Source organism: Poromitra crassiceps, assembly GCF_964638095.1.
Source record: "Poromitra crassiceps genome assembly, chromosome: 20".
Taxonomy (NCBI): Eukaryota; Metazoa; Chordata; class Actinopteri; order Beryciformes; family Melamphaidae; genus Poromitra; species Poromitra crassiceps.
In genome coordinates this window covers 19,240,079-19,312,167 of record NC_139637.1, presented here as the reverse complement: position 1 = coordinate 19,312,167, position 72,089 = coordinate 19,240,079, and the positions used below count along the sequence as shown (strand labels likewise).

Genomic DNA, 72,089 nt, shown 5'->3' with positions numbered 1-72,089 from the left:
TATGGCACTTAATAGCTGAGGGCAGCATCAGGGACAGGAAATGTGCTTCTATATGACTAGGCTACCAAGATGTCTGCCAAGAAAAAAACCACTTAACTGAATGAGCCGAGAGAACGGAAAGATCGATGTTTGTGTGTTTGACGCCGATCGTTTTGTCTTTGAATGCAGGGAGATTGGTGGGTTTACTCATGTTGGTCTACCAACCAGGCTGGTTCAATTTTACTTTGTGTTGATATGTTGGGTGTGTAGGCTACATGAAATGTGTGTATATGCATATTAAGAGTGCAGAGAATAGCCTACGTGTCTAGCCAAACGGCTTGGATGTCTGGAGGCAGGTATGTCTATATTTGTGCAGTAGATTGACTGTGAGGGAAAATCCACCCTAAACCAGAATTCACATGCATGTTTCCTATGATTGTTGGACAGTTCAGTCTTGAGCATGCAGGCTGGTGCGCCAAGACACCGATCTAGATCTATGATGTCATAAAGACACCGATCTAGATCTATGATGTCATCAAGACACAATAGTCACGGAGATGATCCGCTGGCATTTAACAGGAGACTGACAGTGTGGAACTCAGGGTGACTCTAAGTGGACACGTTCACATTTTGGTGGTTCATTCCTGTCAGCTCGGCAATGGACGTCGGTCTCCAATTCATTATCTATAGAGAGGCAAAGTGACCGCCTACTTCCTGCTTCAGCACTGTACCAGAGATTTTCATCCGCCATTTATTTTCCCGTAGACATTTCGTAAAATGCTTATAAAATAGTTTTACTTCGTCAAGCCAAACGGTTCAGCTATATTTAGAATCAGGAGAGACCATAGAACATTTCACTCGGACCAAAACTTAAAAAAACTACATCGAAAGAATATGTTCTTTAAATCCGCAATTCTTTTACGTTTTGGTCCGACTGAAATGTTATGTGGTCTCTCCTGTTTCTAAATATAGCTGAACCGTTTGGTTTGAACAAGTAAAACAATTTTTCTAAGCATTTTACGAAGTGTGTATGGGAAAATAAATGGCGGATGGAAATCCCTGGTACAGTGCTGAAGCAGGAAGTAGGCGGTCACTTTGCCTCTCTATAGCTGTAGATTGTTTTAATGTTGATTACGGTACATCACAGCCTTTGTGCTCTGGCTTCAGGCTTTGAGTTATTTATGTTCGCAAACATCTATTCAACTGTCTAATCTTTTAAGAAACACATGGACAATTGTCTTTTAGGGTGGAATTTTGCCTGAACTCGGCCATATGGTTGTTCCTTGTACCCTGATGCTAGCAGGTCAGGCAAGCTGCTCTCTGTTACTGACACTGACTGACCTCAGCTGGGGTCGTTTCATAAACACAGCGTGCGATGAAATCGTTCAATGACAGTTCATCGAATGTAGCGGGGAAGAAGTCATTTTACGAGCATGACGCTTGTTGGCAGTTATTCACTGGCTCAGTTTTGACATTTTGATGTCGATCTTGAATGAATGAATGAATTGAGATGTGCTATTTGTACCCCACCTGTGTCTGTGCTGTATATTCCTGCTAACTTTACTGCTGTCCTAGTGTAGTCTAACTGTCACGATCTGGTCGCGTGTATATTAAGTCCACTGTACAAGAGTTAAGTCACTCACAAATGACATACATTCTGCAAAGCATTTCCAGACATGGATTACTATGTTTATTTCACACTCAATGTTAATCAATAAGGGATCTTTGACAGACTGTGTATGGGAGTTGTGGTGTGGGGCTATTGCAATTATGATCAGGGTGTTTTTTTCTTAATTATGTTTGTTGATCTCGCACAGATGCTTCACTACTGATTATGTGTACTAAGGGCAATTAAGCAGCCTGCAACTGTAAAGATAATTAATCTTACTGTCAGAGATTCACGGACTGAGGAACACCCCGATGCAACCAGCAGGAAAAAGTCTGACACCAATTTAATGTTTAGTTCTTCAGAGAAGAAAATAAGCAAAGAAAGAATCTTAATTTTTTTGAAGATTCCGTTGACATATTTTTGCACTATTGTTCACTTTATGAATTTTAAGCAATTACTTGAAAGTTGAGATTGTATGTGTATTCCAAAGTGTTGTACGTCCACTTAAGTTCTAACGGTTCTGTTTGTCTGCAACGTCATTTCAATTTGATATATTACTGTATTACAGAGGCTGTTTTCAAGCAAAAGTGACGCAGGTGAAATTGTAGTTCCTAGGGGATATTAAGTTAAGCTGTAACTAACTGTATTTGGACTCACAATTCAGATAAAATATTGTAGACATTTCAGGTAAATCCTAAAAAATACAACAAAAGTACATGCAATTATTTATCTTTGAACACTGTAAAACAGCTGCCTTTCATTCATTAGCTTATAGCTAATCAGCCGTTTTGACCATTCTACCACAATACTACCGGCTATGCTACAAACTATACTAAATACAGTAATGGATTCCTATGGTATCTATTCATTGAAAAAACACTAGAACATGGGTTTTCAAAGTCTGAGACTGTGGGCCTCCCCTCAGACAAATCTTGGAAAAATGCCCTTCTGACTCTGGGAAAGTGGGGAAAACAGTAAAATTCCCCCAAATCTCTGAACTATCTCTTTAACTAAATGACACATTTTTTGACTATTCTCTTTTCCTTTTGATCACTAATGTCATATTTTTTTCACTTCCATTCACTGAGCCTCCCCTGAAACTGTTTGGAGCACAGGGAGGTCCGCCTCCCACTTTGAAAACCTCTGCACTAGAACAAGGACTAAAGTCTAAAAACGATGTGTTTTAGCCAACATTTTTCAAAATACCGGAATAGTTATTTTTTTTAGGGTGCATTATGTGATTATCATTGCCTAGAAGTCAGCGACAATCATGACAATCCCTCTTATTTTTGACTTTGTTGAACTCCTGTGACCTCATCCTGACACTAACGGCCAATCGGAGGGAGCTGCACAAGCAGCATTCATAAAAAATGCATAAAGATCCATAAAAAGATTGAATGAATGCTTAAAGGACTGACACACACACACACACACACACACACACACACACACACACACACACACGACTGTCGCCGTCGCCATCTGCTTTACTTAACGCTTTACCACATTCACTCATCCTTTACTCAACATCACCCAGTGTGTTTCTTAAGGCCATGTTCACACTAGGAGGCCAAATCTGATTTGTGAACTTTAATGACCTATTAATGACTCTATCCAGATTGGTTTTATGAGTCTGGACCTATGGTCTCTGGATGCTCCAAGTCTGATTTGTGTCACTTGTCCCAAACCACATATGGAGGTCTGGACACACAGATCCGACTTGAACACTTGCCCAAATCAGATTTGTGGCAGTGCGGACACACTCCCAAATCAGATTTGGGAAACCAATCAAGATAATGATGATGAATGACTTTAGCAGCAAATCGGATTTGCCTGTAATGTGAACATGGCCTAACAGTTAGTCAGTTGTTCTCCACTCACTCCAGCAGTGAATTACCCCTCAGCTGATCATGTGAACAGAAAGTGATTCAGGAGGCAGCAAACAGTTCTACAAAAAAAGCCATAATATTCCTGTGAGGGAAACACAGATAGTAAATACAAATGTATCTAGAAAATCTAGAAGGATGAAAGTCGTGTGAATGATAATCATGTCAGCGGTGATGTGCTTTGATTTGAGGCAGTTGAACTCTCCCCCTGTCAGTTCAACCTGCTCCGCGATTCGGCGTCAGACAGGGTGATGGAGGAGAGGGGAAGGGAAACTGACCAGTCAGTGTAAAGCTGATCCAAACCGAGTGTCTGCACGCAGCACTTAACTATATGTAGTTGTGTTTCCATTACCCTCAGAAATGCGCAAAATCTAAATATCGCAATAGAAATTGGGTAATGGAAACACGTGAATTTCGAAAAACCTCCCAAATATCGCAAAAAGTTTTTTCGCTCTCATGAGGTGGTTTTTCAGACGTGTCGATATAGAAGTTTATCGCAAAAGTGTAATGGAAACACATTTTTCGCATTTGCATGTCATGTGACCCATCTTCTCCTTTGGAAAAGGAGCGGAAAATAAGTTTGGTAAGTAAGGTTCGATAGCCGTGTCAAAACCTCCGCAGCAAGTGGAAAACTTTGAAGCAACGCTACCTAGCAGAAAGACGAGTGTTATGCAAAAGCGTAGCCGGGCAAATTAGATAATGTTTAATGGCAGAAATCGGTCCATGGTGACAGCAGGCTGCCTGTGTGCGCGCATTTGGCACAGCGGCGAGATGAGAGGATGAAAAGCACACACTGGTGCGGTGGTGCTGTCTGAAGTGAATACAGTGACTGTGAGTAGGCTAATACATTGCACACGTTTCAGGTGCAATTATAGAACCAAATCAGCCTTTTCCCCCCTCCATCTCTAAATCGGACCAGTTGTAGGCTATTAGGCTACCTTTTTTCCTCTGCCTGTCGCGCTGACTGCATTCACGCAGCCAGCAACATTTTGCGACTCATTTTCTTTTGAATTGATAATCAGGCTCGTTTATATGCATTGTAACTTCATGTTGGGATTTGCATTGACCATTGGTTGGATTTGAGCATGCAGGGGACGGGATATGGGGCAGATCCCCGTGCGTAATCACTGTGGCAGCTGCTGCAACGGGGAATCACTCAAACGCAACTTCAATGGAAACGCCTACAAGTCGCAATTGTACATTGTCGAAGTTGTAGAAATATCGCAATTCTTTTGCGAAAAACTGTAATGGAAACACAGCTAGTGATGCTGTCTCATTATAGACTCTTCACTTCCTGTAAGGTAGACCGTTCAGGCTTGTTGTTGTGGGCAGCAGCAATCATCTCAACCCTACTCTCTACGCACATCAGACTACACACGTTAGCTGCATTGTGTAGCCATGTGTGCGTGTGGTGTATCTGCTGTTATCTTGATTACAATAAGGCTTAGGAGTAAAGTGCACTGATTTACTGAACCCTAACGGCTCGTTTCAAACGCTTTTCATCCTGTTTTCATATCTTGGATGTAGTGTGTGCTGGTGTTGCTAACATGAGGTTTTGACAGGGTTTTATGTCTTTATTGACCTAATAGGACTTTGTGTGTTAGTGGAGCTCTGCATTATTAGGAAGCATTAAAACAGGCAAAATGTAAACATGTTGTCCCCCACCAGTGTAGATCCACCTTTGGGTCAGTCCCATGCATCGTCAATGCCACCCCCTAGTGGCACAAAGTCAACATTACAGGGTGACTAATAAACTAATGAAGGGACGGAGCTCAATCCATAATACCCTTTGGTGGGGAACATGGAGTGTCCTCATTTTGGATGCCGACAATCCACTCTGTCCCTTTGCTATTCACCTTATGTAGCCCCGCCCACTTGACCCAGTTGTGTTATGACTTCCTGTTCAAAACACCATCTGTTGTTGTAGCTGGTCACTAGTACTATCAGCGTTGCCAGACGTACGATAATTATCGTATTTGTACGATAATTTCGACCTCTGTACGATGTACGATCAATAATCCCAAAATCCCCCAAATGTACGATAATTTCATCATTTTGTGACACTTAGACGAATCCTACGTCTATCACTCTATCTGTTTATACAATCATCTCTTCAAACAACATATTTGCAGCCAATACGTGCAGGGTGTTTTGTTGTTGTTGCAACGCAGGCTGAGATCACAGTGTTGAAAGATCATGCCAAGTCCAAAAAGTAGCCTGTGATTAGCCGCAGTCCCCGACTTTGGCGCCCCGAAGGCGCGCCGCGCTGGGGAGGGGGCGTACGATAATTTCACTCCAAAAACGATAATTTTGACCCTCTGGTACGATAATTCAACATTTGCCATCTGGCAACACTGAGTACTATACTGTCACAGGAAGTGTCAACACAATAGGAAGTAACTGGCTGACCCCTGTGTTGGAACATAAGGTGAATAATGCATCAGGATTCTCTCCAATCAGGCCCTGGATCATGAGCGTTACAACACAGCACTTTATCAAAATGCTTCCCAAAATGACAGCAAGGTGGCGCTGGCCAGCTAACACTATACTGACAACATCCTACACACTCCTATTCCTTTCTGACAGGATGTGATTGCATTATTTGACCTCACGGCGGCGGTGCGCGTTCTATTTTTATCCTCCGACACAATTTAATTTCCTGCTGTACTAGTGACATATATAGAGATGTCCGTGTGCTGAAGGGGAATGAGTGAGTGACACAGTACGATGCCTGTGCTTGAGATTATATACTGCGTATATCCTTAGACATAAACACACACGATGCTGAATATCCGTGGGGGGAGGGCGGGCGGGGGGGTTGAACGACGACTTGAAGTCCTCTTGTGAATCTTTGAATGTGTATCGTCATTTTATGCTTTATTCTTCCTCGTCTGACTGTCTGATTATGTGTTCGATAGCCTGTGTAGTGGTTATACTTTAGACATCCTAACATTGAGGACGTTCTTAAATGCCTTGTATAGGAGTTCAGCAGACATATTATTCATATCTATGGATAAATCTATTAACTTATTGTAAATGAACTATTTTAATGGCAATAGTAATGTGTACAGTAACAGACGTCACTATTCATCGGTACTCCACTGTATAAAGAAAAATCAAAAGGTCCCCTATATTAAAAGAGCATGGAGGAAAATGTGGTTTTCATTTGAGTGTTCGTCTGAATCTTTCTATTCGCACTTTCCCTTGCTTGATATTGTGTCTGTTGTTTCTCATCTGTTAACTGTTCAATGGTTCAGGTCAGTGACCGTTGTCCCCGCCCACACTACACCACTCGGCTGTCATGGTAACCCGTTGCAGCACCCACATGGAGGTTTGTAAGGTTATGGCCCATTTTTTAAGAGGAAAATTATGATGGAAAAAAATATATATAGATAATTCAGTCACTGAGACAAAATAACACAAATTTTCAGAGTTGGATAAAATAATGACCATAAAAGGTAGTGGAACTATTAACTCAAGCCTCTTATAGAATCAAGTGCAGACTCTCCTAGCTTCTCTCCAAGTCACCCAGGTAGGAAGTCACCTGCAAAGACACAATGAAAGATGTAGAGTTAGTCACAAATTACAGGGTGTCATGTTGGACCGAAGTTAAGGCTGAGCGATAATGATTAATTATCGTATAATAATGATGAATTATTGTTGATAATCTTTCAGTGGAATCATATCGTGTTGATATGATGATGGCGAATTTGACTTAAAAACCCTGGAAAAATAATAATACTATATTATTTGAATATTTCCGTTTTGTTTCGTTTGACGTCACATCTAACATTACCCTTTGGTTCAATGAGAGGAACATTACTTTGATTATTTAACTTGATTTTGCCTACATATGAACCATATCGTGATATACATTGGTAGCGAGAAAAATCATTATGATTATCGTGATAATGATTTAAACAATATCGTTCAGCCCGAACCGAAGTGCTTTGTTACCGACTTGGGAGTTCGCCCAATACAGTATGAGATGATAGGATTGGCACCAAATCATGGAGGGGTGGGAAGGGAGGGGGGTTACATGCAGTAACTCTGTTACTGCATGTTTTATACAAACTTGTACATTATTTTTTGTATATCCACGTATACACTGTTCTGTCTACTTATAATTCTTGTGAATAGAAATAGTTAAAAAATAAAAATACATTAATGAATGATTTGATAATCAGAATTAAAAGGTAAAATATAGGCTACTGTTGTAAATGGGTTAGCAGGATAATTGGACAGGTCAATGTTCCCAGGGTTCCATGTTCCCAGTGTTTATATAGCAGATATGGGAACATGACAAAGGGTTCAATTTTCCCAGGGTCCAATGTTCCCCAGGCCTAAATGTGCTGTCCCAGGGTCCAATGTTCCCATGGCTCAATGTTCCCAGGGTTCAATATTGATCTCTGGGAACATTGAACCCATGGGAACATTGCTATACACTCTTTCAGCTCATCCCTCCAGGCTTCTGTCACACAGAGATAATGGCTGAAGGAGAGGAACCAGCATTGCTTCCTCAGCTTGTTCCTCCTGTAACCACTGTCTCAACTGTCACAACTATTTTTGATATTTCCCAATAATCATTTTGGGATTAAAATGATTTTGCTTTGAGGACTGCAAAAAAGGCAGCTATTAAAGAACCGTTGTTGTTGTTGTTGTTGATGTTGTTGTTTGTCAAATACATTAGATTTGAGCCGTGCTGTAAAGATGTGTCATCCTGTGCATCTCTGACAAACTTTGACTGGATTTACACAACACATGTCCAAAATACAATAAATGTCATAGCAAGCCTAAATATTTGTGGATTATAAACCTTTTATGGGTTTTTCATACTGTAACATAGCTTTTTCATGCATCACTAGTAATAAGTAGCTTGCCAAAGAAATCCAAAATGTTATGTTATGCATAAACTAAATCCCACTCATGTAGCTAACTCAGAGTAGACTATACAGTAGGCTACTATTTAACATTATAACATGATTAGATCATGTTAAATAATAATATAATACTGGTCAAACGTGCTAGACTAGTATATCCTACTCTGACGAGGGGAAAATAACTCCAAATCATCATAGTCATTAGCTACAAAGCTACAGGCTATAGATTGGAACAGGCTGCTTGGTCACAGCAATGCATTGCAGTAAGTAAAGGACAATTAGCATCACAAAGTCCATCTGTGCTACAATGGGCGGGGCGTCGGTGAGTTCAAAGGTGTGACGTCAGCTGCGCTATATAAACAGCTGTTTACAGTGTCTGACTGCCTCTTTAGACCTGGCGGCCCAGCTTGATCACTAAAGAGATGGACATTCTGCAGAAACCCCAGGACAATAGACCAGGAGGACTAGGCCTCTGATCAACGTTTCTTTGTGCTCCGATCCAGTCTACAACTACTGCGCACACAAGCAAGGACGACTTTGGAAACGCAAAGACTCCAAGTAAGGCTGAGATATAGTGCATAAGCCCGCCGCCTACCGATCATATGGAATTATCTTCTAGAATCATTGGGGACGATATGGTTTCCTTTGTTTATTGAATAGCCTAGTGATGAATACGAGTTGATAAGGCAATAGATGAATCTGGTAACGCACAACCTCTCTCTCTCTCTCTCTCTCGCTCTCTCTCTCTCTCCCACTCTGCCTCTCTCTCCCGCTATTTTCCTCTCGCGCGCCATGGGGGGATTTTATCATAGCAGAGATGTGCGGGTTGTCTTTGTTCTCTGCTGTTGGACTTTTGTTGCTGCTGTGGTTTCCTGTGGGGTGTGTGTGTGAGGCGGGTGGGGGCGTTGTGCTTGTGTGGGCCGGTCAGTCATTGCAGCCACGTGTGAGTTTTAACTTTGTATTTTAAGTAATGGTGATGCTTTATTAAAGGAACATCAAAGGTCTCTCTCGCGCATGCGCTCACTCTTGACCTCCGTCATTCCATAAGATACCAAATTCTCTCTATTTGATGTGCGCATGTCCAACTAATTCAAGAAAACACGGCCGTTGGAGCCTTGGTTTATGACCCTTTGTGTTCTCTTTCTCTCTCTCTCTCATTTGTATACCTTCAAACCTATGATGATTATCTCAATACATTTTAAGCAACATACCAGAGTTTGAGACTCCAATTTGTAATTCAATTGTATATGACTGATATAATTTAACCCCTGCTGTATCTACAGAGCTGCTTGGTGGGAGGACAGACATCTGGCGTAGGAGGGGAGGAGCATTGTCCAAATGAATTCTTCAGAAGAGGTGAGAAAAATATCACTGATGTTGCAACACACACACACACACACACACACACACACACACACACAGACACACACACACACACGGTGCCCCTGCCCTAATTCTTTCTTTGTGTCTTTATAGAAACAGAGAGACACCAACAAGAGACCCAAACACATTCACACTGGAGATAAGCCCTACCACTGTGACCAATGTGGAAGCCGTTTCAGTGTGTTAGGTAGCCTAAAAAGACACAAACGCATTCACACTGGAGATAAGCCCTACCACTGTGACCAATGTGGAAGCAGGTTCAGTGAGTTAGGTAACCTAAAAACACACAAACGCATTCACACTGGAGATAAGCCCTACCACTGTGACCAATGTGGGAGCAATTTCAGTCAGTCAAGTGCCCTAACAACACACAAACGCATTCACACTGGAGATAAGCCCTACCACTGTGACCAATGTGGGAGCAGTTTCAGACACTCAAGTGCCTTAACAACACACAAACGCATTCACACTGGAGATAAGCCCTACCACTGTGACCAATGTGGAAGCAGGTTCAGTGAGTTAGGTAAGCTAAAAACACACAAACGCATTCACACCGGAGATAAGCCCTACCACTGTGACCAATGTGGAAGCAGGTTCAGTGAGTTAGGTAACCTAAAAACACACAAACGCATTCACACTGGAGATAAGCCCTACCACTGTGACCAATGTGGAAGCAGTTTCAGTGTGTTAGGTAACCTAGAAACACACAAACGCATTCACACTGGAGATAAGCCCTACCCCTGTGACCAATGTGGAAGCAGTTTCAGTCAGTTAGGTAGCCTAAAAGCACACAAACGCATTCACACTGGAGATAAGCCCTACCACTGTGACCAATGTGGAAGCAGGTTCAGTGAGTTAGGTAGCCTAAAAAAACACAAACGCATTCACACTGGAGATAAGCCCTACAAATGTGACCAATGTGGAAGCAGTTTCAGTCTGTTAGCTAGCCTAAAAACACACAAACACATTCACACTGGAGATAAGCCCTACCACTGTGACCAATGTGGAAGCAGTTTCAGTCTGTTAGGTAACCTAAAAACACACAAACGCATTCACACTGGAGATAAGCCCTACCACTGTGACCAATGTGGGAGCAGTTTCAGTCAGTTAGGTAGCCTAAAAACACACAAACGCATTCACACTGGAGATAAGCCCTACCACTGTGACCAATGTGGGAGCAGTTTCAGTCAGTTAGGTAGCCTAAAAAAACACAAACGCATTCACACTGGAGATAAGCCCTACCACTGTGACCAATGTGGAAGCAGGTTCAGTGAGTTAGGTAGCCTAAAAAAACACAAACGCATTCACACAGGACAGAAGCCCTACCACTGTGACCAATGTGGGAGCAGTTTCAGACACTCAGGTAGCCTAACAACACACAAACGCATTCACACTGGAACGGGCTACTGGTGTGACTGCTGTAAGAAAATGTTCACTCGGTCATCGAGTCTGAAGAAACACCGCTGCATCTAACCTGAAGAGCGCCCTCCACTGTCTGCAGGCGGAACAAACTTCTCTCTGTCCAACCACACATGTAATCAATTAAATTAAAGTTCAGTGACAGTCTGATTATGCATAATTATGTTTGTTTCTGACATTGCATTGCTAGAATGTAAACAACAATGTAAGAATGTCATCACAAAGTAAATGGAGAGCTTGTGAAACTGTCTGATTTGTGATTACTACAGCAGAATAACATTCAGTAATATCACCATTATTTTGTCTGGCCCACCATACAGAGCATCATATTTTGTATTGTATTGACATATATTAAATTGAGATATATTGTCCCTAAGATTTACTAACATGAATTAACAAGAACATTGACATCAACAAAGTAAACTAAGCTAAGTCACAACAAGCATTACGTATGACATGAACGATCTGTGGCAGTATATTTGAATACTTTCTTCATCTAATGTTTAATCAAGTTTCACTATTACATTTTAATGTGATTTGGTTGTAGAGTTTGCCAAGTGGTCCTCATGCAGTACTGGGCTCCTCCCACCTGGAGCTCCAGAGAGGAGGAGCTGGGGCTCCATTGATGAAGCCAGCTGCAATGCTGCAATGAGAAAACTCACTCCCGTTAGAATGTCTCTGCCTTCAAAATAAAATGCAAATATAAGCGTTTCAAATAAATACAAATAAGTGTTTTGCGTGTGTCATCATTCATCATCAGTTACTGGAGCTGGAGCTCTTTGCCAAAACAGCATTATAGCACTTTATAGAGTATGTATTACTCATTAGGAATACTGTATACAATATAGGCTACATCATCCACATTCTGTGAGTACACATGAATATCCATATTAATTTCTATATAGCCTATATTTTACTGTGCGCGTTCTATTTTTATCCTCCGACACAATATAATTTCCTGCTGTACTAGTGACATATATAGAGATGTCGGTGTGCTGAAGGGGAATGAGTGAGTGACACAGTACGATGCCTGTGCTTGAGATTATATACTGCGTATATCCTTAGACATAAACACACACCATGCTGAATATTCGTGGGGGGGGGGGGGGGGTTGAACGACGACTTGAAGTCCTCTTTTGTGAATCTTTGAATGTGTATCGTCATTTTATGCTTTATTCTTCCTCGTCTGACTGTCTGATTATGTGTTCGATAGCCTGTGTAGTGGTTATACTTTAGACATCCTAACATTGAGGACGTTCTTAAATGCCTTGTATAGGAGTTCAGCAGACATATTATTCATATCTATGGATAAATCTATTAACTTATTGTAAATGAACTATTTTAATGGCAATAGTAATGTGTACAGTAACAGACGTCACTATTCATCGGTACTCCACTGTATAAAGAAAAATCAAAAGGTCCCCTATATTAAAAGAGCATGGAGGAAAATGTGGTTTTCATTTGAGTGTTCGTCTGAATCTTTCTATTCACACTTTCCCTTGCTTGATATTGTGTCTGTTGTTTCTCATCTGTTAACTGTTCAATGGTTCAGGTCAGTGACCGTTGGCCCCGCCCACACTACACCACTCGGCTGTCATGGTAACCCGTTGCAGCACTCCGCTAGTGAGAGATTGCATCCAAATGTTGTGCAAAACCATATAATCAATTAGCTCTTAAAGTGCCTCACACACAGTAAAAATCAACAGCTTAAACTAATATATATATATATATACATTATGTATATGTATGTGTGTTTATAAGCTCATCACATGGAGATTTAGCTACACTTATCTGCTTTAACTATGTTGGACTGCAAAATGTATGTGTGGAAGATGAATGTTCAAAGGGTGACATGACAGACAACGAACGCCAAGCTAAGGAGAACAGAAAGACTGTTTATTTGTTTTGCAATAATTATCTTGGTTACATTCGTATATAAACTTTTAGATTCCTCTAGCATTTTTTCTTTCATTTTTTTTTACACAGAATGTGGAGTTTATCAGATTACGCGTCTAGAAAAAAAAAACAGAATACATGCATTCAAACAAACAGCATTAAAAGGTACAACTTTATATAACATAAGTGGAAATTCACTTATGGACCGTGAGCCTTGTTCAGTCTCACTGTGCTCACCAGTCAAGGAAGGAATATAATAGAGGCGTGTCCTCTAATAACGCTGAGCAATTCACCTTTTTCACATGAGCCATTTTGTGTCTAAAAGGCAGGAAGTAACACAGGTGAACACATTAGCGAGGGCCCAGGCACTGGACCTAAATGGATTGGAAGTCGGAAAGCATAATGTTTGCTTGCACCTGTGTCACTTCCTGCCTTTTAAGACACAAAATGGCTGATGTGAAAAGGGTCAATAAGAGGGCAGATTCACTGGCCGAACCCTTGATGTGTAAGTAAATGCCTTCCATTTGAGCGGACTCCTTTCAGCATCAAATTTTTACGCCGGTCCCTAATAGGTCACGTTACAAACGACACGTTTGTTTTCATGAATTCTGCCATTGACATGAGTCACCACAAACACCCGATCATAATAATAAAAAACACAATTGTTGAAATGGATACAGGAAAAAAAACAACCACTTACAGGTAGTGGAAAGTGCACTTAGTGGGTCCGCCCAGCACAGACCCTGTCCAAAAATGAACCAAACTTGCCAATTAATTATTAATTTCCTTCGCAAATCTAGCAGTTTTGAAAGCACGGGAGAAAGAAAGCCATTATAAAAAAAAATAGACTTTCGCCTAACTTCCTGAAGGCCAATGACATACCGCACTACAATATGGCCTACTTGTACCTGTCAGTGCCTTTTTAGTTCCACAAGGAAATCAGTGGCTTGTGGATGGTTTGTGGACAGGGCCGTAAAGTCCAAGCTGCATACAGTTAGGGCCCTTTTCCCTACACTTCTCCCTGGAATGTGCACACTTTGTTCCCAGTACCTACAAACTAAACAAAATTAAGAGAGTCCTCCTCTCCATCATGACACTTGCCTATCACACATCGCCATCTCCTGGAGAAAGTGGAGGCTGCCATGTAATAATTCGGTCCAATCTTCACCAGGTCTAGAATCAACTTGGAATCGCGGGGACCTCATATATAAAAGGCTCTTAGGCAAAAAACTTTTGTGCTTCAATGCCAAAGTTATGATTTCCGAAATCTCATCCTGATGCCAAAATCAATGGATGATAGCAATTTCCGTTGCTAAAAACCATGATTTTTTTCCATTACCAAAACGAAAATAACTGTACACAGGAATCTAAGTCAAAGAACATTTTTATATGTGAGGCTCCGAGTAGTTATTCCGCTCAAAATAATCAAATTATTTACGTACACACATCGGGGGCCAAGTGCAGGGACGGAGAGCGCAAACATATTAACATATATGGGAGTTCTGTACTTGGATGACTGACTATGGGGACCATTGGCTTCTACAGCATGAGAGTTGAACGAGTCACTTGCCAATGATCCATCTCCACAACGAGGAGGAAGCTCTGGACACTGATCGCGTGCATGGCTTTTAAAAAAGAAGAAGTTATGTACTGTCCTCAAAGTCACATAGGAAACAAGAGGAAAACATGTAATACTTAAGACTACAAGATTAACATAAAAAAAAAGTACTGGACATGTCAACAGAGACAAAGGAAATGTAGAAAAGGAACCGGGGGTATATTGAAAAACATACCGAGATAACCGGGAAAAAAATAGAAGAAAAATAAAGAAGGCATATTGAGATTATGTTAATGATGAGCAATAGTGACGACGATAATGATTGTGATGCAGGAGGTGGTTTGGTACAGTATGAAGACACAGAGAGAGAGAGAGAGAGAGAGACAGTTGGAAAGAGAAAAGAGAGAGAGATGAAGAGAGGCATCTCTCTGCAGATTGTAGACATCCTGACTGAGGTGTGCATGCTGCTCGTCCTGGTCCTCACACCTCGGGGACGGAGTGGTCCATGGCTGGTCCTCACACCTCGGGGACGGAGTGGTCCATGGCTGACCGCAGGAGACCGCTGGACATCCTGGAACAACATCGACACGAGTGTAAGCACGGCACTGAACAGGAGCGCACAAAAGATTGGATCTCCAAAAGGACTTGATTTGATTGCTTCTTTGTATGGACTCGATGATGTGATGTTTAGCAGTTGAAGCAAGGCCCCACTACAGCCTCCATTAGACTATTTGAGCTACAGTGGAAGCCTACATGTGTCGTTACAATCTGCCAGCTTGCATAAAACTCAAGACACGATATTGCATTACGGAGACGTCCATTCAAAGCGGATTATTAATAGAAGATGACTTCTAAGTTTACTTTCCAGAGTTGTAAAAATGACAGACATGGCAGATTCAAACTGGATTAAAACATTCAGATGCCATTGATATATAATTACAAATACAGGGTTTCCCCTGGAATAATGGTAAGTAGGCAAACCAGCCCATAAGGCCTATCTCCTGTTTCTGCACCTCAATGTACAAGTGCCCCCGTCTGGACAGGAGGCTACATAGTAGCCACACTTATGCAATGATTGGCTGGGCATGATGTGTTCTTTATAAAGGTATTGAGACTTGATACATGGCATGATGTGTTCTTTATAAAGGTATTGAGACTTGATACATGGCATGATGTGTTCTTTATGAACGTATAGAGAGGCAAAGTGACCGCCCACTTCCTGCTTCAGCACTGTACCAGAGAGTTTCTTCCGCAGTTTATTTTCCCATAGACATTTCGTAAAATGCTTATAAAAATAGTATTACTTGGTCAAACAAAACGGTTCAGCTATATTTAGAATCGGGAGAGATCGTAGAACATTTCACTCGGACCAAAACTTCTGTTTGGTTTGAACAAGTACAACTATTTTTAAAAGCATTTTACGAAATTTGACGAAAATAAATGGCGGATGAAAATCTCTGGTATAGTGCTGAAGCAGGAAGTGACGTTCCACTTTGGCTCTCTATAGACACTTGATACATGGCATGAGGTGTTCTTTATAAACGTATTGAGACTTGATACATGCGTTTGATTATCTTCTGGAGCCTACCTTTTAATCATGTGTTCATAGATGAACTTGGGCATGATGGTGATGGTCATGGTTGTGGGAGAAGTGGTCAGAATGTCCTTGATCTGAGAATCCTGGAAAAAAAAACACACACACAAGCAAACAAACATGAAACCAGAGGCCTGTACCACGAAGCGAGATTAGTGGCTTAGCGAGCTAAGTTCAGGTTTAACCCTGGGTTTTCATGGGATAATAAATACCTTCCCCTACAGATTACACTATGCCTTCCCTTACAACAGGAAGATAGTGCACATTGTAACAGTCGCAAATATGCCTACTATGCCTTTGGAAGACTGTTTGGATGCAGTAACAGATTAATCCACTGGGTGGCACTTCTTGTTTTATATAGAGACTGGGTTACAGCAACAGGGTGATTCAGTGCCACACCCAGTCCGTCTCCGGACAAGTAGCTTGTCTCTTCAGTAATGACTTGGTATGTGCTAAACTATATTGACCTACATGTATGCCGAGTATAGTGCCGTAGAGACCAGGCATTTTAGGGTTGACAATGTGTGAAATCCCAATCCTGAGGTCGTCTGAGCTTTGTACTGCTGTGCTATCCAGGAGCTACTTCCCTAAAGCGAATGTAAACTAAAGCTAAGACACTACCAAACTCATTATGTCTGGAAGAAGAACAATTAATTGGACACCAGAAACAAGTTACAGCTAAAATTGCTGGGAGAAATTGCAGATTTATCAGATTTGCACAGGCTTAAAACCAGCAATTTGTGACGTTATTTCAATTCACTGGATTATCCCCAAGTAACATTCGTCCCATCCGAATACGGCTTAGAACACGATTACATTACATATTAATATATGCATTACATTCTGTCAATATGTTGAGTATAGTATAGTAGTAGCCATCCCAGTGAAAATGGTAATAGTCTTTATGGAAAAGAGCGTCTGACCTTGAGTCCAATAACGTTTTGTCCGTTGATCTCACAGATGTAGTGGTCGGTCAGCATGCCGTTGCGGGCAGCAGAGCCGTCCTTGACCAGCGAGGTGATTTTGCCGGACTTGTAGATAAAGCCCACATGTCCTGAGCTGTCTTTGTGCATAGTGATGGTGCGCTGGAAAGGCCTAGAGAGAGAAACGGAAAAGTTTTGTCAGTTTAAATCTTAGGTCAACTACCCGTGTGTTTATACATGTGATCAGGAAATGAGACAAGAAGCAGGAAGCAACAGGAGAAGGCAGGAAAACAAGAAACTCTTTTACTGACACCTTAGTTTTCTCCCTAATGGTACTTGGCCAATTGCCCCAGCTGTCTCGGGTCGTTGCTCCACCACCTCTGCCGATTTTCTCCTGACAGCGAGGAGTTTCACTGGCAGGAAGTAGCGTGTGGGAGGATCACGCTATTCCCCCAGTTCCGCCCCCCCCCCAAACAGGCACCCTGACCGTCCAGAGGAGGCACTAGTGCAGCGACCACGACTTATACCCCATTGGCTTCCCACCCACAGACACGGCCAAATTGTGTCTGTAGGAACATCTGATCAAGCCGGAAGTACGGCTACCTGGAATTGAACCCGGGTCTCCGCTGACCTCGACACTACCCAGACACCCACAAAACTGAAATCCTGAAAAATACTGAACATCACATTCTTATGTACTGGTTATAAGATAGTTATACATCTACCTGTTTTAATTGCGGTATATTGAGCAGCAGCACAAACTTTGTTGACAACAAACAGCAAAATGGCAATGCACAGAGTAATGAAGTGACCAGCAGAGGGAGCCAAATATATAAAAGGCATGTTCATTTCTGCTTCTACTGAGGTCCACTGAAAGCTACCTATCTACATGAACAGATGGGAGATGGCGGAGCTCTCCTGTTTAAATGTTAACTATAACCAGATTAAATGATAATTTGGAAAAGACCAGATGCTGAGAGTGTGAGCAGGCATTATGTACTAATTTGCATATATTTGCCTCCACCTGTTTATTTGATCTCAGATCCCAACAACAATAATAAATCCTGTTGTCATTTTTCGAGTAAACTATCACAGAGATGACTTTCTTTCTAATGTCCGTGTGTTATTTTGTTTTCAATAGACAATTAATATCTGTACCATAGATTAATGATCCCTTAGTTGATTAATATTAAGCAATGTTTAGACCTCAACCGCTCCTTGTCATGTATAGTACAAGACAGATATATCTGAAAAAAGACAAGCTGAGGTCTAAACATAGGCTAGCTAAATGAACCGCCATGGGTACATGGAGCCAAAGTCACGCCCACTTCCAGGTTAGGCATACGAACCAAGGGATTTCATCCGTCATTTATTTTCTCATAGAAATTTCGTAAAATGCTTATACAAAATAGTTTTACTTGGTCAAACCAAGCCATTCAGCTATATTTAGAATCAGGAGAGTCCATAGAGAACATGGAGAGCCAAAGTAACGCCCGCTTCCGGGTTAAACATACGAACCAAGGGATTTCTTCCGCCATTTTATTTTCCATAGACATTTTGTCAAATGCTTATAAAAATAGGTTTACTAGGTCAAAGCAAGCGATTCAGCTAGCGTCTTCATCAGTCAAACCGGTCAGGTCATCAGGTTTGACTCTGATGAAGACGGTGCGCATCGAAACGTTAGTCACTGCACCTTATTAAAATCACTTTCCAGTGAATCGAGTGCTCCAGGATCTTCCTTTACTTCATCATACTGTCCTGTTCTGAAGCGCAAGAGACTCCTTCTACATTCAAAAGAATCAATGTTGCTTTTTTTTTTTTTTTGTCCAAGACAGTGAAATGTTATAGTCTCTCCTGATTCTAAATATAGCTGAATCGCTTGCTTTGACCTAGTAAACCTATTTTTATAAGCATTTGACAAAATGTCTATGGAAAATAAAATGGCGGAAGCAATCCCTTGGTTCATATGTTTAACCCGGAAGCGGGCATTTCCTTTCTCTATTGCCATATTAATTATTATATTCTAATATGGTTATTCTTTAACCCCTTCAGAGATTCAAATCTAAGAAACGTGTTCTTAGAAAGCACATTAGTACAACCTAATAATTAAAAACCTACATTAATATAGTGCAAAACCTTTCTTTGAATGGTTTTTGAACTTGTGTTGCTTTGTATCGCTTGTTCTTTTTATTCTTGATTGTCCTATATTGTTGTTGTTTCAGGACCACAATAGAAATAAGCTTAACGACTGTATTGTGATATCCTGATCAATTATTTTATACTTTATGCTGGTTTGGTATTTTTTAATTTGTCAAATAAATTCAATCAATTAATCAACGGTGACGTGGGGACCAGCAAGAAATAGATCCTGAGCCACGGTTTATGAAAGGCTGGTGTAATCCTATAGCCTCAGTGGACCACATAGTCCTCCTCACCTGTCCCGGAGAATGAGCTCGATGCGGGTCTCGGCGGCCGCCTTCAGGGCCTTGTGGGCCTTGTCCAGGCTCCAGCCGGCGCAGTTCTGCCCGTTGATCTGGAGGACCTGATCCCCGAAACGCAGCCCGGCCAGGGCCGCCGGGGAGTTGGCCTGCACCAGCTGGATAAACACTCCCTGGGAGAGGAGAGGAGAGGAGAGGAGGGAGATAAAACATGAAAAATAAGATAAAAGGGAAAGCCAGGAGAAGAGAGGAGCGAGATAGAGAGGAACGCAGGGGAAGATAATGGGAGAGAAAACAGAGAAGCAACAATAATGGACGGAGGCAAGGACACAAAGCGAGATGAGATGCAACGTTCCACAGAAGAGAGGAGAGAAAAGATAAGATACTACAAAGAAGATGAGAGAAAGAGAAATAATAATAAACCGGATCAACAGAGGGAGGATTGTCTGCTAGCCGTTTTGTCAGACAGAAAGGAGACTTTTAGTTGGGTATGTTTCTTCACAGTGAGAGAAAATGTTTGTCCCTCTGTTGCCCTCAAACCACTGTTAGCATCAAGCTAATCACGCCAAGCTCGCCTCTAATTTAAAGAGACCGCAGCACAAATGTAGAAAAGTTGTACCCTCACTGTGGCAAAGGTATGGCTTCAAGACAGGAGACAAAAGATGATACGCCCGTTAGTGTGCTGCTGTGTCTGTTCCCGATTCGGCAACTATATCGATTACCAATATATCCTGAATCTCCTCCATTTTGCCAACTCATTTCAGCCGGTTCAAAAGTTGCCCTTTGTATTAGTGCAACTCAATACAAACTGAATAATTAAGCACGTGCAGCAGCCTAGCGCCGATTCACATGCAGCGCTCTGAAGCGCTTGGACAACGCCGGGCGCGCTGAGTGAACAGTGAACACACGACGTTTATGAAGCGGACGGTTGCGCTACAGGTGCGCCTGGCGTTGTCAGGCAACCAAGATCAACAACTCAGCTGTAACATGCTGGCAGCCCAAAACGTTTAGAACGTTACTGGATTTTTGAGGCTGATGTCGATACCGATATTAGGGAGTACAAAAAGATCCGACAACACCTCAGCCTGTGTATTTCCTCGGGTTACTAGTCTGGCGTAAAGGGGGTATTAGTGAGTTTCGGTGAATCCTGATGGGGATCATTAACGGGGGTCAGAGGTGAGAGCGTCCCGCGTCGCTAGACTCACGTTGTCGATGGCCCTGAGCCGGAGTCCGACCTTCTTGTCCTGGTCCTTGCAGAGGATCACCTCCCGCAGGCCCGGGCGGATCTCTGCCCTCCTGATGCCCACGTCTGCCCCCGTCACCGGGCGCACCATGCCCCCCACGCCGAAGCCAGCGGGCACCGCTACCTGCTGTGGAGGGGAAGGAAGGAGGGAGGGAGGGAGGGGAAGGACAGAAGGGAGGAAGGGGAGTTGAAGAGGCGGGGTTAAGAGACAGAACGGGAGGGACATCAGGTGAGGGGGGAGACAAAAAGAGAAAGGTCGGAGAGAGAGAGAAAAGGATTAACAGGGTTCATACAGACATTACAAAACGAAACTCAAGGACCTTCAAGCACTTCAAATAATTGATTTTCAAATATAAATTTGGCCCAAAAGGGGCATCACATTTGCATTATATTACATTTTGTCTTTAACAAGTTAATTCTACCATCAATCTTGTGAATGGGACGGGAAAGTATTTGTCTAAAGATTGCTTTGACTTTGAACAGATTGCTCATACCAAGCACCTTGGCAGAACCCTGGATTATAGAGATGTTACAGTAAAATGCAGCCACAGATCAAAAGGAGCGCTGCATCAGAGGTGTGTGTGGGAGGATTGTACTTCATCTCCTCCTTCTCCACTACTGAAATGGAGGCAGGAACGCTTTGGGCAACTGCTCTTTCAAATCTAACGCCTCGTGAACATGTTGGAGCAACCAAATCAACAAGGAGAACACTACAGAGAAAAAGATATGACCAAGTGGCAGAGGTCAGTGGGCATGCCTGTGGGAGACCTTGGCACATGCCCGGTGTGTGTGTGTGTGTGTGTGTGTGTGTGTGTGTGTGTGTAGTCTTGGAGGAGAGCGCAGAGCTCACACCCTCCTACACAGCACTCCAGGCCTGCGCTGAGTCAGTTAGTAATGTGGATCTGGAGGAACAGAACAGTGTTCTTCTGCTCTGATTTATCAACAGCTCACACTCCCATCAGACAAGGTTTTGTGTGTGTGTGTATATAATATATATATATATTACACACACACTGTATTTTTTCTTCTTTCTTTTTTTTCTTCCCCATCAGTAAACCATTATGTCATGGTTTTAAAATAGAAGTATTCAACTGTGTTGCTTAATTACTGTAAGTGTGACATCAAATAAATTAGTACATTATGTCCACATATAAAGGCATTTATGGAATGATGATGGTAATAATCGGTCCACACACACACACACACACACACACACACACACACGCTTGCATGCATGCATGGATGGACACCCGCCCACGCGTTCTCACACACTTACATTGTCAGCCACGGGCACCAGGGCCAGGTTCCTCTGGACTTCATCGCTGTTTAGGCTCAGACCCATATAGTCTCCAAGCTCCTCCAGATTCGGGTACAAGCCTGGGAGGATGGAGAGACAGATTGAGGGAGGAGGTGGTAGGTGAGTGGGATGGGGGGAGGATGGAGAGACAGATTGAGGGAGGAGGTGGTAGGTAAGTGGGGGGGGGAGGATGGAGAGACAGATTGAGGGAGGAGGTGGTAGGTGAGTGGGGGGAGGAGGATGGAGAGACAGATTGAGGGAGGAGGAGGTAGGTGAGTGAGTGGGGGAGGAGGATGGAGAGACAGATTGAGGGAGGAGGAGGTAGGTGAGTGAGTGGGGGAGGAGGATGGAGAGACAGATTGAGGGAGGAGGAGGTAGGTGAGTGAGTGGGGGAGGAGGATGGAGAGACAGATTGAGGGAGGAGGAGGTAGGTGAGTGAGTGAGTGGGGGAGGAGGATGGGGAGACAGATTGAGGGAGGAGGAGGTAGGTGAGTGAGTGGGGGAGGAGGATGGAGAGACAGATTGAGGGAGGAGGAGGTAGGTGAGTGAGTGAGTGGGGGAGGAGGATGGAGAGACAGATTGAGGGAGGAGGAGGTAGGTGAGTGAGTGGGGGAGGAGGATGGGGAGACAGATTGAGGGAGGAGGTAGGTGAGTGAGTGAGTGGGGGAGGAGGATGGAGACAGAGATTGAGGGAGGAGGAGGTAGGTGAGTGAGTGGGGGAGGAGGATGGAGAGACAGATTGAGGGAGGAGGTAGGTGAGTGGGGGGGGGGTGGAGAGACAGATTGAGGGAGGAGGAGGTAGGTGAGTGGGGGGGGGGGGTGGAGAGACAGATTCAAGATTCAAGATTCAAGTTTATTATTTGTCCCCGAAGGGCAATTTGTGTGCAGCAGACATAAAAAGCATAGCGAATACATGAAAAAACAGAACATGAACAAATTAAAACAAACATGGAGCATGGCAGCAGTTTTCCAGCAGAAAAAGGATCAAGTAAACACAGGATAAAATAAAATAAAAACAAAATAAAAACACACCTCAAAGGATCTGTACGATGTACTTAAAAGTAGTAAAGACACGTACAATGTACTTAAAAGTAGTAAGAGACACGTGCATGAACTTAAAAGTAATAAGAGTCCAGGACTATTTGAGCTCACATAAATAGGTAGGTAAAAAATAAATAAAGATATATCTTGAATATAAAATATATAAAGAATATTGAGATTGAGGGAGGAGGAGGTAGGTAAGTGGGGGGGGGAGGATGGAGAGGCAGATTGAGGGAGGAGGAGGTAGGTGAGTGGGGGGGGGGGGTGGAGGAGAGACAGATTGAGGGAGGAGGAGGTAGGTAAGTGGGGGGGGGGGTGGAGAGACAGATTGAGGGAGGAGGAGGTAGGTAAGTGGGGGGAGGAGGATGGAGAGACAGATTGAGGGAGGAGGAGGTAGGTGAGTGGGGGGGGGGGATGGAGAGACAGATTGAGGGAGGAGGAGGTAGGTGAGTGGGGGAGGAGGATGGAGAGACAGATTGAGGGAGGAGGAGGTAGGTGAGTGGGGGGAGGAGGATGGAGAGACAGATTGAGGGAGGAGGAGGTAGGTGAGTGGGGGGAGGAGGATGGAGAGACAGATTGAGGGAGGAGGAGGTAGGTGAGTGGGGGAGGAGGATGGAGAGACAGATTGAGGGAGGAGGAGGTAGGTGAGTGAGTGGGGGAGGAGACAGGTGGTTAGGGGCGTGTTTTATTTTATTCACACACTCCACATACACCCGGGTCATAGTTGAGCCAAGTAACAGCCCTACAGTGGACGTCTGGACGAGTGCTGATAATAACGAACAGGCTGTGTTGCGGTGCAGCCAAACTTTCCTGGCATGATCGGTGACGTGCAGCCTAGCCTGTGGAGTGGGCGGCGCTTCGAAAAGGATCTGGACCCAGGCTATTCGTGCAGCCCCTTGCTTTGACGGAACAGCCTCTCTGTCTGTCACTGTGCGTCACTTTGCTGCCAACAACATGCCATCATTACCCTCGCGGCACGGGGACGATTACTGCATTTACCATGGGCGGGACAGACACCAGGAAATGTCAGGGAGCTACTCAGAGGAGGGGGGAGGGGGGTATACATGCACAAGCAAACTCACTAACGAGTGAGATACCGGTACACACACACACACGTAACACGAACGTGTATGCATGTCCACCAAGTTGCACCATCCATCCACTAGGAAGCAACTTGAGTGATTTTTCAAACTGTAATGGCTTTAGTCCAGTACCAGGTTTATTTAGTCCAGTGGTTCTTGCAGTCAGTTAAGTGTTTTGTTCACCGATTGTCTTAATTACAACAGAGTCAGAGTCTTTAGAGGCAATGTAAATTTCAGTCACCTCACACAGTCACACACACACACACACACACACACACACACACACACACACACACACACACACACACACCTCTTTGTCTATAATCTGGCATGTTTACGTGGGGTGTCATCGTCCATGTAGAGAGCATGATTCATCCCACCCTCCTACACTAGGCCATAACAAATCAATACATGTTTTAAGACTGCACAGTCACAGTTATTCAGTTGTTTTGTGTTGTGAATGTCATCACGATCTCTCTCATTCTCTTCCAGCAATGCCTCCTCCACATCAACCCACACACAAGCTAATCCAAAAAACTGTCCTTATTAGAGAATCAACTCTGCTCCGTTATATTCAGGGATAATTAAATACAAGCTCACTGTTCTTTCACATCGGCCTCGGCCTGACCTCCTCCTTCTCACAAGTCTATATCTACAGCGAGCTGGGAACCCACCGTTGAACTCAAACCCACATTTTCTAAAAGTTACTCAACAGCAACGGCCTGGTGGACACACAGACTCCTCGGAGAGAGATTCCACTGGCCGATCAGACCCTGTTCAAAATCAATCGTAGCTAGCGCCTTGACGGTGTGTGTCACGCTGAAGATTCTCTCGTTGGTTAGGCAGAAATTAATCTTTTTCTTTGTACCTGTGAAAAGTACTCCAAGTATGGTATTTATTACAGACAACCAAACGTTTCGACCAAGTAAAAACAGAGCCTGGAAGTCACAACTACAGCTACATTAGACCAACCAACAGTTACAAATAGGGCTGAGCGATAAATCAATAGCAATATTTATCGACAATAGACACTTCATATAAGATTAGAACAAAATCTTGTGATCTTTAAAAAAAAAGTCAAAAACAATTATCAATATCGACTGATCTGATAAATATTTTATATCTATACGTTTTTTTGGCTATATCGCCCAGCCCTAGGTACAAACTGAGTTACAACTCTCTGGATGAGCGACTGATGATGGTGGTCCTTTTCCCTTGCCAAGGGAGAGAAACACTGGAGCTGTCCTGCTCTGAGGTCTATAGTTCACCTTTTAAAATCTGAAGGCACAACCCATAAAATATGACATACTGTATCCATGACCCCCAAAACTGCCATTGAATATTAGGCTTCTTCGGCGATGAGTTCAAGTTATTTCATGTACTGCGTGGGTCTCATGTAGGTTCTAGTCATTGTAGTGTGCTACTAAACTGGTTTGTGCTCTTAGGCCATGTTCACATTACAGGCAAATCTGATTGGCTGATAAAGTCATTAATCATCATTATCTTGATTGGTTTCCCAAATCTGATTTGGGAGTGTGTCCGTGCACTGCCACAAATCTGATTTTCAAGTCGGATCTGCGTGTCCAGACCTCCATATGTGGTTTGGGACAAGTGACACAAATCAGACTTGGAGCGTCCAGACTCATAAAACCAATCTGGATAGAATCATTAATAGGTCATTAAAGTTCACAAATCAGATTTGGCCTCCTACTCTGAACATGGCCTTAGAGCAGTGGTTCCCAACCTTTTTGGTCTTATGTACCCATTGAGCTGTTTTGCCATGCCGAAGTACCCCCTCATTCATGTATGTCGATGATTTTCTGAAATTTGTTTTATTAAAATAATATTAAACTTTTAGTAGGCCTATAACATCTGATTATTAAATGAAAATCATTTGAATTACCCCCTTTAATACAATTCTAACTGTTTTCAATTGGAAAATGTCATCAATTTGACTAATATGGGCCTATGAAATTACTTGGAATGATGTTTTAATCATTTTGTAAATAAATTGTAATCCCCAATCTTTCCAAGTACCCCCTGCAAGCTGCTCAAGTACCCCCTAGGGGTACACGTACCCCTGGTTGGGAAACACTGCCTTAGAGAATCATCATCCCTTCCAACATTTCACCACCAAAGCCACACTAAAAGCCAGGGGGAAACCCTGAACGCAGGCGGAGTACGAACTGTTTCGGTTCCTTCCTCGTCTCGGGTTCTTTTCCCAACACCAAAAGTCTAGGAGAGTGGTGAAATCAAATGTGTGAGTGGAAGAAAGAATAAAGTTGGAGTTGTTTGGGACAGCAGCCACAGTTTAGGGCATTAGCGTCTCTGGCCAGGCTGTGGTCCAGCGCGCTGAGGTCAGTCCCCTTTCACCTCCTTTCCCCCCGTCTCTCTCCTCCACACCTCCTCCCTCCTCGGGACCTCTCCCTCCCTCCCTCCGCCCTCCCTCTGCTCTCGCCAAACACAGCTCCTCCTCTCTCTTTCTGCCGTCCTTGCCCGTCCCGGCACCAGTCTCCATGGTGACTCATAGCTCATAGCTAGCTCCTGCTCCGCTGAGGGGAAAACAAAAGAGCAAGAAGCCCACAGGACTTTGCATCCAAACAGAGAAGTAGAAAGAGAAACTGAATGAGTGGGAGAGAGGGGAAAGGGGGGAGAGTGAGTGAAAAGTTTAAACAAGCAGATTTTTTTTTGTTTTCTACTCTCCTCAAGGGGCCCCTGCACATATTTAAAATGTGTTTTCTACTCTCCTCAAGGGGCCCCGGCACATATTTAAAATGTGTTTTCTACTCTCAAGGGGCCCCGGCACATATTTAAAATGTGTTTTCTACTCTCCTCAAGGGGCCCCTGCACATATTTAAAATGTGTTTTCTACTCTCCTCAAGGGGCCCCTGCACATATTTAAAATGTGTTTTCTACTCCCCTCAAGGGCCACTGCACATATTTAAAATGTGTTTTCTACTCTCCTCAAGGGGCCCCTGCACATATTTAAAATGTGTTTTCTACTCTCCTCAAAGGCCCCTGCACATATTTAAAATGTGTTTTCTACTCCCCTCAAGGGGCCCCTGCACATATTTAAAATGTGTTTTCTACTCTCCTCAAGGGGCCCCTGCACATATTTAAAATGTGTTTTCTACTCTCCTTAAGGGCCACTGCACATATTTAAAATGTGTTTTCTACTCCCCTCAAGGGGCCCCTGCACATATTTAAAATGTGTTTTCTACTCTCCTCAAGGGGCCCCTGCACATATTTAAAATGTGTTTTCTACTCTCCTCAAGGGGCCCCTGCACATATTTAAAATGTGTTTTCTACTCCCCTCAAGGGGCCCCTGCACATATTTAAAATGTGTTTTCTACTCTCCTCAAGGGGCCCCTGCACATATTTAAAATGTGTTTTCTACTCTCCTCACGGGGCCCCTGCACATATTTAAAATGTGTTTTCTACTCTCCTCAAGGGCCCCTGCACATATTTAAAATGTGTTTTCTACTCTCCTTAACTCATTGAGTGCCAGCCACTTTTGGAGAACGGACGCTCCCAGTGCCAGAGTTTCAGAGCGTTTTCAGTGATTTCTCGAGGCCCACAGAATATTGTGTGATATTACTATGTAAACACCGAACACGCAAAAAGAACAAGGAGACTCTATTGTATCATCAGCAAAAAAAAGTTTATTGATACCATTTTCCGTTCTTTAGTTATCAGCCGGAGAAGATAGGTCAAAAACAGCAAAAATATGCTTTTCTATCAGGAAGCTGAGATATTCAGCCTTTTGTGAAATGCATTATTTCAAGCACATTCACTCACTCTAGCTAATATTTTTTTGATGATGTGACCTGGTTTAGTTCTGTGGTGCATGCGTGCCCCACCCCCCTGTCCCCCCCTCTCCCCGCCTCTCCCCGAGTCAGCTGTAAACTCCTCCCCACACGCACAAAGTCTATTCGGAGCCTCTGTTTTTGCGCCGCGCGGCTCCTGGCAGCTCACAGCAGCATTGAGGAAATGCCCAACGCGACTGCAGGTAAGGCGTTGGGTGCTGCCTTTCTGGTGTGTTGAGAAACAGACAGACAGACAGGCAGAGGAGCTGCAGTTGTGTGCACGGATTGATTGTTGTTGGCAAGCAGCCCAGAGCCATCATGTAGATGGCTCTGGGCTGCTTGCCAACAACAATCAATCCGCGCAGCATGAGCGCGGTTTGTGTTTGATCACGGCTTTGCTCAGGCTGTATTCCTGACACTTCTGTCATCTGGAGAGCACTGTCGCCACCTAATGGCTCGGTAAAATAGGTTATAGACATTCAACATGTCCCAAAATGTTACAGGACATAGATCTGGCTTCGATGGACCCCCCCCCGTCAAAAAACGCAATTGACGACAGTCGTCGTCTTTGGCACTCTACGTCAGTATTTGAATTGACGACAGCTGTCGTCATTGGCATTCAATGAGTTAAGGGCCACTGCACATATTTAAAATGTGTTTTCTACTCCCCTCAAGGGGCCCCTGCACATATTTAAAATGTGTTTTCTACTCTCCTCAAGGGGCCCCTGCACATATTTAAAATGTGTTTTCTACTCTCCTTAAGGGCCACTGCACATATTTAAAATGTGTTTTCTACTCCCCTCAAGGGGCCCCTGCACATATTTAAAATGTGTTTTCTACTGTCCTCAAGGGGCCCCTGCACATATTTAAAATGTGTTTTCTACTCTCCTCAAGGGGCCCCTGCACATATTTAAAATGTGTTTTCTACTCTCCTCAAGGGCCACTGCACATATTTAAAATGTGTTTTCTACTCCCCTCAAGGGCCACTGCACATATTTAAAATGTGTTTTCTACTCTCCTCAAGGGGCCCCTGCACATATTTAAAATGTGTTTTCTACTCTCCTCAAAGGCCCCTGCACATATTTAAAATGTGTTTTCTACTCCCCTCAAGGGGCCCCTGCACATATTTAAAATGTGTTTTCTACTCTCCTCAAGGGGCCCCTGCACATATTTAAAATGTGTTTTCTACTCTCCTTAACTCATTGAGTGCCAGCCACTTTTGGAGAACGGACGCTCCCAGTGCCAGAGTTTTCAGAGCGTTTTCAGTGATTTCTCGAGGCCCACAGAATATTGTGTGATATTACTATGTAAACACCGAACACGCAAAAAGAACAAGGAGACTCTATTGTATCATCAGCAAAAAAAAGTTTATTGATACCATTTTCCGTTCTTTAGTTATGAGCCGGAGAAGATAGGTTGTTTTCAGCGTTTTCAGGCATTTCAAATTATAAGCTGAGATATTCAGCCTTTTGTGAAATGCAGCATTTCAAGCACATTCACTGACTCTAGATACGGTAATATTTTCTGATGTAGTGATGTGGTGTAGTTGTGTCCTGCCCTGCGTGCCCCACCCCCCCCTCCCCCCCCTCAGCTGAAAACTCCTCCCCACACTAGTAACACACAGCCTCGCACCAAGCGTCTAGGAAGCCTGGGAAGCGCCGCCTCCCAGGCAGCGCAACATGGAGAAGCCACACGCGGACTGCAGTGAAAGGTTTGGCTTTTCAGTGTCGCGCTGCTGCTTTTCTAGCGGCTAATCATGTGGAGAAACTATGCTGACAGACAGACAGAGGCAGAAGGACTCAGTTGTGTGCGCGGATTGACTGTGTTCGCACGCACCGTCAGTTGCAGCCAGAACAATCTACATGGCTCTGGACTGCAGCATGAGCGGGTTCTCTTTCATCAAGGCTATTTCAGGCTGTGTATTCCTGACATTTCTGTAATCTGGAGAGCACTGTCGCCACCTAAGGGTTCTGTAAAATAGGTTATAGACCTCCAATAGCTACTATAGTTGTACAGGAGCTGCGGAAGGCTTTGATCGACGTCCCACCGTCAAAAAACGCATTGGACGTCGAAGGACGTCCGTGGCACTCTACGTCACTATTTAATTGGACGTCGAAGGACGTCCATGGCACTCAATGAGTTAAGGGCCACTGCACATATTTAAAATGTGTTTTCTACTCCCCTCAAGGGGCCCCTGCACATATTTAAAATGTGTTTTCTACTCTCCTCAAGGGGCCCCTGCACATATTTAAAATGTGTTTTCTACTCTCCTCAAGGGGCCCCTGCACATATTTAAAATGTGTTTTCTACTCCCCTCAAGGGGCCCCTGCACATATTTAAAATGTGTTTTCTACTCTCCTCAAGGGGCCCCTGCACATATTTAAAATGTGTTTTCTACTCTCCTCACGGGGCCCCTGCACATATTTAAAATGTGTTTTCTACTCTCCTCAAGGGCCCCTGCACATATTTAAAATGTGTTTTCTACTCTCCTCAAGGGGCCCCTGCACATATTTAAAATGTGTTTTCTACTCTCCTCAAGGGGCCCTGCACATATTTGAAATGTGTTTTCTACTCTCCTCACAGGCCCCTGCACATATTTAAAATGTGTTTTCTACTCTCCCTGAGGGGACCCCTGCACATATTTAAAATGTGTTTTCTACTCTCCTCAAGGGCCACTGCACATATTTAAAATGTGTTTTCTACTCTCCTCAAGGGCCCCTGCACATATTTGAAATGTGTTTTCTACTCTCCTCACAGGCCCCTGCACATATTTAAAATGTGTTTTCTGCTCTCCCTGAGGGGCCCCTGCACATATTTAAAATGTGTTTTCTACTCCCCTCAAGGGGCCCCTGCACATATTTAAAATGTGTTTTCTACTCTCCTCAAGGGGCCCCTGCACATATTTAAAATGTGTTTTCTACTCCCCTCAAGGGGCCCCTGTACATATTTAAAATGTGTTTTCTACTCTCCTCAAGGGGCCCCTGCACACATTTTAAAGTGTTTTCTACTCTCCTCAAGGGCCCCTGCACATATTTAAAATGTGTTTTCTACTCTCCTCAAGGGGCCCCTGCACATATTTAAAATGTGTTTTCTACTCTCCTCAAGGGGCCCCTGCACACATTTTAAAGTGTTTTCTACTCTCCTCAAGGGCCCCTGCACATATTTAAAATGTGTTTTCTACTCTCCTCACGGGACCCCTGCACATATTTAAAATGTGTTTTCTACTCTCCTCAAGGGCCCCTGCACATATTTAAAATGTGTTTTCTACTCTCCTCAAAGGCCCCTTGCACATATTTTGCCAGCTTTTTTTTTAATCTTTTGTGGGTGCCTCCTTTGTCTGCCTCTCTCCCCCTACGCCAACATTCCTTGCACCACTGACGAGACTGCCTTACTGCAGTGTCCCAGCTACTTTCACACAAACTCAGTAAAAGAAGAAATCAGATGGTCCGAAATCAGATGGAAGAGAGGGGTATAGACACAGACAGTCAGAAACAGAGAGGGATAGCAGGGGGAGAGAGACACCATAGCTGAGCTAGGGGCGCATCCCCCTCCCCTTATTGTCCGGAGGCCCCCATAGCACCCTCCTCCTAGCCTGGTTCTCACACTCCACACATCTTTATCTGTCCTGGATACGGAGCCACCGCGCACACTCGCTGTTCTCCTCCCAAGAATAGAGCAGCTCAGAAGGACAGACCCCCCACAGAGAGACATGGGAAAAACAACATCCAGCATAAGAGAAAAGGGGCAAGAGAGAGAATGATGTGGAGAAAAGGAGGACAGATACAGGTGAAGGTCTTTGCCTGTGTCTCTATGTCTGTCTGTTCTGCTCTGGGCTCTTTAAACTCGGACACTCACTTGACCCTGGCATCCCCACAGTGGCAGGCTGAGCTTCGTAGGTTGCCTCGGTGAGGGCTGGCATCGGGGTGGTGGTCTGGGCAAACTGGGCCTGGGCCTACAAACAAAAATGGGGACACAGCAGGGTATATTAAGACTGTACTGCAATGATGGGACGAAAAATTGTGAATACAGTATGAAAGGCAGTCGTCATCGGACCAATTAACAATTAATCAAAAAAAGACAAGAACGAAAAATATATATCCAAATGGATTTGTAAACAGGCTGTTCTAAACCCTGCAAGCTGACCTTTTCTCGTTTGCTACAAAATCGCTATTCTTTAAACAATTTAAAAGTAAAAAAAAAAAAAAGACAGGAAAACGCAATTGCAATATTCTGTCACAAATAATAATTGCAATTTAAAAAAATGTCAATGTTGTTCAGCCCTAATCAGAACACTATAAAAAAATAAAGAGGTAGAAGAAAAACAGGAAACATCATGAGTGCATGTCTCAACAACCTGAAAACCTAGAGAAGTCTAAGGCCATGTCCACACGGAGACGGAAGCTATCTTTTTTTTTTTCGTTTCAGAAAAGTTTTCCATAAACATGGAAACGTTTCAAGAAATGTGTGTATCCACATGAAACCACTGAAACCGCTGTAGAATAACAGAGAAAGACAATCTCGTCAATAATTGCATACAACCTCTAGGGGCGCACAGTCTATAATGTGTATCTCACTGTAGCGAGCAGCTTAAACCCTTGGCTTTGTGGGGAGGTTTGCCATGTCGATGAATAAAATGATGAAACCTACAGTATACAGGCAAATGCAGAGCTGTTCAGCAGGGCTGATGGTCTCCCTGTAGCCTACAATATAGAACGTTAACTATCGGTGACATTCCTGATATCATCCACTTCCATGATCTTTAGACATGTTGCAAACACATCCCAGCGTATTGGCTGCTCCTGCACATCACTTCACAGCACAGGCTAAATGATGCAACATAAATATACATTATATAAACTCATGGCATAAATGTGTTTTTATTGGAAAAAGTCTCGTCAAGTAAGCTAAAGTCTTGTTGGAGTGGACACGAGCGGATATCACAGACATCACAGTGCAACCGCGTGTTCCTCAAACCTCTCACTTCCCTATTCACGTTGTATTTACGAGGGCTATATATAGGGCAAGAGAGTATGTTGGTTACACTCAGGGTTTATATTTCATTTCATTTCATTTTGTCCAATATTAAAATATTCCAGAATTGCATGTTGTATTAAAAATAAATAAAATTTCTATCTAACACGTTAAGCCTGATTTTGTTTGTGTTATTGTAAAAATGTAGCCGCCGCTAAGCCTTCTGGGAAATATCCGATGAAGGGAGGGGAGGGGTCGATGGGTAGAGTCAGCTGTGTGGAGCCCTGAGGATGTTGTAGGCTACACGCTGTTCTCCGTGTCCACTTGTTGCTGACGGTGGTAATAGAGGAGCATTATATTTTGCTGCAAGATCTCCAACAGGCTCAGCAGCTACTGCCATGATTGTTATTGTTGCTGGTGGAGAGAGGTGGGGCTATGGCGTCATCGTTTCAGGAAAGATGCGTATGGGTTGTAAACACGGAAATGCAAGGGTGGCGTCTTCAGATTTAATCACTCTGGGACCCGTTTTGAAAAATTAGCGTATACTCCCAGAACGTATAGTCCCAGAACGCGGTTCCATCTGGACGAAACGTCTATATGACAAAAAACTTTAGCGGATACACCTAAACTCGTCTCCGTGTGGACATGGCCTAAGAAAGTCATACTCCTAGGTTCATAGGTTGAGCCTAAAGTGGCTCTCCACGCATATCAAAATCGGATCAAAATGTACCAGTATTTACAAATTTATGCACAGAATGTATCTTACTCCGGTCCGTTTAAGTAAGATGTATCCTAACTCTTCTCCCAAATGTAATCGTTGTGGGACATGTACAGGGTCAATTATCCATGTCTTCTGGGAATGTAGAAAACTGAAACATTTCTGGAAGGCAGTACATGATTTGACTGTTAAAGTCCTGGAAATCCCGTTAGAGAGTACACCTATAAGATATATTTTTGGTGTGGATCTGGACAGGACACTAGACCCCATGTCTGTCAAACGGACTAGCATAATATCATACAGTATATAGCTAAGAAATGCATCTTGCTTAACTGGAACCACCAAAAACCTCCAACATTTAATTTGTTTTAAAAAGCTTTGAATGAAACATTGAGACTGGAACAGTGTACCTATGCCTTGAAGAATAAGGGGGACGTCTTTTTGAGAATGTGGGAACCTCTCATGGACCTCTGAATATACTTTAATAATTGTTGTCTTGACCCTTGTCTATTGTTGTATACACTATTTGTGAATCTGTCTGACCGTTGTTATTGTTTGTTTGTATTTGCCCCTCTCGGATTTTGTTGTTTTTGTTTGTGTCGTCTTTGTATTGTATTGCAAAAAAGATGAAAATATATAAATAAATAATTGGAAAAAAAAATGTACCAGTATGCTTGCTCACCTGGTCCTCGGCAATAAACCTGTCAGCTAGTTATCTAACAGTAGGAGCAGATAAGTGAGGGTAGGCTCCTTCCTCCTCTACCACACGATACCAGACCTAGCTATATCATTTAGCTTGCGTCACATGCAAAATATGACCCCTAAGTTCTGGTTTGACAGGGACATTAAAGTACTACTGACTCCCAGAAGAACTGCAATATTGAGAGGTCTGGGCATTTTCAGTCTCCGGCGATTCTTATTTCCTTTGCTTTACAGGCTGGAATTGTGTTTATTGTGGGAGTGTTACTTGTTAGAAGTGTGATTGAAAATAATGGGCCATTGTGGAGCCTTGCTGATTTCAAAGACATTTTGTTTTTGCTTGTGACCCCACATTGACGTCACAAAAAAATCTAGGAAGACCAGATGCAGAACGCTGCCCTATTATAGTAGTGAAAGCCGCACTAGAGTTCTTCTTCTAATGGCTTTCCGGCAGACTGGATACCTTGCGGCACATTGCTGCCCTCTCACAGTTGGATGGTCTCACTCCAGACATGGTTCTTCTTCTGTCAAGTTTCCGGTGTTTCTCACACCTCCTCAATCTTGGCTGTTGCGCCTCGTCTCATGTTCCTCCGCTCCTCATCCTGCCTTGCCTATCATTATTCTATTTTATTTATATTCTATTGTGTTGTTCCACTGTTTCCCTTATCTACGTACTTATACGTACGTATCTACTTGTTAGTGTTTTTACTTTATTATGTACCTACGGTTTATGTGATTATGGACCTACTACTTGTATGTCCCGTAACATACCCCCCTAGCGTAAGAATTTCACACGTGCGTACTTGTACAATGGAGTGACAATAAATATCTTGCGATCCCAGGGCTGGGAACAAACCTGGGCCTAATTATGGCGAGATAGATGGCTCCATCTAAATCAGGGTTGGGCAACTTTGATGATAGAGAGGGCCACCAGAGGGCCAGATTGTGACCGTGCACTTCCACCAGTAGCCTACTGTAACACCATCACTCCCAATTATAGCTCCTAATTTGATGAAAAGGTCTGGTAATCAAAGTTCATTATACCAACATTTATATTTTTCATATTCAAATTTAGTCATTCTTCCATTCAGATGACACGAGAAACTTTGCTCTAGCTTTAAAACAGCCCGCTACAGCAATTTGATGGGGTACATCACCCAAATATGTCATATTAATCAGTTAGTAATGTTGCATGTGCATTGTGCAATGTGCATACTGGATATAGTTTGTTACAATAGTAGTGTTCGCTCAAATGCTAACATTAAACAGTATGTGGATGGACAATGCTAACGCCATTAGCGCCATGTTCTGGGATGTACAGTAAAATAAAAACACAGATTTGGGTGGTCTAACTAACCTAACCAAAACGTCCGCCTTGTAAAAAAGAAAGAAAGAAAAAGAAATTGACCCAGGGGCCACACTGAGTGAGGTCGGGGCCCGCAGTTGCCCACCCCTGGTCTAAATCAATAGATTTGAATACACTCAGCTTACCTTGATGACCTTGTCGACCTTCAGGTCCTCGAGGGATGGATACAGGGACATTCTGAGGAGGGAAACAAACTGTTGTGAGTGGAGGACCTTGAGAAAGGAGGATGCATGGCAGTATATAGATAACAACCCAGCACAGCCAGTCGGTTCATGAGTCTCCCGGGGCTACTGTTAGCATTAGCCTGGGTAAACCCAGCCGCCACGTGACCTGCTCTCAGACCTGCTCTCCTCAAACATTTCCTTCTTCATGAGCTTCTTCACTGAGCTACCTTGTGAAATGTTCAACCACTCAATCTTACAATTAGGGCTGCAACTAACGATTATTTTCATAATTGATTAATCTGTCGATTATTTTCTCGATTAATCGATTCGTTGTTTGGTCTAAAAAATGTCAGAAAATTTTAGCAAATGACGATCAGTGTTTCCCAAAGTCCAAGACGACGCCCTCAAAAGTCTTGTTTTGTCCACAACTCAAAGATAATGTCAGTTTACTGTCATACAGCAGGAGTAAAGAAACCAGAAAATATTCACATTTGAGAAGCTGGAATCGGAGAATTTTGACCTTTTCTCTTACAATTGTACTCATAACGATTCATCAATTATCAAAATAGTTGTCGATTAATTTCCTGTCGATCGACTAATCGATTAATCATTGCAGCTCTACTTACAATTGATCATTCAATTCAGCCTGGCACTACATATTTCATTTAAATCCTGGGGCGACCCGTGCGTGTGTGTGTGTGTGTGTGTGTGTGTGTGTGTGAGTGATTCAGTGAATGACCGACAGGGCGTCCACAAGACTATAAACCTCTTAATGAGATTCTTGCTGTTCAATAAAGTGTCTCAAACTAATCCTCGATGATTAGACGAGGAGAGGAATGAAGGTACGTGCAAACCTGGAAGAGGAAAGGAAAGAAACATCTAGCTAGCCCTTTGTTTTCATTCCATTCAACCACTCTCTCCACACCCAAAGCTCAACTGATAATATACACCGACTGCGCAACTGCAGTAACACAGTTTTTTTCCAGTTGAAGTTCAAACAAGGACATTAGTCTGAAAGAAAAAAAAACACTTACAATACAAACAGATGACTTGCATGAAATAGAGGCTGGCACAAAATATAGGCCTGCCCAGTGTCGGAAGTTAGCCAGGGGCAATAAGGGCAAAAATGCCCCCAAGAAATATCAGAATGCCCCCAAAAACCATGATCCAGGGACAACAATTGCCCCCCAAGAGATTTCTATAATTTTCTTTTTGTTCAATTCATTTAATTTCCATCTCTAAAGGTGCGTTCACACCGACCTATTAAATTCTCGCTGGCATCGAGTTTACATACAAAGTCAATGCAAACGAGCGATTGAGCGTATATTCGCCCGGGAGAAAAATCGATGGCCGTCTGAGCGACAGAGACAGAGCGATAGGGCGAAAATTCGCTCGTCGCCCGAGATGAAATATCCCAACTCGAGCAAATTTACGCTGGCAAAAGTCGCTTGCCGCCCAACGCTGATTGGCTGCCGTGTGAGTCAAGGATCACACTGGCTTGGAACAAACCGCTGGTTTATTAGTGTGGCAACAAACCGCATTGACAGGCTGACAGCTGACATGAAGTGAAGTCTGTACTACCGGTATAGACCCACAAGCTTGCGTTAACTTAGGAGCACGCTGATAGGCTTAGCTTGTAAACAAATATGGCAGTTCGTAGTGGACAAACATCATGACATTGCGTTTTCATCCTGATTCCTGTCTAACGTTAGCCCCCAGATGTCCGTCAATTCTTGTGCCAGTTGATGAGCGATTTAAACACAGCGACAGAGTGATTCCAAAGGGTTGAATCGAGCGACAGGGAGAAAAACAAATATCTCGGTGTGAACACAGCTTTAACACACACTCAACACCTGCAAGCTGGTTGCCAGAAGAAGACAAAGAAAACACACACTCACACAAACAGTGCGCTGTTGACCACACTACGCCTTAGCAACTTTATGCACTAATTACTTAAATTTGCCCCCAAAATATTTTCTAAATTTCCTGCACTGTGCCTGCCTCATACTTGAGCCAATATGGTGGACACACACACACACACACACACACACACACACACACACACACACACACACACACACACACACACACACACACACACACACACACACACACACACACACAAACACACACACACACACAGAGAGAGAGAGAGAGAGAGAGAGAATGTAGGCCTATAATAGCTCCCAGGTTCACACAGTGGCCGCCTTCAGCATGCCTCAGCATGACTTCCCCTGTGCCCCTTCTCTCGCATTTAAAACAAATACTCAAAGAGTAGCAAACGTACTTCACCTTTCATACGACTACACCCAATAACTTAACAGCCTAAACCTGTGGTAGGCTAAAGTAGGAGGATGAATCAACAGATTTTAGCAATGCTTACTGCATCCAAGCTGTGCTGCAAGCTAGGTTTGTCAACAGTATTGATATAGCACTAGCAATAAAAATCAATACTAAAAATTTGAAACGGATACAATACTCATTTGCAACAGGTATCGATAAGTAGCAATACTAAACATTTGAAAATGGATACAATACTCTCAGTTGCAACAGTATCAATTAGGGGTGTCACAATATATCGTCCCACGAAATTTCGCGATAGTAAAACGTCACGATATGTATCGTTGAGATGAAATCTCATATCGCAAAAAAAAATATATATATATATTTTTTTTTAAATAGACTAAGAAACGTCTTTGTTTGTTGAAGTTCAATGTGTGGAAAGTAGTTCAGTTGAACAAGTCTCTGAAGAGACACATGAGAAGTTATACAGGAGAGAAACCATTCAATTGAGTTTCTGGCAAAACTGTTTACTTGACAGGAAAAACTGAAGATGCATAAAAAATAGATTAAGAAAAGTCTTGTTGTTTGAGTTTGAAGAAAAACTGAAGATGCATAATGAGAATTTATACTGCTGAGAAACCTTTTAGTTCAAAGTAAATCTAAGTGACGGTGTAACTCATTCTATTTCAAGATAAGCCTTATCTCCAATCTCATGTTTTTTCTAGTTGTTATTGTAATAACAATTTCCCACAACAGCATGTTTTGTATTTGTGCATTTCAAATAAAATACTACTTTTCCAGTCATATATTGTCATTATTCAAGTTTAAAAAAATATTGTTAAAATCGTATCGTATCGTATCGTTATCGTGAACCCAGTATCGTGATACGTATCGTATCGTGAACTGAGTGTATCGTGACACCCCTAGTATCAATATATTCAGCACTCCTTTCTCTGAATGAAAAATCACACATTTTCTCCTGCCCTGTCATTGGTGGGTATCTGTTGCTTCAACAAGCTCAAAGTGTTCTGATAGGCTGACGACTAGAGCAGGGCTAATCTGCTGTGTCAGGTCAAAGTTTTTAATGAGTTTTATCTGGCCTAGATTATGGAGAAGCGTGCGTCTGTCCGTCCATCTGTCTTGGTTTATTTTTTATGCCTCTTGATGTGTTGCTGTTGCCATCCCCCCCCCCCCCTGTGTGGTATCGAAAATGGTATCGAGTATCGATATTTATTTCCCTGGGTAGGTATCGGTCTGGAAGTGGAAATTCTAGTATCGTGACATCCCTACTGCAAGCGAACCCATCCAAGCCGCAGGCGTCTAGTGTGACGGATGACATCGCCCAGCCACATCCAAAGAGCACAAGGACAGAAAGACAGAAAAAACAAGGCGCCGTGTGTAACACGGTCTGTCTCATGACCGTATCAAAGCCTCTGAATCAATCCATCTATACGGCCACGGGGACAACAGGACATCTGCGTGACCACTTCCTTTACGGGAAGTCAGGTGGCTCGGCAAGAGGGCTATTGAGCAACCATCAGTCAACTCACTTTGGCTCGATCTAATAGAGAGAATGGGGGCAAGTAAGAAAAGTATGCGAGAGAAAAGAAAACGGAAAAGATAGCGACCGACTGACTGACTGAGCGATAGAGACGCTCGTCATCAGGCAGCATGCAGAGTGGAAAGAGGAAACGAAAGATAAAAGTTGGTCAGCTGACTGAGAGGGAGTAGTACACCCTATACAGAACAACAGGGCGAGGCAGGCAGGCAGGCAGTGGAAACTGACATGTGTGTCAGACCTGATTGAAGCGTGCTTGAGTGTAACTTCTCTTTGTAGATCACATTCCTTTGATTTAGTTGCATCAATAACCTACACTTTGAATCATGTACACACCTAATCCTCCCATTTCTCCCAATAGACCTGGGGCCAGTTGCACCAACAGGGCATAGTTATGCCTGGTCATAACTCCTATGCCGGTCGTTGTAAAAACCAGTCTTAAGAGTGGATTTATGCCGGTTGCACCAACCCGGTTTATGCCTGGTCGTAACTATGTCGGGCATAGCAAAGCGCGTCCATGTGAATTGCCGGGGAATGCCCCCTGATTGGCCCAAAAATGTGCCTCGCGACCTGCTTGGAGCGTCACTGTGCCATATGGCCACTACTGTATGTGCGTCACTACACCCTCCCTCCTCCCACCCTCCCTCCTCCTGTGGAAGCTCCGGGGGAAAATGGCGGCGATTGAGTGCCAGGCAGTCTGAATGAAATTGAATGTAACGTTCCCAATTCTATGTATTAAATTCTAAAAAACCACCCTCAACATTTGGGAAGGCTAAGCCACACAACTAGTTCGTTATAATTGCACGTCATGCTTCGAAGGCGACTTGACGATGATGAGGACCGTGAGGACTCAATCACAGTAGGTCTCCGCTGATAGACTACCACGGAGATCTCTGTTACATGCACAGGCACTTTACGCCTCCTCCTGACCAGGCGTAAGAGTTACGCCTGGGCTTAGTGAAAAAAAGGCTTAAGCCCTCTTGGTGCAACCGGCATAGCTGTTAGGTCGTAAAGTTATGACTGACTTTGCTTATACCCAGTCTTAAGCCCTGTTGGTGCAACTGGCCCCAGAACTTCAACCGTCCAGCGCGAAGGCCACCGCCCCTTTTACGGGGGAAACCCACCATAGGAAAAGACTGTACAAGAAGCCGAAACCACTTCAAACAAACTATTTTAAAACGGTTTAATTTGATAGAGATATGCTGAAGAGTTGCTGTGTTGTTAGTTTCACTAATAATAAATAAATAAAAACGGGATCTGCAAAATATATTTTTTAATAGAGTAGGGCTGAGACTGTCACTGTCAATGTGGACGATGCATGTAACCTGGTGGAAACTCGATACAGCGTTCATATAAGGCAAGTAAGTACTATTTGTCGATGCATCTTGCGCATTCTATGGCCGGCCCAGTTGAAATATATTGTCATGTCATGGTGTCTTTGGGTCATTTATAAACTAAATTAATTCTGTTATTTTTCTATCGATTTTTGGTACCGCTATTTTACATTGAAGTCAACGGCGAGTGGCTTGTGTTGTCCCTTAAAAAGGGGTGCGGCCTTCACCTTTTGAGAATTACCCGGATGTGCTGGTCTGGTCTATGCATTGTTATTTAACGCGAGTACCTTCTGGTTTGGAACAATAATGATAGTGGTATGTGACTATGACGAACACGACCAGTACATCTCAAGCCATGATCGACACTAACTGTCTGACATTGTTACGATGAAGTATTTCCAGTCCCTTTACTTAAAAAAAAGTGTTAAAGAAAAAGAAGAAAATATACGAAAAAAGCAGAAGCAGCACACTGGTTTCTGACGGACTGATTTGTGTGTTTTCATCGCACAGACAAACTGCTAAATCAAGATCACAGAAGATGTGTGATGATGACTGACCGACTAACTGCGGAAGAGGAAACCAAAGTGCAGAGGTTGACACTGTATAATACTGTTCCCGTGACCACAGACGTGATGTCAAAGTCTGTCTGCAGTGCAGACACACCCCAAACCCATATTACACAACACTAAGTAACACAAACCTGCTGATAGACACACGTAAACAAATGGCAGCGATTTGAAAAACCGTACTCTGGACGAAAGATTTACTCGCCAAAAAAGGCCTATACTCCTACATCAAAATAGGCCTTTCAAACGGGCACATTTTGTGTTTTTCCATTAGCATAATAAAGTAACAAAAGTCACAAATACAACAGCGCATGCTGATGTGACACGCAGTGGAGGTTATGTAGTCAAACATCCTTTCTCACACACTTGTAGGCGAAAGCTGGAACGAGTCCCGAATATAATAAGCAAATAATTCGGACCGCAAACACATTACTGTGAGATACGACTCTCACAGGCACTCCAGCCACTACTCTATCTGCTATTCGGAGTCCTCGCAAACAAGTGCACCATTGTGTTCCTGCACACAGACGCACTTTATAATACCATCCAGCGTTTGTTTTTCAGCCGTGTTTGTTTGTTTTTTGTTCCTCCCTCATTCAGACTCACAGGCAGTGAGTGGAGTTATAACTGAATAAGCTTGGGGGGAAATGTGTGTTTGTGTTAATGACATAATATAATCCTTGAGCTAGTAGTCCCTTTGACATTTTCAGTTCAACTGAAGTGGGCTAAGTGAAGGTCTAGGTAGGAAAGTTCCTACATCATACTCATCAAGCTTGATGAGTATTCCATAAACACATTACTGGACTATTTCAACTGACAGAAATATGCTGACATCATTGTCAGTATTGCATTCACTGGTTTTACAGCCTGACGAAAACCCAACGGTTGAAACGCGTTGCGGTATTGATCTTGCCCGTATCACCTTCATGAAGATGTACTCTGTTTGTACAATTACTTCCAATTACATTTTGTCATTTAAATTCCTAACAGCTCCTTTCTTCAATTTCTGGTTTTCAGACTAACAGTATTGCAATCCAACTGCTTGGTGGAGATTGGGCTAACTTCAGTCAGCCTGAACGAATTGGTTGGATACATCAAGAATGTGGTCCCCCTGGCAACTTATTCCGGTCTATTGACATGGCTGGGAAAGGGACAGAGGGAGGGAGGAGGGAGGAGAGAGGAGAAGGAAGAAGACTGACAACGGTAAGGAAACGGAGGTCTGTTAACTGCTTTGAACTGGCCCACACCCTTTGTACTGTACCACACAATAGGGTCACAAATGAGCACGTTAAGGACAGACAACACGTTTCATTTACAGATGAAGTAACGTTGTAACAATCTTGTTTTGTTTTATAAATATATGATAGCATGGGGAAAGCACACTTGGCTCAGAGATATGTGTGTAGGGTTTAGAACTACGCTACGTTAGCTCTTATAGATAGCTAGAACTCGCAATCGATTAGTCCTTTCCTTGGTCTGTTAATATCGAGGCATATGTTTATGTAACGTTATAACGTGACTGGTCAGTGATTAATAACTTCTGTTGTGTCAAAATCATGTGCGACATCAGGAAAGACCTGACTGACTGGGTCAGCTAGCTAACGTATTATTTACCAGAGGCATTAAAAATTAACCAACCAACACTGCTAACACATTAGCCAGAAGAAGCCCGCAGGCAAATCTTTTATTTCCAACCAATCATTAAAGCTAACTTAGCAAATACTGTACTTAGTTTCGCCTGTGAATTAGAAAACATTTCAAGTCATCTGGATACATAGGAAACTAGTTAGCTGAGTAGCTTAGCTATCAAGGCTTTTGTTCGCAAATCATATATAGACACACAACATCAACACAGCAGGAAAGCAGAAGGCTAACGTTAGCCGTCACGTTAGCTCACTAGCTAGCTAGGTAAACGAACGTTAGCTTGCTTGATGTACCGTTGGTTTCGTACAACGGATAGGTTAATGGTAGTTAACGTTAGAGACAGTCTCACCTTGAATGCCTTGGTTGTTAAAAAAAATCAACTAAAACCCTTGTAGTAAGTCCCACAGAATATCAGACACCAGCACGCTGCTTTATTTTGGGTCTTTTTCTCTCTCCGTCGGGTCTGGAAGCTCGAGACACCACACTGTCAGTGATGCCAAAGAAGGGGAATTCTGGAGTGAAGTCACCGCTGGCTTCCTGGTCCCAGACACGTCAATCAAGGCTGACGTCACGTTCAAAGCCACGCCTATTTGGTCACATGAATATTAGTCAGCTAACGGCTCTGCAATCTGGGAACCCAGAGTCTATTTTAAATATAGACTCTGGGTTCTCAGATTGTGGATACAGACAGAGACAGACTGGTACAGGTAGCCTACAAGCAGTGGTTCTCAAGTGGGGGTCCGGGGACCCCCAGGGGTCATTGAGGGGGGGGTTCCAGGGGGTCCCCAGCCAAAAGGGGGGTAATTTATTTCCGCTATAATTCCATTCATGAGTAACACAATGACTATTTTGGTCATGGGTTTTATACACTTTCTGTAATAAAACATCTAAAAGCATCAATCTTATTATCATATGGGGGACCGTGGGACATCCTATCAAATGGGGGTCCGTGGTCTAATCTTTGTCAGTTTAGGGGTCCCTCATTTGAAAAAAATTTTTTAGGACCACTGGCCTACAGTAGGTAAAGGGTTGTAAAGTAATGTAGACCAGAGTGAGTCTCTCAGCCCCCTGCTATACTATCCCCCATACAAAAAGAACAATCGTAAACCATACTAAACTTTACAAGGAAAGATACTCAGCAAAACTAGACCCCAGAGGAAGTTTACACTGAAACATACCATAAAAATACCATGATGTATAATGTGCTCACTGTAAACATTGACCCATTATACTGTAAGGGCCATCTGACAGCTTGTCATAAACACTACTGTCATTATCCTATGTGGGTGGGAACCCTCCAGTGATCAGATGGCCTGTGGCCCACAACCCATTCAATATACTTTTACATAATAAAACTGTTTCACCTTTTGTCAACCTGTCTCACTATCATTCTTGATTTATTTCTCTTCAGATAAAAAAAAAAGTTGAACAAATAATATGCGATGCAGTGAATATTGAACTTTGCAAATATGTTGGTGTCTCTCATGGATACAGGCAGTTGGGCAAGCTACTCCGCAAATGTAATTACTTATTCGTAATACTTTGGCTACCCTCCCACCCCCCTTACGAAAAAGTGATGTACAACCTGTTTAGCAAACACAGCTCCTTTTAGAGCTCAATCTACTTACTGCAACAATAATTAACCTTACAGGAGGAGTCAACAATCAGCCAAACTGCATCCCAGCGCTGGAGAAAGTAATGCAGTAACTTGAAGTTACTTGGATTAGTAACGAATATAATCACTGTTTTGGAAATTGTAATCCCTTACATTACTAGTTACTGGGAAAGTAATCAAATTACAGCAACAGTGTTACTTTACTAGAATACAGGCATATGGTGATACTATATCTTCAAATAATCAATCAAGATGTGGAAAGCCATAATAAGGCACATGTTTCACGAGTCAGCGTGACGCACTGTGGAGTAAATATGAAGACATTTTCCAAAAGCAGGTGGAGAGCACTTTATTGCAACGGCACATTTTAAATATGTCATCATTGGTGTAGCCTGCATACAGTAACGTATCAGCACATAACTAGACAGTACAGAGGTGGACCGGCGCCACCAGGACCGATCGCTGCTCGGTCAATAGGTAACATCAGCAGCAGCCGTGGTCCGCATCCGACAGCCAGGGCAGCGTGTAGTCCTTGTTCTCGTTTAAACTCCATTTAAAACTATGTATTTGTGATACAAAACCACTTATAGGACGCCTGACTGTGTGTCAGCATTCTTTCCTACCACAACGTTCGAGTTCAGTTAGGCAGTGTGGTACTTTTACTAAAATAACACCCGAAGAAGAAGAAAAACACACAAACAGTTCTCATCACAGGTTATACAGCAGCGTTGTCGTCGATTCTCGGAGATAGAAAGTTAGCATCTAAAAAATAGATCATGGAAGTTGTTACACAAAATAAGGTCGGGGGTCGGAGGTCACAATCGGATCGATTCCTCAACCCCCTTTTTTTTGTAAATTTCAAGCATTTCCCTTTCTCGAAGAAAAGCGTAACAGAGTCCAATTGATATGCGTCACCGCAGTTCCTATCTTTGCACTGTTCAACCTGTTTATGGCTTTAAATGGGGTTTAAAGATTTGACTGGATGAAAAGGCAATATTAAAGCAAGATCAATGCAAAGCTTTCAACACGTACAGACGAGGGGTTCCATCGGGCCTCGATCATGCAAACGGGGGGCAAGGTCTCGTGAGAATATTCAGACAGGCACACATATTGGATTGGACTATCTACAACTGTGACCGGTTCTTCTCCTCTGTGCCCAATTGCTCCTCTCTAGCTCGCTGAAGTTATCGAGTGAAATATGAACGAAAACACAGCATCGCTATCTAGAAGAGGAGATCTTATGTATCAAACAAAGTTCCTGTGTCGCACTATTAAGGCCTTCCATGACTTTGTCGTTTCACTACACGTATGCCACTGAATTCAACACTAAAGCCCTACGACGTCTCTAATATAAACTCCGTTTATAGTTTCGGCTGGGAGGGGGTTTAGATACAAACGTGTGCTTTTCATGATTCTTTTGTACACTTTTTTCCCCCGTTTCTCCCGTTACTATTAACAAGCACCAGCCCTCTAAAATTATATTATCAGTTACGCATTGACTCTTTAACATGATGAATGTCGCTGCTAGTACTTCATTGGTATTTTTGTATTACTCTCATCATAACCATGCACAACCAACATTTCACAAAAACAAAAGCAAAGTTGTAAAGCACAATTCAAAAAAAGAATAATCAAGATTAAGAACATGGAGGTTTGTAAGGTTATGGCCCATAGATTTTTTTTTTAAGAGGAAAATTATGATGGAAAAAAAATATATATAGATAATTCAGTCACTGAGACAAAATAACACAAATTTTCAGAGTTGGATAAAATAATGACCATAAAAGGTAGTGGAACTATTAACTCAAGCCTCTTATAGAATCAAGTGCAGACTCTCCTAGCTTCTCTCCAAGTCACCCAGGTAGGAAGTCACCTGCAAAGACACAATGAAAGATGTAGAATTAGTCACAAATTACAGGGTGACCTTGGACCGAAGTTAAGGCTGAGCGATAATTATTAATTATCGTATAATAATGATGAATTATTGTTGATCGTCTTTCAGTGGAATCATATCGTGTTGATATGATGATGGCGAATTTGACTTAAAAACCCTGGAAAAATAATAATACTATATTATTTGAATGTTTCCGTTTTGTTTCGTTTGACGTCACATCTAACATTACCCTTTGGTTCAATGAGAGGAACATTACTTTGATTATTTAACTTGATTTTGCATACATATGAACCATATCGTGATATACATTGGTAGCGAGAAAAATCATTATGATTATCGTGATAATGATTTAAACAGTATCGTTCAGCCCGAACCAAAGTGCTTTGTTACCGACTAGTCTGATTTTTTGGGGAGTTTGCCCAATATAGTATGAGATGAGAGGATTGCAGAGATGCTCACAAGTCATGTTTTGCAAGTCCAAGTCAAGTCTCAAGTCTTTGAGCTCAAGTCCAAGTCAAGTCTCAAGTCTTTGAGGGGGAAGTCCAAGTCAAGTCTCAAGTCTTTGAGCTCAAGTCCAAGTCAAGTCTCAAGTCTTTGAGGGGGAAGTCCAAGTCAAGTCTCAAGTCTTTGGTCACAAGACCAAGTCAAGTCTCTTATGGATGAGCGTTCTATCATCTGCTGCATGCCATCCGGTCTGCTTTGAACACTACAAAGGAACCAAGGAATTCAAAGCATGTACTGTATTATCCTCACTCCTTTATCTATTAGCATACAGTATCCGCATTGATTGGATGATATCAGTATAGATTTCCTTTATGTTAATGCACCAAAAAAATAAAATAAAAAAATAAAGATTGTTTGAGTGACTTGAGTGAGTCTCAAGTCAAGTCTCAAGTCACTGTGAGTGAGACTTAAGTGCGACTCAAGTCCAAGTCCCCATCTCTGGAGGATTGGCACCAAATCATGTCTGTGTCTCTTCAGTGGCAGGTCTCTTCTTCTTGTGAGACTTTAACTTGTTTAGTTTAGACATGAAGTGAGTGAAGTTAGCTAACAGCTACAGCAGTTTAAGTTTGTGCACTGCTGCTTAGTAAGGGCGTGCTTTTAACTCTGCGTTCACATGCGCATGATGGCTGCCTCGCATATCCTGCATCTGTAGCGTATCTGTAGCGTATGCGTAGCGTTACTTTGGATCGCGCATGCACAACTGAACTGACACTCCAAACAGACGCAGCCACGCAGGACACGCACGCCAACGCATAGCTAAAAGAACGTATATCTCTGGTCTAAGGATTCTTCCTTACTAATCAGCAGCAGACTGGGATTCTGTTTTTCACAAGTTATGAATCTAGATGTCAATCAGTAAAAACCAATGCAATCTTTAAATTGCTAAAGGTTTGTCGTCATACATTGGATAATGCTAATTGCTTATGATTAAGCTACTTAAGTTAACATACTGTATGCTAAAGCGTTAGCATGCGCACCACACAGGCAAATTTGCAAAACTGTGTCAGCAGCACAAGTAAACATAGATATCAACAGATCAAAAGTGGAAATCATCAGTTAGATTCACACTAATAGAATCAACCATACTTCGAAAAAGCAAGAACTATCTGCTGTAGTTAATTTGTGGTTAATGTTACATTCATAAAAACAAAAGATTTTTGATGACGCACCCAGTAAAGCACCTAGAGAACGCTCTCAAGCCGAAGCAATACTATAGACCAAATCACCGTGACGTCACCATGTAAACAAATTTACTTCCGGGTACCACTTGGGGAAGGCGGCAGGTTTAAATGTGCGTGTTGTCAAATAAATGCTGTCAAACCCTCTCGTTGTTTTCGGCCGACTACTTTCAATTTAAATGGTTAAACGGTTGGTAAACATGCTTGTCCGACGTATCTAGCCTTTCTTCTGTGTTTGTTTTATGTAGTGTTAGCTAGCTAATAATGTTTGTTTGTCTGTCAAACTCGCTGTTTTTTTACGTTACAGACAGAGTAACCTCGCGTCACCAGGCTCTTCTCGGCGAGAAAGAGCCTGGTACAGACAGAGCTACTGACGCCACGTCAATTTAATTTAGCTTCAAGTCTACTCTAGTCTGGTCCAACAGGTAAATTAGCTAGTCTGGTCTCCACTAACGTTATTGAAAGTGTTGTTATGAATGATATTAAACAACAACACAACACGGACGAACCATTTTTGTCTTCTTTGTCTGTTTTTGTCTTCAACACGTCAGTTTGTGCCGTTCACCGCCATTATAATGTGTGGACCCAGGGGTACCCGGAAGTAAATGTAAACATCCCGCTGATTTGGTCTATAGACCCTTCTCACGGGGCCATTTTGTGTCGTAATGGCAGGGTAAACACAGGTGCAAGCAACACACTAATGAGGGTTTCCAATTTATATGATTGGAAGTTGGAAACCCTCATTAGTGTTTTGCCTGCACCTGTGTTTACCCTGTGATTTCGACACAAAATGGCTCCCGTGAGAAGGGTCAATTCCGTTCTTGCTCTTCGTCCAGTGTGACTTGAACGCAGCCCAAAACAAGCAACAAGTAAAGTAAACAAATTAAGTGTGCACACGGCACTAAAAAAGTATCAAAACGATGACTAAATTGAAACGACATGATAACGGTTCAATCACAGCTATTTAAAGACGTGCGGCACTGCGGCGCGAGTGCTATTTATTGTGCTCTATTGTGCTATAGTTTTAATCACTTTTTGGGTTGAGCTGTTGGAGAGTGTGTGCGTTGCAGAGGAAAATGGAGGAACGGAAATCTCTACAGTGAAGGAAGCGACAACAACTTGAACGCCATCCGTCGTCATAATGGCGAGGCCTGAGTCGGAAAATAATCAGAATGATGCTTTAACCCATTGATACCTGATGCAGCATTTGCGTGTGTATCCCTTTAAGACTTAAAGGGATACACACACAAATGAGGGATATACACGCAAATGCTGCATCAGCTATCAATGGGTTAAGCGACGTGTTTGTCATTCCACATCTTTCTCTATCTGATCAGAAGGAGTTGGATGTACAAACAAAGGCCAAGTGATGACTTGCTATTGTTGCTGGACCGCAGGCACCTAGGCGGGCCGGACCGCAGGCACCTCGGCAGGCCGGGCTCTGTGCTCAACTAAACAGAAGCACTCTTCTCTGTGCTCAACTAAACAGAAGCACTCTTCTCTGTGCTCAACTAAACAGAAGCACTCTTCTCTGTGCTCAACTAAACAGAAGCACTCTTCGCATGCTGAACAAAACAGTCCAACAAATGACTTACATAAAATAACAAAACAGGCCGTGGATGATGGCTTTCATTCCAAGCTCAGCAGCTCGACGTCGAAGATGAGGGTGGCGTTAGGAGGGATGATGCCCGGGTGGCCCTTATTCCCGTAAGCAAAGTCCGGTGAGCAGGTCAGCTTGGCTCTCTGACCTACACTCATCTGAAGACGCAGGAGAAGCAGGAGAAGGCAAACACAGCGGGAGAAACAGAAAGAAATTGAGGTCAATATTAATTTATTATTAGATTTATATATTCAGACAGGGAAAACATCTCGCCGACTAATGATGCTACTTATTTCTTCATCTAATTTCTTGTGTCTCCATGCTTCAGTGCAATGATAGAGCTGCCTCCGTGCCACACAGGCCCCACTGTCTGCAGTGATAATGCTACAGGCCCACTGTCTGCAGTGATAATGATGCTACAGGCCCACTGTCTGCAGTGATAATGATGCTACAGGCCCCACTGTCTGCAGTGATAATGATGCTACAGGCCCACTGTCTGCAGTGATAATGCTACAGGCCCACTGTCTGCAGTGATAATGATGCTACAGGCCCACTGTCTGCAGTGATAATGCTACAGGCCCACTGTTTGCAGTGATAATGCTACAGGCCCCACTGTCTGCAGTGATAATGCTACAGGCCCACTGTCTGCAGTGATAATGCTACAGGCCCCACTGTCTGCAGTGATAATGATGCTACAGGCCCACTGTCTGCAGTGATAATGCTACAGGCCCCACTGTCTGCAGTGATAATGCTACAGGCCCCACTGTCTGCAGTGATAATGCTACAGGCCCCACTGTCTGTAGTGATAATGCTACAGGCCCCACTGTCTGCAGTGATAATGCTACAGGCCCACTGTCTGCAGTGATAATGCTACAGGCCCCACTGTCTGCAGTGATAATGCTACAGGCCCCACTGTCTGCAGTGATAATGCTACAGGCCCACTGTCTGCAGTGATAATGCTACAGGCCCACTGTCTGCAGTGATAATGCTACAGGCCCCACTGTCTGCAGTGATAATGCATTAATGCTACAGGCCCACTGTCTGCAGTGCAAGGTTATAATAGTTTTGGATTTTTTCATTAGTTTTTATTTTTATTAGTTTTGACTTTGTGTTTTCAATTTCAGTTTAGTTTTCATTAGTTTTTAAGGTGGGTTTGATCGTTTAGTTTAGTTTTTAGTTTTTGAAAATGCTTAGTTTTAGTTTAGTTTTTATTAGTTTCAGTGTTAGTTTTAGTCTTTTTTTGCCCCTTTCCAATTTTTTTTTGTAATATGGGGTGTGTCAGGGGTGAGATTCAAAAGGGTCATAAAATATGATAGATCTAGGAAAATAGATTTCATCTCCACTCAAAATATAGGCTTATTATGTATGAAATACTGTAAACTGACAAAGACTAAAACTAAGGACATTTTCTCTTCAATTTTATTTTATTTTAGTTAGTTTTGTAAACACACAATACCGTTTCAGTTAGTTATCGTTTTTTTGTAAAGCTTAGTTTTTATTTTTATTTCAGTTTATTTCATGTTTTTTCAATTCTAGTTTTCGTTTTTTCGTTAGTTTTCGTTAACTATAATAACCTTGCTGCAGTGATAATGCTACATGCCCACTGTCTGCAGTGATAATGCTACAGGCCCACTGTCTGCAGTGATAATGCTACATGCCCACTGTCTGCAGTGATAATGCTACAGGCCCACTGTCTGCAGTGATAATGCTACAGGCCCCACTGTCTGCAGTGATAATGCTACAGGCCCCACTGTCTGCAGTGATAATGCTACAGGCCCCACTGTCTGCAGTGATAATGCTACAGGCCCACTGTCTGCAGTGATAATGCTACAGGCCCCACTGTCTGCAGTGATAATGCTACAGGCCCCACTGTCTGCAGTGATAATGCTACAGGCCCCACTGTCTGCAGTGATAGTCTGCAGTGATAATGCTACAGGCCCACTGTCTGCAGTGATAATGCTACAGGCCCCACTGTCTGCAGTGATAATGCTACAGGCCCACTGTCTGCAGTGATAATGCTACAGGCCCCACTGTCTGCAGTGATAATGCTACAGCCCCACTGTCTGCAGTGATAATGCTACAGGCCCACTGTCTGCAGTGATAATGATGCTACAGGCCCACTGTCTGCAGTGATAATGCTACAGGCCCACTGTCTGCAGTGATAATGCTACAGGCCCACTGTCTGCAGTGATAATGCTACAGGCCCCACTGTCTGCAGTGATAATGCTACAGGCCCCACTGTCTGCAGTGATAATGCTACAGGCCCACTGTCTGCAGTGATAATGCTACAGGCCCCACTGTCTGCAGTGATAATGCTACAGGCCCCACTGTCTGCAGTGATAATGCTACAGGCCCACTGTCTGCAGTGATAATGCTACAGGCCCACTGTCTGCAGTGATAATGCTACAGGCCCACTGTCTGCAGTGATAATGCTACAGGCCCACTGTCTGCAGTGATAATGCTACAGGCCCACTGTCTGCAGTGATAATGCTGAGCGTGGAAATTAGATAATGGAGTCATGTCAACGAATACATGTATTTAAAGGAGCACTTTGCGGATTTTAAACCAGCATTGTATCATTACATTGTCACTAGTATATGGAAATGAATGATGTTTACCCAGCAGAAACTCCACCGGGTGGCGCATTTTGCATCAGTCTACGTGTGTCGCGTCACCCAGCGGAGTTTCTGCCGGCAAATTAAAGGAACAGCTCACCCTAAAATCCAAAATACATATATTCCCTCTCACCTGTAGTGCTATTTATCCATCTATATCGTCTTTTGTGTTAGTTAGTTTTGGAGATATTGGCCACAGAGTTTCTGCCTTCTCTCCAATACAATGGAACTGGATGGCACTCGGCTTGTGGTGCTCAAAGTGCCAAAGAAATACATTTGATAAACTCAACAGCAAATGTCTCTTTCCAGAAATCATGACCCGGTTACTCCAGATAATCCACAGACCTTGTTATGAGCAGTTTCGTGGAGGAACTATTTTCTTTTGACCGAACTACACCCGCTAGCTGCTAGCTAGTTCCTACATGAGACTGCAAAAGAAAATAGTTCCTCCATGAAACTGCTCACAACAAAGTCCATCTGAGCCTATGGGTTTTATAAATAGACTGTAAGAAGGTTAAACCATTCGTTATTGTGGTGACAACACATATGACATGTAAATGTATCACATACTCTGAGGGGCTGAATGGGTGCAGCTTTTAGAGTTAGCGTGGGACAGATGGACAGCAGAACAGCAACTGTGCATTGCTCTATTTAACACAATGTGCTTATCAATTCACAAAATGACACATTTCATTTGCAAGATGTGGTACATCAGCTCTAAAAGACAACAAGTCAACTATGTCTTTGATGATCCTGGATAATATAGGAAAGTCACAGTATTACTCTTCCCCTCCTCCAGCCCACCTGCACTACGCCTTCTTCCCAGCCTCGGATCACCTCCTGCTTGCCGATCTTGAACCTGAAGGGCTTGTCCCTGTCGCGGGACGAGTCAAACTTACGTCCGTCTGTAAGGGAGCCTGAGGGGAAGGAAATGGGGACGGGCGGTGAGAGACAAAACAGTTACAGACGAAATGAACCCAACGGAATGCAAGTAGCGCGAGGGTCGGAGACGTTTCAGAGTCAAATCTTGTCTGAGATGACAGGGTTGAGAGGCGGACCATAATGGCATGTCGTCGTCGATGATTTGATTTGACAATTCTGGAGACTGGCTTTGGCATTGGCCAATCCTGGCGTATTTCGCCCCCCCAAATCGAGTGGGATTCAGCGCGTTGTGGTGCTACGCGGGTGGGATCCGCCGAGTACCAGGCAGCCAGCTGCTTCTGTGTGGAACGGAGCGGACAATCCGATGGATGAGTGCTGCCTGCCCGCCTGGAATCTCTGAGGGACGACCAGACAACCAGGCTCTCTGAGGCACGCGCCAGTTACACTAACTTGAGAAGCATTGCGGTAAATACAATATTCCTGGAATGCGAGTTTAACGAGCCAGTTACATTTCTTTGCATTCTTAGACATTACCGTTTGCTTTATTTTGTATGTTACATACAATTGGCCAAGTTAGTAGTTACCGTAGTTTATAGGCTAGAAATTCTGCCAGATTACAGACAATAGGCGTAATTTTCGTCATTGGAGGAGAAAATTATCCTCAAATGAAGATTTGATTGACAGCTGCCATGTCATGATATGATTGGTTGAAATGGGGTAGAAATTTGATAGTACTATGTGACGTCAGCAAACTGTAGATTACTGTTGTGAATGAAATCTTGAAAAATGAACTTTTGATGTGAGAAAATGTGGAAAAACTAAATAAATTTGATTTTTGTGATTTTTCTTTGGCATACATTATTAAATAGGTGCACTGAATACCCAATATTTGAACTAAAAGAAAAGAAACGTCATTTTTGGGTTCAGCTCGACTTTAAGCGCGAAGCAGTGGGCGATGTCAGGCCTTGTTCTGCATGTGGAAAGGAAACACCCTCAGGAGACAACATCAACATCAAGACCTGCACGAGCCCCACTGGTCCACCCTGGAGATGGGAACGATATGAACATTTCATATCATATCACGATTACAGTGACCAAAATGATCACGCTTATCAGGATTATCACGGTTTGTTAAAATGCGCTGAAAATGTTCTAATGTACTAATCTACTCACAGAAATCATTCCGCCGAGTTTTATATTGAAAACTCAGAGCCAAAAAGGATTGATACACTCACTGAAATCATTTCTCTTGCATGCCATCTGGGAGACGGGTTGCCAACCTTGGTTGATGATGGACAGTATTTACCATGTTTATCATTAAAACCGTGTTACCATCATGATTACAGTGCTTTGAAAAACGTGGTAAAAATGAAATGAAAAATGCAAAATTTAAACGCAAGGAATTTTATCGCGGTTATCATTCAAAACCGGTTATCGTTACATCCCTAGTCCACCCACAACCTCTTATTCCCTGTGCAATAATATTGCAATGATTAGAGATGCATCAGAAACAGAATTCACATTGGGTTAGTTCAAGAAAAATAAAAATAAACGTAGAGCTCTGATCTAACAAGACGTGCTAACAGTATGGTGGGGAAATGCTGGCTTTATGCAGTAACTGTGTGTCTGAAGCGGTATTAATACCAGCTCCAAAACAAAATAAGGACCGAAAACAAATACATGTGCTGAGCTTGTGGGACAACCGTCTTCCCTGCTGTGTGTATATTGAGAGCGCAAATGAAGGGATTCCAAGGATCTCCGAAATAGCCGCTGCAGCTGTCTCCGGGGTGGGAGGCGGTCTGACAGTCGGGGAAACGCTAGCGTCCATCCGCCGAATGGCACCCGCTCTAAAGACTATTTCTGACAGCGCCATTACAGTTATTAGTGGCAATAAGACTGCCCATGTGTGTGGTTTGGTGTCCGTCTGTCTCTGTGGTGTGATATGATGGCAGAGTGTGTGGCGTGTGTGTGTGTGTGTGTGTGTGTGGTAGGGTTGTCAAAAGTATCGATAGTATCGATAAAAGTCAATACTAAAAATTTTAAACGGATACAATACTCATTTGCAACAGGTATCGAAAGTATCGAAAAGTATCAATACTAACAATTTGAAACGGATGTCGGATACAATACTCATTTGCAACTGTATCAATATCAGATTCAGCAGTGCTTTCTCGTAATGAAAAATCAAACATACCACTGATTTCTCCCTCCCTGTCATTGGTGGGTATCTTTTGCTTCAACAAATTCAAAGTATTCTGATAGGCTGATGACTAAAATAGGTGTAATCTGCTGTGTTCTGATAGGCTGACGACTAGAGCAGGTGTAATCTGCTGTGTAAAGTCAAAGTTTTTAATGAGTTTGATCAGGCCTAGATTATGGAGAAGCGTGCATCTGTCCGCCCATCTGTCTTTGTTTATTTTTTATGCCTCTTGATGTGTTGTCATCCCGCCGCATGGTATCGAAAATGGTATCGAGTATCGACATTTTCCTGGGTATCGGTATCGAAGTAGAAATTCTAGTATCGTGACATCCCTAGTGTGTGGGTATCTGAAGTGCGGTCTGTGTTGTGTGGGCGAGCGCTGTTGTTGTCGGGGCACATCAGGGGGGCGACTGGCAAGATATAGATTGTAGTCGAGGCGGTGGAGTGGGTGGTGCGATTCAACGACCGCGTCCTCTGATGTCTCGATGGCAGCCTAATGGAATTATGGGTAAGAGCTGAAAGCTCCCATCAAAGTATCAAAGCTATTTTTCAGTCGGAGCAGAAACACACTGCACGGTTTTCACCGCTCAACAACACAAACAACAGTGCCGAAATGTTCCGACAGCAAAGATTTCCTGCAGACTGGACCTTGGCAAAGGCGTGTTTTTGATCTTAATTTGGATCCTCTACATTAAAAAAACAAAACAATGCTTTTTATAATGGAATATCCTGTTTCAAGTCCCATCTCAAGGCTGCCAGGAAGGGAGACCACCCGCCTGGGGAGGAAATCCTGTCGCTGCTGTGATAAAGAAGAAAAAAACAGTAACGCAGCTTTCTCGTGCCTAAAAACACGACACTGTGCTTAGCCTCGAATCCGGCTGTTATTTCAAGTTACATAATGTTCGAGCAAAGAGGCTTGTGTTACAGGCTGAGTTCTGTCTGTCTTACCAGGCGAGCAGGCCCACTCGCCGAGCAGGCCCACTCGCCGAGCAGGCCCACTCGCCGAGCAGGCCCGCTCGCCGAGCAGGCCCACTCACCGAGCAGGCCAACTCACCGTTTTGACGATTTTGGAACACAGCAGCCTGATAAATAGCAGAGGGATGCAAAAGCCACCTGAATGCCATTTGGTTGTTGTTGTTTTATTCATCATTCATTTTGTTTTTACTGCTAGTGAAAATCCTACAACACCCTTATGGCAAAATGAAAAGTTATTATAAAGTGTTACCATACAGTATATGTTTCAATGGGAATAGATACCATCAAGTAAAATAAGGCTACCATAAACTCACTATTTTGTACCACAGGCAGACACAGACACACGCACCCACGTGCACGCACGCACGCACACACACACACACACACACACACACACACACACACACACACACACACACACACACACACACACACACACACCAGTAATGAAATATTATAGGAATCTAGAGTATCACATCCTGTACACCCCTATAGGGGATTAGAGTGATATACCATATGAGACTGAAATAATAATAATAATGTAATAATAACAATCATATTAATAATAAGTTCACTATCACTCTTATGTAGCATGCCATATACACCCTATATAGGTCCCTGTATGATTGAATATTATAGGAATATTATGGTGATTTTGTTATTATTCGCTGGCCCAGACGGTTATAATCCGCTCAGCTAAAAACGCCGCACCAATCTCCCACCCCCCCAAACTCCAACAAAGACGGGAAAGCTGTGGAAATCAGACGGGATTTAAAAACCATGTCGCTGTCTGGGTCTGTGAGTGTCTGTCTGTCTGTCTGTCTGTCTGTCTGTCTGTCTGTGCCTCTGAATGAACCCTGCGGCGGAATCCGTCTACAAATGCAGCCTATAATATTATCCCAGTGATGTTGACTCGACTGTCTATAATAGACCGCCTGGCCAAAACTGGACCGCGTAATTTTACGCAGCGATAATTCCAGCGTACTTTGATTGGGGCTATATAGGCTACGACTGCTGAAATGATCATCAGGCTGTATAGCTACATGTGATTGCTGGATATCGATTCGATATGGGATCCAAAGGCTCCAGTGAATGAAAATGTGGCGAAGGGGTTAATTTTTTGTGCAGCCGAGTCCGTACGCTAGAGATTCAGTGAAAAATCACTATAATATTCCTCTATTACCCATAGAAAATTGTCTCGGTGGTGCACATAGTAGTTAGCGACCTTATATCGTAGGCTACTTTATGGAATGTTCTCCTATGATATTTACTATAATATTAATTATGCATGTATAGTTTTGCTGTGATACTTGTAACATGGTTACATACATACGATTAATGTTACCAATGATCGGTATTTTTGGGTGTAGGAGTCAGACAGCAGACGACCCCGCTACTCACTTGACTTGTATGCGGCCTTGGGTAGAAATATGAATCAAACCAAGTATGAGAAACATAAATCCGCAGAATTTGGCTGTGCATGCAGAGGGGGAGGGGGCGCGATGAAGCAGACTATACCAAGTTTCTTATTTAAAACTCACCGACATAATGCACCACACACGTCTGTCCTTTTTTGGGGAAAGTCCTTCCTGTGGAGGAAGCAAAAAAAGGCGCTTGATATAACGGGCATACGACGCAAGGCGGTGTTTTCTGCGGCTGTAATAAATAAGAGTGAACATCAATCCACCAATGAACCCAAGCACATTTCCTTTCGTTCTGCTTTTTGCATTCGCTTTTACCGTCGCCTGGGGTGATGGTCTCGATTTCGACTCCCATTTCGCTGTTTCGGAGCTGTCCCTCCACCCGAGCAAGACTCTTCCCGCAGTCTGTCTGCTCTTCCAGCGGATGTTCTCAGCTGTCGCTCTTTCTCTCACAGCAGGCACGCTAGCGTTAAGGCGTACACGATGTGCAACGCGGCTTCCGCTCAGCAGTTTCAAAATAAAATTAATTGACAAGGCTGTCGGGTCGCGCCCTCTGGCGGCCATACTGCAGGTCCACAGAATTACAACGTATTTCATTGATGTGCTGTTTTTGGCTGGGAAACGATAATTTCATCATTGTTAGGCAAGCCCTATCTAACTGGTTTTGTGTTACAATAATAATCATCATCATCATCATCATCATAATAGGGTGGGACACTTTTTGACTTTTGGAAGCTTTCTTGCCATGAATTTAAAAAAAATAGCTCAACACATGATACATTTCTGTAATAATCAAGATGTTACCTAACCTTCTGAGGTGGAATGAAGGTACATTATATTCCAAGGAGACGTGGCATCCCCTTTTGTGCGAACTGACCCCAAATTCCTTTTTTCTGTAATGTTTTGTTGTATTATGGGACAAAATGTTTGGTATTATGGGACAAAATGCCATATGATGGATTTAGGCTAGTGTAAGCATTTACTACACAATTTAATTCATACTTTGATATAATTTGACATGCACATCTTCCTTTTCCTGATCATCTTTATAAATTAAGACTCCGTGTTCACTGTTTTATTTAATATTTAAATCTGTGTAAACAATTCAAACAACAATCGGCCTTCCCTCACTGTCACAACAACCCCCTTAGTTGTTGAGTTCACGGTAGGTTAGGTTTAGGGTGATTAAGTTGAGGGTTGGGGTTAGGATGATTAAGTTGAGGGTTTGGGTTAGTGTTAGGATGATTAAATTGAGGGTTGGGGTTAGGATTATTCAATTGAGGGTTTGGGTTAGGATGATTAAGTTGAGGGTTGGGGTTAGGATGATTAAGTTGAGGGGTGGGGTTAGGGTGATTAAGTTGAGGGTTTGGGTTAGTGTTAGGATGATTAAGTTGAGGGTTGGGGTTAGGGTTAGGATGAGTAAATTGAGGGGTGACATGCTGATGATGTCACAATGGCTCTGTGTGTAAAGGCCTGAAAATGTAAAATATCGCTGTATTGAATTCCCCGCCACCCCCCACATTCATCCCAGACGCCTGAAAAGTGTTTTGGCAAGTTTTGGAGGCGATCAAAGCAACGGTGTACCTTGGTGAACAGAAAGACAGTTCTCCAATTATAGTATTAAGGAATAATAATACATTATTATTATTATTATTATTATTATTATTATTATTATAGTAATAATAATAGGAATACATTGGATTAAAGCACCTTTCTCAAACTCAATGTAGTAAGTCTTTGTTAACAAATCTGATTTGCATAGCTTAAAGTCCAATAATATGACTGTGTAACTAATAGCTTAATACCAGCGAGATACAAAACGGGTCTGCCTGAGGGAAACAAACTATTGGCAATCCGTCTGCAACTCCAACAGGTAAGGCTACCAAAGGCACCGCCAAAGTCATGAAGTTCCAAAATCTACTGGTAGAAACTGTACGCTTTTATTGTGAAGGCAAAATTGCCGTTTTTCCGGCGTAACTTTCTGTGACTGGCTTGACGCAGCTGGTAGGCAGCGTATACCATGTGACGTGCGCAAAGATGTGTGTGTGTGTGTGTGTGTGTGTGTGTGTGTGTGTGTGTGTGTGTGTGTGTGTGTGTGTGTGTGTGTGTGTGTGTGTGTGTGTGTGTGTGTGTTGGGTGGGGGTGTGCTACTCCTATGAGTAACGCACACTCACTCACGCACACACACCATCCTCTCTTGATTCATTCTCAGACGTTTGCTTAATAAGCAAACGTCTATTAGTTATAGATCTATTAGTTATAGATCAATCTTGCATAATATGCAAGATTGATCTATAACTAATTTGACTGCACAAAGAAAGTAAAATAAGTAGGCTAGTTCTATTCTAGTTCTAGTCTACATGTAGCCTATGTCTATTTAGGCCCATACATTTACACTTCATCTATCTATAACCTATGTCATCAATGTCATACCATCACTGTGTGTGTGTGTGTGTGTGTACATTGAGAGCAAGGCAAACCAGAATCAAATTCCTTGTATGTGTACATACTTGGCGGCTGCCAATAAGCTGATTATGACTACTGTCAGTTTGTTATTGTGTAGGTGGGCCTAGATTGTGTTCTGATGTAAACTATACAGGTATTGATAAGGAGGTGACTGTGAACTATAATGACCTCCTAGCACTTTAATTGTTCTGTCTCTATTCACTAAAAACTCTCTTCTCTCTAATTGAGACTTGCCAACGCTACATGCATACAAGCTGTATGTAGAAAGAGAAACACAATGACTATATCCAGCTGAAGAACTATATGACATGGTTTCCTGTAGTAGTAAGGTGGCATTGCATATAGGATATAATAAAGGTGATGTACTGATGCGCTTTTCTTAACTGGAGTTTGGGGAACAGAAAAACCTTGTTTATTTTATTAATAAATTGAGTTAATTAATACAATAAGCACAACACTACAGGTGGCTTCATAACAATAATAGAACAAATGAAAGTTCATAAGTCACATATTCCATCATACAAGCACAATGTGCTTGATAAGTAAAGTACAAAATATGATGGGTGAGCTGTCCATTTAATTGTACGGGGGAGTTCAATAGAAAGTAAATCTTATCTAGAAAGTAAAATATAGGCTATATAGAAATGAGTATGGATATTCATGTGTACTCACATAATGTGGATGATGTAGCCTATATTGTATACAGTATTCCTAATGAGTAATACATACTATATAAAGTGCTATAATGCTGTTTTGGCAAAGAGCTCCAGCTCCAGTAACTGATGATGAATGATGACATGCAAAACAACACTTATTTGCAACACTTTTATTTGCATTTTATTTTGAAGGCAGAGACATTCTACCAGGAGTGAGTTTCCTCATTGCAGCTGGCTTCATCAATGGAGCCCCAGCTCCTCCTCTCTGGAGCTAAAACATCTCTCCTCTGGAGCTCCAGGGGGGAGGAGCCCAGTACTGCATCAAGCACCACTTGGCAAACTGTACAACCAAATCACAATACAGTTTAATAGTAAAACTTGATTATCAATTAAACATTAGATGAAGAAAGTATTCAAATATGCAGCCACAAATCATTCATGTCATAGGTAATGCTTGTTGTGACATAGTTACTTTAGTTAATGCCAGGCTTGAGGTAATACACTGAAGAGATGCGCATTAATTGTGTCTTTAATATGAACTTGCCTTTGTTGATGTCAATGTTCATGTTAGTAAACTTTAGGGACAATATATCTCAATTTAATATATGTCAATACGGAGGCACAAAAAATGTGGACCAAAGCAGCTCAGAAGGCAAAATAGAATACAAGGCGAGAAAAGGAGCTACTTGGAGTTTGAAAAGAATATATTATTTAATGAGTAGTAATTGTATCTGCGTACTGCAAAGAGTTACAAACCAGAATACAGCTTCAATTTGATACGGGCAAACACAAAAACGCAAAACGTTTCAACCGTTGGTCTTCGTCAGGCTTACAGCCAGAAAAAATAATGGTGATATTAGTCTCACAAGCTCTCCATTTACTTTGATTCATTGATTACATGTGTGGTTGAACAGAAATAAGTTTGTTCCGCCTGCTGACAGTGGAGGGCGCTCTTCAAGTTAGATGCAGCGGTGTTTCTTCAGACAAGATGACCGAGTGAACATTTTCTTACAGCAGTCACACCAGTAGCCCGTTCCGGTGTGAATGCGTTTGTGTGTTGTTAGGGCACCTGAGTGTCTGAAACTGCTCCCACATTGGTCACAGTGGTAGGGCTTATCTCCACTGTGAATGAGTTTGTGTGTCTTTAGGCTACCTAACACACTGAAACTGCTCCCACATTGGTCACAGTGGTAGGGCTTCTCTCCAGTGTGAATGCGTTTGTGTGTTTTTAGGTTACCTAACACATTGAAACTGCTTCCACATTGGTCACAGTGGTAGGGCTTCTCTCCAGTGTGAATGCGTTTGTGTGTTTTTAGGTCACCTAACCCACTGAAGCTGCTTCCACATTGGTCACAGTGGTAGGGCTTCTCTCCAGTGTGAATGCGTTTGTGTCTTTTTAGGGATTGCAACAGACTGAAACTGCTTCCACATTGGTCACAGTGGTAGGGCTTATCTCCAGTGTGAATGCGCTTGTGTGTTTCTAGGTTACCTAACTGACTGAAACTGCTCCCACACTGGTCACATTTGTAGGGCTTCTCTCCAGTGTGAATGCGTTTGTGTGTTTCTAGGTTACGTAACACACTGAAACTGCTTCCACATTGGTCACAGTGGTAGGGCTTATCTCCAGTGTGAATGCGTTTGTGTGTTTTTAGGTAACCTAACCTACTGAAAGTGCTCCCACATTGGTCACAGTGGTAGGGCTTCTCTCCAGTGTGAATGCGTTTGTGTCTTTTTAGGTGATGCAACAGACTGAAACTGCTTCCACATTGGTCACATTTGTGGGGCTTCTCTCCAGTGTGAATGCGTTTGTGTCTTTTTAGGTAACCTAACCTACTGAAAGTGCTCCCACATTGGTCACAGTGGTAGGGCTTCTCTCCAGTGTGAATGCGTTTGTGTCTTTTTAGGCTACCTAACACACTGAAACGGCTTCCACATTGGTAGGGCTTATCTCCAGTGTGAATGTGTTTGGGTCTCTTGTTGGTGTCTCTCTGTTTCTATAAAGACACAAAGAAAGAATTAGGGCAGGGGCACAGTGTGTGTGTGTGTTGCAACATCAGTGATATTTTTCTCACCTCTTCTGAAGAATTCATTTGGACAATGCTCCTCCCCTCCTACGTCAGATGTCTGTCCTCCCACCAAGCAGCTCTGTAGATACAGCAGGGGTTAAATTAAATCAGTCATATACAATTTCATTACAAATTGGAGTCTCAAACTCTAATTGAAATTGTACAAAATTGAATGGTATGTTGCTTAAAATGTATTGAGATAATCACCATAGGTTTGAAGGTAGGCTATACAAATGAGAGAGAGAGAGAGAACACAAAGGGTCATAAACCAAGGCTCCAACGGCGTGTTTTCTTACTTGGACATGCGCACATCAAATAGAGAGAATTTGGTATCGCATGGAATGACGGAGGTCAAGAGTGAGCGCATGCGCGAGAGAGAGACCTTTGATGTTCCTTTAATAAAGCATCACCATTACTTAAAATACAAAGTTAAAACTCACACGTGGCTGCAATGACTGACCGGCCCACACAAGCACAACGCCCCAACCCGCCTCACACTCACACCCCACAGGAAACCACAGCAGCAACAAAAGTCCAACAGCAGAGAACAAAGTCAACCCGCACATCTCTGCTATGATAAAATCCCCCCATGGCGCGCGAGAGGAAAATAGCGGGAGAACGAGGCAGAGAGGGAGAGAGAGAGAGAGGGAGAGGGAGAGAGAGGTTGTGCATGCAGATGTTACAACCAGATTGGTCTATTGCCTTATCAACTCGTATTCATCACTAGGCTACTCAATAAACAAAGGAAACCATATCGTCCTCAATGATTCTAGAAGATAATTCCATATGATCGGTAGGCGGCGGGCTTATGCACTATATCTCAGCCTTACTTGGAGTCTTTGCGTTTCCAAAGTCGTCCTTGCTTGTGTGCGCAGTAGTTGTTGACTGAATGGGAGTGTAACAGCCACTATTCTGCGTTGTGTATTTGGATATTATGATGTTGGCTGAATGACAGGCACACACCGTAGCTGGGATCACTGGGTTTACTTCACATGAAAAGACAAAAAAACACAGTGTCACACACCACTTCACGTCTCTCTCTCCACATATCTCCGGCAACAAGTTAGTGCAACTGCCATTTTCATTATACAATTCTAATGTACATAGGAGTGGGCTATAAATGGGTCATTTTTTGTTTTGCTTAGGTCTCAGTTTTTTTGTATTCCATTTGCCCTATCTCAACATGAAATGACAACATTTTTGGCTTCAGGTCCAAGAAAAAAGTGTGCAGGGCACAAATCCAAGATGACCACCGTTTTCCCTGAAAAATCACATTTCTAGCCATAACTTTGTCATTTCTGGGTCTTTTTACTTGGTTGTGTTGTCTAACCCTATGTTTTGGGGGTCAAGCAATCTATTTATGCATCTAGAAGTAGTCACAAACCATCATATATTGAGTTAATACATACTTTTGACCAAATTTACCCTTCTTTACCTCAATTTTGAACCATGCCCGTAGACCTAATATTTATTGGTAAATTATAGAAAAAACAGATTAAATTTGACATACCATAATAATATTAATAGCAACCCTACACTGCTAATTATTACCAACATTTCACAACATTTAACTTATTTCACTACAAAATAATACTGTATGGTGAATTTCATTGTGAAATAGGCCATCCGCTGTCATAAGTCAACATTACTGTAATCACATGAGGGAGATGGGAAGACAACAGCACAACCCTAGCACAACAGTTTGACTTGATTCTAGAGGAAGCTGGGGTACAGAAGTCATTTAGCCTCTACAAAGAGAGATGCTTTACTAGACTTGGATACCAGGCAGGTGCAGTCTATGATTGCATTCCCTACATCAAACAGCTACTTGAGACACTGCTAAATAATCTTCTTGATCGAGCATGCAACATTTACCTTGAGAATGACTTCATAATAGCAGGATTCAAAGCACTTGCTAACTTTACATACAGGGTGACAATGCCCTTCCTCAACTGCGTTGAGATAGCAAGCCAGGATTTGCTGGTTGACATGCTTCCCAAGCTCTGCAGTGACCTTGCTGACAGCTGAGAGCCTAAACATGTAAAAATGGAAGACAATGCTCCACAAAGTGATCTCGATCACCTTCTTCTTGGAGAGATGCGTGTCCAGGCCGCGAAAGGAGTAGAATTGCAGCGCAAACATGAGTATTAGGATGTTGATCCTGATGCTGCATGAGCAACTCCTCTCTATACACTGACTGCAGACCAACGGAAAAACCGGCCCACAAACAACCTGAATGCAGAGAGGTACTTGGCCAAGTGTGGATATCTTGCTGCCCAGTCAGCCCAACACTCACATAGGATGTTCAAGGCAAAGGGGATCAAAGATGACCTTTATGCTAACAGATAGACATGGCAGTGAAGTTGAGCAGTCAACCACAGCTGTCCTTAAACACCTAGATGCAATGGAGGTGACATGGAGTAACAAACAGAAAGAGAAGAAGAAACAGGTTGAGAGAGAATCTGCAAAAGAAAGTGAGGGCCAATGATTTTGTTGAAAACTTCTTGTGAAGTGCAAAGAACATGGAGGGCCTATTTAATAGATGTAATAGGCCCTATTACATCTGTCACTACTCAATGAAGTGAAGGCACTTGTCCTTAAGAAGTCACCTGAGTTGAAGGCTTACTTGAGGCAAGAGATCCAATACCAGAGAGTTATGAGATAAAGAGATGATTGAGAACCTAATTGTGCTCCTCGGGGATGATTACCAAGCTGAGGTGGTATTTCCTTGTGAGGAGGAGGAGCCAAAACGCCAGAGGGGATCTCTCAGGAAGAACCTATGCTCCAGCCCAACCAATTACTTGCTGTCATTTGGGATGAGGGTATATTGGGTTTTACCTGGATGATAATGGGGATGGAACCTTCCGTGTGGATCACCTGATGCACGTTGGTACCAGAGATTAAATTTGGCAGCAACCACCTGGCACTGATGACATCCAGGACACTATCGGGCAGCAGATTGTGCCTGTGGCAATTTCAAGAGCCTGGGACTTTATAGGAGAAAACTGTTATGTTTTAAGCAATGCTCCTGAAATTGAACATATGTTTAGTGAACTATGCTAATTAAGGTGAAAAAATAGGTAAATTTGGTCAAAAAAGGTATTAACTCAATATCTGATGGTTTGTAACTATTTCTAGATGCATAAATAGATTGCTTGACCCCAAAAACATAGGGTTAGACACTAAAACCAAGTAAAAAGACCCAAAAATGACAAAGTTATGGCTAAAAATGTGATTTTTCAGGGAAAACGGTAGTGATCTAGGATTTGTGCCCTGCACACTTTTTTCTTGAACCCCAGGCCAAAAATTTTGTAATTTCATGTTGAGATAGGTCAAATGGAATTAAAAAAAACTGAGACCTAATAAAAAATGACCAAAAAAGTGTTTTTGACCTCTGTATAGCCCACATATAAAGATAGACAAAATAAAGTGCGTTAAAAAATATACAAGATACAAAACATATTCACAATCCCCCCACATAAACCCAATTCTCTCTTTTTCTAGTGCAAAATATTAATTTAAAGTAAACGCATTGAGCAAACATACTGTAGCGCGGGGAAAGGTGGAGTATGATGGGATAGCTAGTAGGGTGTATGTCTAACTGTATCTGTCTGTTATGTTGTTCTGTGCATGTGGGGTTTGGGGTTTTGGAGTGGCAAGTGAAGGGACCATACGGGCAGTGGGTGGAGACTAGGGGAGAGCTGTGTGGAGCTGGAAGAGAGCAGACGTGCTGGGGAGAGCTAGGCTAGGCTAGGAGAAGCTAGCGAGGTGTTGGCGTGCCTGCCTTTATGTGTGTCTGTTCGCTCGCTAATAAAGAGTTTGATAAGCCAAAGGATCTGCCTCGGTGTGCGCCTCATTCCGCCACATTGGTGTCAGAAGTGGGATCGTTTTGGCTTAAAAATCAGGCTCGACATAGCGTTAGCAGTTAGCCGTTTCTAGCTAGCTGCCACGGACAACCACAAAGGAATGGCACGCGACGGAGCACGCCGGGAGTTAACGATAACTCCGGAGCACAGCTGGTGGTCTGCCAACTTGGGGAAGATGGAAGCCCGGTTGTTGAAAGAGGTCAGACGGCTGTTGGAGGCTACGCCTGCCTGGGCAGAGAAGTTGATGCAGCTAATAAAAGAGGCCACTCTGCATGGTGAGCAGCGGCCGGAGCCAGCACGGAGACTGTGTTGGACATGTGGGAGACCGGGCCATCTAGCGAGGTGGTGTCGCAGCGGTCCCGGGGGAAAGACCAGGTACGCGACGGTACTGGGGAAGACCGGGAGCCTGCTGGTTATGTGGAAAGATGGGACACCTGGCCAGGGAGTGTCCAGAGGCTGTCGGAGATCGGGGGACAGCGGGAGAAGAGAGACGTGCAGGCGGCGGGCAGGTGAGACTCTGCTGGACTTGCCGGTCGCCGGAGCACTTGGCCAGGGACTGCACTGAGAGTGTGGAGGCCGGAGGTGAGACACAGGCTGGAGAGAGTGTGAGCCGCCGGGGAGAAGAGAACGTTGTGACGGATAGGAGAACGGTGCTGCAGGGGAACAACCAGAGGGAAGAGCCGGTTCTTCAGGTCGGGACGATTGTGTTTCCTGAGGTACCAGCGGTGCAAATGTCGGAAGAGCCGGCCCAGTCAAACTGCTCCACACCCCCCGCTGGTGCTGTGCGGAGGTCCGGGGTGGAGAGTGAGATGCCGTCCATTTGTGTTCCCACTGCTGACCTGAGCTCGCCGCCCCCTGGTGGAGGGTGGAAGGACAAGCGTCTACAGGTGGAGGATGAGAACGTGACTATGGGAGATGTCGATGTGGAGGAGTGGATACGCAGACAGGCGGAGGACACTAGCGTTGGACCGGTGCGCAAGTGGGTGGCGTTCGGACGCCGGCCTTCCGTGGAGGAGGTTGGCATGTGTTCAAGTACCACGAAGGGACTGTGGGAGTTGTTTCCGGACCTGAGGGTGTGGGAGTCGGGGATTCTGGGGTTGGAAGGGCGCGGGAAGAGTGGCAGAGTCGTGGTGGTGCCCAGCTGCCTGCGGGGGTTGGTGCTACGGGGGGCGCACAGTGGCCGCAGCGGTCAGGGGCATCGCGGGCCTGAAGAGACACTCAGCCGCCTTTGTCGACATTTCTACTGGGTGCAGATGGAGGAAGAGGTAGAGGACTACTGCCTTTGCTGTGTTGAGTGCGGTGCGGGGAGGGGGAACAAAACTGTTGAGTGGGGAAGGGTAGGACCACCTGTGCCATGGTAACATCAGAAACGGAGATGTGCTAGATGCACGTGGGACTTGGGGATGTGATGTGCGGGGGGGGAATAAAAGGGAATAAAAAGGGGAAATGTTCTGTTTAAAATGTAAAATGTTGAATGGCTTATTGGGGTTGATGTAGGGTTGTTTTGGGGTGTCATTTGGGGGCAAATGGTTTAAAAAGGGGGGGGCAGTGTAGCGTGGGGTAAGGTGGAGTATGATGGGATAGCTAGTAGGGTGTATGTCTAACTGTATCTGTCTGTTATGTTGTTCTGTGCATGTGGGGTTTGGGGTTTTGGAGTGGCAAGTGAAGGGAGCATACGGGCAGTGGGTGGAGACTAGGGGAGAGCTGTGTGGAGCTGGAAGAGAGCAGACGTGCTGGGGAGAGCTAGGCTAGGCTAGGAGAAGCTAGCGAGGTGTTGGCGTGCCTGCCTTTATGTGTGTCTGTTCGCTCGCTAATAAAGAGTTTGATAAGCCAAAGGATCTGCCTCGGTGTGCGCCTCATTCCGCCACAATACCTTCACATGAAAAGACAAAAAAACACGGTGTCACACACCATTTCACGTCTCTCTCTCCACATATCTCTACAAAAAGGAATCACAGAAACACACATAAACGTACTATACACATTACCACATGACCCATATAACTATAACGTGACTCTGAACGGCACACGCCGCGTACTGACTGCGCCCGGACCCAACGTCAGTAAAGACACAAAGCCACTGGCTAGCGGGAAGCTAACTAGCTTAGCTAAATAAAAGATAACAGTCTGAAAATGAAATAAAAACTCTCCACACTGTGGAGGCAGGATCAATGAGTTCGCTAGCATTTTACAGCGCTCTGTACAGCAGGATAGTGTCGTTTTAAGTTAAAGAAAATATAAATATCTAAATCAAACGAGAGAGCAAATGGAAAACGTGACCCACCCGGCAACAAGTTAGTGCAACTGCAATTTGCGTCCGGGCGTGTAACACCAAAATACCACCCCAGGGGGACAAAAAAACTAATGTAGTTAAACCAGTAGGGTGGGACCTATTAGAAGGAATTGATTTAGGGGAAGTTCACTAATACAACAGACATCGGGACAAATAAACAAACAAAATAAAATAAGAAATTAGGCTCGGCTACAGGAGCACAAAGACACGTTGATCAGAGGCCTAGTCCTCCTGGTCTATTGTCCTGGGATCTCTGCAGAAATGTCCATCTCTTTAGTGATCAAGCTGGGCCGCCTGGTCTAAAGAGGCAGTCAGACACTGTAAACAGCTGTTTATATAGCGCAGCTGACGTCACACCTTTGAACTCACCGACGCCCCGCCCATTGTAGCACAGATGATTCAGGTGGGGGTTTGAACCATTGACAGTACAGTTTGAACACATCCATGGTTGTGAGGCTTTGTTTGAATGAGGTGAAGGCGGGACTTTGTGATGCTAAATGTCCTTTACTTACTGCAATGCATTGCTGTGACCAAGCAGCCTGTTCCAATCTATAGCCTGTAGCTTTGTAGCTAATGACTATGATGATTTGGAGTTATTTTCCCCTTGTCAGAGTAGGATATAGGCTACTAGTCTAGCACATTTGAACAGTATTATATTATTATTTAACATGATCTAATCATGTTATAATGTTAAATAGTAGCCTACTGAGTTAGCTACATGAGTGGGCTTTAGTTTATGCATAAAATAACATTTTGGATTTCTTTGGCAAGCTACTTATTACTAGTGATGCATGAAAAAGCTATGTTACAGTACAGTGCAGTTACCAGCTCAGTGACCTTGTGGTCTGAGTGTCCGCCCTGAGACTGGGAGGTCGTGAGTTCAATCCCCGGCCGAGTCATACCAAAGACTATAAAAATGGGACCCATTTGCCTCCCTGCTTGGCACTCAGCATCGAAGGGTTGGAATTGGGCGGTTAGATCACCATATGATTCCCGCACGCCGCTGCTTACCGCTCCCCCAGGGGATGGGTCAAATGCGGAGAACAAATTTCACACATTGTGTGACAATCAGTGGGACTTTACCTTTACTTAGTATGAAAAACCCATAAAAGGTTTATAATCCACAAATATTTAGGCTTGCTATATGACATGTATTGTATTTTGGACATGTGTTGTGTAAATCCAGTCAAAGTTTGTCAAAGATGCACAGGGTGCACATCTTTACAGCAGGGCTCAAATCTAATGTATTTGACAAACAACAACAACAACAACAACAACAACCGTTCTTTAATAGCTGCCTTTTTTGCAGTCCTCAAAGCAAAATAATTTTAATCCCAAAATGATTATTGGGAAATGTCAAAAATAGTTGTGACAGTTGAGATGGTGGTTACAGGAGGAACAAGCTGAGGAAGCAATGTTGGTTCCTCTCCTTCAGCCATTATCTCTGTGTGACAGAAGCCTGGAGGGATGAGCTGAAAGAGTGTATAGCAATGTTCCCATGGGTTGAATGTTCCCAGAGATCAATATTGAACCCTGGGCACATTGAGCCGTTGGTGTCTGCTCACATCTCTGGATGAAATTGTATCCATAGCAACACCAGCATCGCCCTTCCTGTGGAAACCAACAACAACAACAACAGCTCATTTATCCTGTCGATTCCATTAGTGGATATCATGGTCCAGTGTAGCATTAACCACCAGCAGAATGATGGAAATATCAAGAAATAAAGTATGAGTAAAACATGTATGTCTATTTAGGCCCATACATGTACACTTCATCTATCGATAGCCTATGTCATCAATGTGTGTGTGTGTGTGTGTGTGTGTGTGTGTGTGTGTGTGCGTGTGTGTGTGCATACTTGGCCAATAAGCTGATTATGACTACTGTCAGTTTGTTATTGTGTAGGTGGGTCTAGACTGTGTTCTGATGTAAACTATACAGGTAATGATAAGGAGGTGACTGTGAACTATAATGACCTCCTAGCACTTTAATTGTTCTGTCTCTATTCACTAAAACCTCTCTTCCCTCTAATTGAGACTTGTCAACGCTATATGCATACAAGCTGTATGTAGAAAGAGAAACACAATGAAGATATCCAGCTGAAGAACTATATGACATGGTTTCCTGTAGTAGTGAGGTGGCATTGCATATAGGATATAATAAAAGTGATGTACAGATGCGCTTTTCTTAACTGGAGTTTGGGGAACAGAAAAACCTTGTTTATTTTATTAATAAATTGATTTAATTAATACAATAAGCACAACCATACAGATGGCTTCATAACAATAATAGAACAAATGAAAGTTCATGTGTCACATATTCCATCATACAAGCACAATGTGCTTGATAAGTAAAGTACAAAATATGATGAATGAGCTGTCAAATTAATTGTACGGGGGAGTTAAATAGAAAGTATATCTGACCTAGAAAGTAAAATATAGGCTATATAGAAATGAGTATGGATATTCATGTGTACTCACAGAATGTGGATGATGTAGCCTATATTGTATACAGTATTCCT

The 72,089-nt window shown here is 43.1% G+C and overlaps 2 protein-coding genes and 1 long non-coding RNA gene across 3 annotated transcripts; all 3 read right to left on the bottom strand.

Moving 5' to 3' along the window:
- Positions 1–13,052: 13,052 nt before the first annotated feature.
- sdcbp2 (syndecan binding protein (syntenin) 2) lies at positions 13,053–43,837 on the bottom strand. Its single transcript, XM_083656364.1, has 9 exons — positions 43,687–43,837; positions 35,914–35,965; positions 31,890–31,986; positions 22,085–22,185; positions 20,771–20,935; positions 19,563–19,738; positions 17,128–17,299; positions 16,199–16,290; positions 13,053–15,181 (listed from the first exon to the last, which is right to left on the bottom strand). Exons 2-9 carry the CDS (start codon positions 35,962–35,964, stop codon positions 15,127–15,129), a joined length of 909 nt encoding a protein of 302 aa, XP_083512490.1. The 5' UTR covers position 35,965; positions 43,687–43,837; the 3' UTR covers positions 13,053–15,126.
- Positions 43,838–45,291: 1,454 nt separating this feature from the next.
- fkbp1ab (FKBP prolyl isomerase 1Ab) lies at positions 45,292–58,664 on the bottom strand. The gene is made up of 5 exons (XM_083656867.1): positions 58,540–58,664; positions 58,342–58,389; positions 53,548–53,660; positions 50,124–50,286; positions 45,292–46,825 (listed from the first exon to the last, which is right to left on the bottom strand). Exons 1-4 carry the CDS (start codon positions 58,574–58,576, stop codon positions 50,158–50,160), a joined length of 327 nt encoding a protein of 108 aa, XP_083512993.1. The 5' UTR covers positions 58,577–58,664; the 3' UTR covers positions 45,292–46,825; positions 50,124–50,157.
- A 4,769-nt stretch (positions 58,665–63,433) lies between these two features.
- LOC310794702 lies at positions 63,434–64,382 on the bottom strand. The gene is made up of 3 exons (XR_014553581.1): positions 64,240–64,382; positions 63,617–63,634; positions 63,434–63,488 (listed from the first exon to the last, which is right to left on the bottom strand). It is a non-coding gene; the product is annotated as an uncharacterized lncRNA (long non-coding RNA).
- Positions 64,383–72,089: the final 7,707 nt, after the last annotated feature.

Coding starts and splice junctions, on each gene's coding strand:
- sdcbp2 (XM_083656364.1), bottom strand. CDS start 35,964: ATGTCCCTGTATCCATCCCTCGAGGACCTGAAGGTCGACAAGGTCATC. Junction 20,936..22,084: donor TGGTGCCCGTGGCTGACAAT/GTAAGTGTGTGA, acceptor TCCCCTCCACAG/CAGGTAGCGGTGCCCGCTGG. Junction 16,291..17,127: donor AAAACGTTATTGGACTCAAG/GTCAGACGCTCT, acceptor TTTTTTTTCCAG/GATTCTCAGATCAAGGACAT.
- fkbp1ab (XM_083656867.1), bottom strand. CDS start 58,576: ATGGGAGTCGAAATCGAGACCATCACCCCAGGCGACG. Junction 58,390..58,539: donor GACCATCACCCCAGGCGACG/GTAAAAGCGAAT, acceptor CTTCCTCCACAG/GAAGGACTTTCCCCAAAAAA. Junction 53,661..58,341: donor GTGTGTGGTGCATTATGTCG/GTGAGTTTTAAA, acceptor CCTTCCCCTCAG/GCTCCCTTACAGACGGACGT.